This window comes from Bidens hawaiensis, unplaced genomic scaffold, assembly GCF_021521415.1.
Source record: "Bidens hawaiensis isolate Kalapana, Puna unplaced genomic scaffold, B.hawaiensis_p1.1 tig00024845_1, whole genome shotgun sequence".
Taxonomy (NCBI): Eukaryota; Viridiplantae; Streptophyta; class Magnoliopsida; order Asterales; family Asteraceae; genus Bidens; species Bidens hawaiensis.
Window position 1 is genome coordinate 83,343 of NW_027493942.1, and position 72,089 is coordinate 155,431.

Here is a 72,089-nt window from a genome sequence, read left to right on the forward strand (position 1 = left end):
ATAAACCCGATGTTTTACGCCACCCATCAGATTCACTAGCATGGAAAGCCATAGATGACAGGTACTCCGATACCATCGGAAGCGATCCAAGAAATCTTCGTCAAGGGATTTGCACTGATGGGGTCGACGTACATAGAGGCAACAGAAACCACAGTGTCTGGCCTGTTTTAGCAGTCATTTACAACCTTCCACCTTGGATGTGTATGAAAAGAAAATTCATCATGCTTTCCTTATTAATATCCGGAGTGCCAGGAAACAATATTGATGTGTTTTACAATCTTTAATTGACGATCTAGCATCTTTATTTGAGGTCGGGGAGCCAACATATGATGCATATAAACAAGAAATGTTTACACTATGTGCAGCTGTGCTATGGACGATTAATGATTACCCTGATCTTGGTACACTATGTGGTTGCCCTTACAGTGGATTCAAAGGTTGTGTGGTGTGTCGGGGCGACACTCAGTGTGTTCGACTTTATCACACAAAGAAGCAGAGTTATGCTACCCACAGAAGGTATTTATCACATGACCACCCTTTTAGAAAACAAACAAAGACGTTCAACGGAAAAGAGGAGATGAGAACAGCTAAAGAGCCTATGACAGGGGAAGAGATATACGACGAGGTCAAAAACATTAACAATGAATGGGGAGAGGGATCTGAATCCCTAAGTGGAGTAAGAGGAAAAGGGATAACACAACGCCGCACCAATATTGGAAAAAGTTCAACATATGGTACCAACGGCTCAGCTATTGGAAGTATTTACCTGTCCAACATTGTATTGATTTGATGCATGTTGAAAAAAATGTGGCAGAAAGTATTGTCGGGACGTTGCTGAACATTCCCGGTAGGACAAAAGACGGATTGGCAGCTAGAAAGGATTTGGAGTTTTTAGGGATTAAAAAGGAGTTGCAACCGAAAGCAAAATGCAACAATACAGAACTGCCTGCAGCATGCTTCACATTATCAGCGCAAGAAAAAGACATGTTTCTTGAAACACTGTATAAACTGAAGGCTCCACTAGGGTATTGTTCTAACTTCTCTAGTTTGGTGAATCTTAAAGAAAGGAAGCTACAAGGCCTTAAATCACATGATTATCACATGCTTATGCAACAGTTTCTGCCCCTTGCAATACGGTCCATCATTTCAGAACCAATGAGAAATGCTATAATCAGGCTTTGTTTTTTTTAAGTCAATTTGTAGCAAAGAAATCATTGTAGAAGAGCTTGATAAGATGCAGGAAGAGCAAATAGTTACACTATGCCTGCTGGAGAAGTACTTTCCGCCATCATTTTTTGATGTCATGGTTCACTTAACCGTGCACCTTGTAAGAGAGATAAAATTATGTGGGCCACCATGCTTTCGTTGGATGTATCCCTTTGAAAGGTGTATGAAGGTTATCAAAGGGCATGTGCGAAACAAAACTTATCCAGAAGGGTGCATTGCTGAGGAGAACATTGCGGAAGAACCAATCGAGTTTCTGAGCGAATACCAAAAAAACATCAAGAGTACTGTTAGTATTCCACATGATAAGCATGATGATAATGGGGAGACAATTCCTGTTACAGGCGTTAAATCAGTTGAAGTTTCTCCTGATCTTTTCAAGAGAGCACATTTCTATGTGCTGCAGAATACGCCTAAAATAGCGTCGTGTATCGAGTAAGTATTACTAACATATATACTCTAAATTATATATATATATATATATATATATATATATATATATATATGGTGCAGTTACTGTATATAGAAAACTTAAACACTCAGCAAACGCGCCCATATATTAAATCAGAATATACCGTACGTTAAGGCATTAGCGTACAGTAACTGCACCCATATATATATATATATATATTAATTCATAATATATTATACTCCTACTTGCAGACAACACAAGACCTCTTTGAAAAACCAAATGCCTGGTAAACGACAAGCATTGCTGGAGAAGGAGCGTACTTTAAAGTTTGGTGACTGGTTACGCGACAAGGTAGATCAATTTATTAAGTCTTCTATAATTTTTAAAATTCTTTTATAGTTTCTGCAATGTAGGTGAAGAATCTAATCCTTGTAATGAAATTCAGGTTGAAAGAGAGCTAGCGGGCTCCCCAGGTTCTATATCGGAAACCTTAAAGTGGATTGCACACGGAGCACACCGCAACGTTTACAAATACGACTCATACGACATCAACGGTTTTGAATTTCGTACAAAATCTCATGATGGTAGAGTTTACCAGAACAGCGGGGTTGGTGTAGAGGCGGATGACATGCACATCAAAAAGACGTGGTGACCTACGGACAAAACTTTTATTTTGGGGTTTTGCAAGAGATATGGGTCCTAGATTATCATACTAGAAGAATTCCGGTCTTCATGTGCCAATGGGTTGACCGTAAACATGTCAAACATGATATTCTTGGTTACGCGTCGGTCGACCTAAACAAATTTGGCCACAAGGATGATCCGTTCATATTGGCCTCGCAAGCACGCTAGGTGTTTTATGTTCAAGATCAGCTGGATAGAAAAAAGCATGTTGTCCTCATGACTCCACCCAAGAATTATAGGCATTCGTATGACGAGGTCAATGAGGAATTTAGTATGGTAACTTTCCCTCATGAGGGTAATACATTGCCACTTGTACAACTAAATCAACTGCTTCGTAATGAGTCCCCGGATGATTACTGGAGACCCGGGAAAAAGCCTACAACTATTCGTAATGGAGATTGACACTGATGTCGGGGTTGTCGACCCAGCAGTTGTGTTCGTTCGGCTAGTTAGATGTAAATAATGTTTAAATTTAGTTGTGATACACGATATCATCATTCTTTACTTTGTACTTATTAATTCAAACTAAAGAAATATTGGTTGTTTTTAATACTATTACTACTTATACATGCCGGTTTGTTGAATTCATTTCATCTTCTGGCTATTTTGGTCAATTGGTGTCAAGTTCAAACATACATCATGTTACATCGATAAAAGTCACAATTGACTTGTAGTGTATCATACTAAGATCAATAAAGTCATTACACTCATAACTGACTCGTGCTATATCAAAGTTACATTAATACAAAGAAAGCCCAAAAATGCATCATGTTGTCTAGGGTGTTCATGGTTCGGTTGGAAACTGCGAAACCGCCCAAACCGGCCATTGGTGACAGTCATCATTTCTCGTCTGATGGTTTTGTTTCTTGCACAACCACTATTTGGTTATGTTTCAACATACTTTTTAACAGCTGTTTTCCTGCAAAACATTATCAACTCATTTTATAAAAAAAAGACCATTATGCCCTTCTTTTCACTAACCTGCATACCAAAATTGTACCCTCCATACTCAGATCTTTGACCAAAGCATCTGTGGGTCTTAGACTTTGAAGAAGCCTTTGAACAAATAAAATTCAGTTTTGAAAAACCCCTTCCAAACTCAATGCCATCACCAGTAACCTTAGATTTGGTGATGGCATTGAGTTTTGGAAGGGATTTTATCAAAATATAAGATCTTTGGGAAGTTTAAGATCTGTGAAAACCTTAGATTTTTTCTGCTTGGCCAAGTTTGGAATTCACATAACATATATATATTAAAGCCTAATAAATTTCAGCCACCAGTTTTATTGCAGACATTAAAGTCTGTTGTTTTATAGTTGGTTTATTGCAGTCATTATATTTCAGCCACCAGTTATATATATCACGCTTTGGAAACGATCCACGCTTTACAGTTAATAATAACATTTACAATAATAACATTCACATAATATAAGTGATTATGTATTAAAAAAAAGCAGTCATTAAATTTCAGCCACCAGCTATATATATCACGCTTTGGAAACGCTCCACACTTTACAGTTAATAATAACATTTACAATAATAACATTCACATAATATAAGTGATTATGTATTAAAAAAATTTTTATATGATTAATCAATTCACATAACATATTAATACCAAAATATAATAACATTTACAATAATAACATTTACATTAATATAGAAAACCAAATTACATAAAACTAACTAGCTCCTAGCATCTGACTCTGTCTCAGAATCTACATCGACATCCATCGTAGACCTCCCTGTAGATTCTGTATCCGAATCTACATCCGGATTCTCTTCTGGAGTATGAGAGGGCATGATCCTCTCGTACATGCCATCCTAGGTATAGGTGGAGTCCCTAAGCCTTTGGAGGCGAAGGTTCACCTGACTACGGAATGCCCCATAAACGGACATCGCCTTGAAGTGCTCCAAGTCGTTCAACTCGATGTACGCCACCTCGATTCCCGACACTACCATATCAATGCTTAAATAATCAGCAGTCGTGTACCCAAGCCACCTAACCATTCGGTTAAGTTGTTGGTACGTGAAGGTGTGAGGGTGGACATAGTGCACATACCTCACCCTTTGATTCCTCCGGACAGCGCCGGAAGAAAAGTGGAATCGTATGGTGAAAAATGTGGGGTCGTAGTAGACGGGGGCATGAGCACCCGGTGCACGTTCGACCCATGTTGAAGCCATTATCGGAAATTATAATAGGAAGAAATGTGGATTGTGATTGTGATTGTGGATTGTGATTATGGATTGTGATTGTGATTTGTGGATTGTGATTGTGATTATGACTGGTATTAAACACCATCGGAACCCGGCGGTACATCTCCCTGACAATTTTGAAATTGGCGGCACAAGAAACTGTAAAGGCAATGATGACTTCGCCACTCGTCAAATCAACGTGCGGCCGTTAATTACGTTTTTGACACGCTTAAACATATTTTAGTGACCATTTATCACTTATAGCCACACATAATAAGTGTATCTGTGACAATAAAAAACTTAGAAAAAATAAAACTAACATACTCTTTGGTCATACAACCTCATATAAGTGGCCATTAATTACATTTGGACACACTTAAAAATATTTAAGTGTGACCATTTCTCACTTATAGCCACACATAATAAGTGTATATATGACAATAAAAAACTTATAATAAATAAAACTAAAATACTCTTTGGTTACACAACCTCGTATAAGTGGTCATTAATTACATTGTGACACACTTAAAAATATTTAAGTGTGACAATTTCTCACTTACAGCCACAGATAATAAGTGTATCCGTGACAATAAAAAACTTATAAAAAGCAAAACTAAGATACTCTTTGGTCACACAACCTCGTATAAGTGGCCATTAATTACATTTGGACACACTTAAAAATATTTAAGTGTGACAATATATCACTTATAGCCACACATAATAAGTGTATCAGTGACAATAAAAAACTTAGGAAAAATAAAAGTAAACTACTCTTTAGTCACACAACCTCGTATAAGTGGCCATATATTTTAAGCGTTTTAGCCACATTACTAATAAATACAATGGTTGTTCGTCATATTTCGCCACTTTATTAAAAATGTGGCTAGAAAATGTGACATTAGGTCACACAACGTAATATTAGTGGCTATATCTTTACCTTTTAGACACATCTCTTATCAATACAGTAGCCGTTTGTCACATTTGGCCACACTATTAAAACATGTGGCTAGTTTAATGTCACAGTTTGTGGCTAATGCATGTGTTTTTGGTCACATGTATCAAAGATCAAACGAACTATGACTGTAGGTCACATTTCGCCACACGTTTTTATAATGTGGTTAGTTTTTATCACAGTTAGTGTGGCGAAAAGTACCTGAGTAGGTATAGAATGATCACATGAAGAATAATATGTGTGGCCAAAACATTCTGGAAGGTTTTCAAACATGGTCAAAGACCTTTTAGCCACACATTTAAGCCAAAGTGTGGCAAATCGCCCAGACCACATGTGTGGCCGAAGGTCGATATTCACGTAATGTGAAGCCTCGTTATCAAATCTATCATTAGACGCCATAAGTGAAGCTTCATTTTCAATTTCGTTTGCATTCTTTCTTGAACCATCACCTGAAACTTCGTTTATTTCACTACTAACATACCCAGGCATTTCATCAAACACCTTGGGTGCAGTCTCAATCTTTGTAAATTGAGACAAATATGGTGATTCAAAACCCTTTTTACTAACACTAGATGTAACAAAACTGCTTTTTTGTTGTAAAGCACAAGTGATTACCTCAAGATCAGATGATGTTCCTTGAATTGACCCATGAATTGAAACCCCATTTGGAAACATTTCTTGTAATCTAGCCAAAGAAACGCACGCTCTAACTTTAAACCTTCGGGCATATTGTGATACCTCATAAGAGTATCACAAATTTCTGGTTTAAGGCCGAAAGTGAAGAGATATGTTGCATAATCTTCATTAATTTCTTTAGTTTTTTTGACTTGATCAAACAGAAATTGGAATTCATCACAATACTCACTAACCATACCTTCTTGCCATAATGGCATAATCTTTTCCAAAGCCATTTCCATGTTGTTCTGAACTTCTGATGATTTATTGATTGTTGAATGCTGCTATGAGTTACCCGAGTTGATGGCCAACCCGGTCCTTGCCCTAATTTTGATTATTGATGTAGCAATTTGTTGTTGCCCTAACTCTAACCCACGGTCGAGAGGAAGGGAAGCTCTGATACCATTGTTACGAAACAATTTGGTATTCAAGCAGAAGATCGATAAAGAAGAAGAAAACTAAGAGGAGAAGAATAATCTCAAATTCATCGATATCCATAAGATCAAGTTCTTTCTGCTTAAGTACAATTAGGTAACAGCTAACCAATGACACCCTATACTATTCGACTATTACAATCCAGTCCTTCTACTATTTTGATACCTAATAATCTACCATTCTTTAGAGTTAAATCACAACTCTAATGAATGTAATCTCACATTGATGTCATAAAGCAATACCATCAAATTTAACACCAAGTTCTGAGACAAAACCTCTTAACCACATATAGCTTCTTTGACCGACCTAGTTAAAGCAATGTATTTAGCCTTTGTGGTAAACAAAGTAACCACATGCTGCAAAGAAGACTTACATCTAATCGGTCCTCCTAACACTTTAAAAAGAATAACTTGTGACATATCAACATCTGTCAAAATCTTTGGAAAAATCTGAATCAACATAGCCTAAAACTACATCCTTCACATCAGACTCATTAACAAACATCAAACCAACATCCTTGGTTCCATTCAGATATCTAAATATCCATTTAGCCAACTCCCATTTAGCTTTACCTATATTAATTAAAGCCCGCTAACAACACTTACTCCATAACCAATGTCTGGCCTAGTGTAGAAGATCATATACATGATACTCCCACTATATTAGCATATGGAACCCCTTTAGTCTCAACCGTTTCTTCATCACCCCATGGAGAATCCCTTTAGATAGCTTAAAGTGTTGTGCCACAGGTGTGTTCGCAACCTTAATTTGGCTCATTAAAAAGTTACTTAGAACCTTTATGGCTTTCTCACCATGAACTTTGATTCAGTTTTAGCCACCCTGCATTTCTATCCCTTTAAATTTCCATACCTAAATTCTTCTTTGCATCCCCAAGCTCTTTCATATCAAACTACATCATTAACAAGTCCTTAATTGCACTTATCTCTAACTTGTTCTTGCATGCTACAAGCATATCATCAACATATAGCAAAAGATATATAAACTTACATTAGCTATACTGTCATGACCACTCATGATGAGTGACCATCTAGGTAACCAAAAACAAATCCATGAGCTACATAGCAGATGTGGGATTCGTCTAGGGTGTTACAATCAACCCCCCTTCTGATCTCATCTTCCTTTATGAGGTTTGCCCCACCATCCAATCAAGGATGTGGGATTCACCTAAGGTTTTACTTCTCAACCCCCCCCCCCCCCCCCCAATAAACTCACCATCATTGATATGAGGTTTGCCCCATTATCCAATCAAGGATGTGGGATTCACCTAAGGTTTTACTTCTCAAACCTCCCCCATAGACTCACCATCCTTGATATGAGGTTTGCCCCACCATCCTGAACAAATCGAGAGTGGCTCTGATACCATTTATAACATCATATCGTAACAAAAATTTAACATGCGCATAATTGCGTATCTTAATAAAGACATCATTAGTTATGTAGTACATGTTTCTTGAAAAAGCATCAAAGTTTACCTTGAACGGGTTGAAGCTTTTCATTTATTTCAAATAATTTGATTATTTTGTCACCTGGTGAATTCTTTTTTCCATGTTTCTGAATGCCCCTAGTAGGTGAAGTTCATACACTTTGTGATACTGCAATTCAAAAGGCATATCAACTTTCTAATGCAAGTCTGGATGGTAAACGTACTTCCTCCAACTTGCAAATTAAATGCATTTTGTATAGTGTTGGAAAACCATTAGTTATGTAAATTGTTATCTTATGTTAATAACATCTGGTTTGGTTAATTATTATATGTAATTTTAAGTGTAAAACTGCGTATATATTACCCTGTTGATATTCTATATTTAATGTTATATGGATTTTTGTTCTCATTTTTTCTTTCGTATTTTTTAAAATTTGTAAATTTTAGTGTTTTGTTTTGTTATCAATATTATAAATTTGCAAATTGAAATGTTTGTATAGTTTTTTTTATCAATCCGTGTTACTATCCTAGTGATATTATAAAGAAAGCAAAATGGTATGGTAAAGTGAAATAGTGAATCCGTTGAAAGAAAACAAAAGAAAAGATAAGAGATATATTATCTGATACATTGATTAGGTCTTTCATTTAATACCCACCAACTATCTTACCTTACCCCTGTCATCCTCATCACTCATTTATTTATATGAAGTGAGGTTAGGATAGGTTGTTTATTACTCTTACCTTACCTCTCTCTAGGGGTGTTATTCGAGTTCATTTTTTGGGTTTCAAAATTTTAAATCTTAACCCGTAACCCAACTTAAATATCTCACGGGTTTTTCGGATTCGAGTTTTTCCGGGTTGGATTAATTGGGTTTCGAATATCCTAGAAAAAAACACAAAACCATTTTTTTTAAAAAAAAACTACAATGCTAAAATTAAAACAACATATTCTTCTTTGCTTGTAACACAAATAATCAAATAATAAACTAACCTAACTTGATAAACAATTCAAAAAAAAGGAGTAAAACTAACTCGAACCATAATTGTATTCAATCTGGCGTGATATGATTGTTCGTGATATGGTTGCATTGAAGGCGACATCGGGCAAGGTTGCTAAACACGAGAGAGCTTGTTTGGAGAATCAACACGTGTTTATCCCCTTCGCCTTTGACACTTTTGGTTTCTTAGCTCCGGATGCCGTGGACCTTTTGAATAGGGTTCAAAAAGTTGTGTATAGTAACGTATCAGCCCATAAGGATCAAAACTTTGTTTTTAGTCGGATTGGGTTTGCTATCCAAAAGGGGGTTGCGGCGCAGCTTGTTGCCCGCTTACCTGCCACTTCATTGTAAATCGTTTGGATGTTTCTATGAAATATCGTAATAAACGGAAAACATAAATTAATAATAAACAATCGATCCATAATAGTTAGAGAGCCATATTCTGATAACTTTAGTTGCTAAAGCTTAACCTGTTATACATAAAAGTATATTTAATTTCAAAACTAAAAGTTTATTCGGGTTTTCTGGGCTGACCAAAATCTTATATCAAATCCGAATTACTTCAGTTTGAGTTAGTCTTTTCTGAGGGTTCGGGTTCTTCGAGTCAGGTTAGTTCGGGTTCGGGTACAGGTTTTTTCCGGGTAAAAGTTACCGCACCTACCTCTCTCATCCTCGTCACTGTCGTTTATTATAAACCCCAGCATACACGATCTACAACCCAGCCGAAAATCTTGTCCGATCATATGGTTTTCTTTTCTCTTCTTTTTTTTTCCGCGTTCACTATTCTAACAACCAACACTTTAAATGGTCAGACTATAAATAAACATATATCACTAATAAATTCAAAACTTGGTGATGCGTACTGGTGGCCGGCGCGTTTTGCAGATCTGGCGTCCATGGTGGTAGATCGTCGAATTCCGGCGAGTATAACAGGCGGCGTACAGCTCGATCAACATACGGGTGGTGGTGATGGTGGTCAACTCGGTCAAACCACTAGTACGAGTGGAAAGGTAAAAAACGCACGTTTAAACCCCTCAATTAATATTTAATTATTATTGTTTTTTAAAATAATCATAGCACGCATGTGAAACCAACGGACCTGACCATCGACATAGTAACGGAATTTAATAAAATAAAAATATTAAACGAGCATTATTGACGAGTTTCATTGTAGTGGAAGTCGTTTACTATTAATTAACTACATTTACACGTAAGACTGGAACCGGAAGAGAATAGTATTTATACTTATGTGAACATGAACACAAGTGGCGGATCCAGAAAATTTTCTTACAGGGGTCGGAAAATTTTTGGGTCGTTACTCGGTTGCTTGTCACTATATAAATTTTTCTTTGGTCCGGTTCGATTGAACGTGTCGGGTAGGATTGGTATATAATTTCTTTTTCGATCCGGTTTGGTCGTTTAAGTCGGGTCCTATTAAAAAAAGATAATCAAACAACATACCATATAACCAAAAAAATACATGATGCGTCATTAGTTTTCCATAATTAAAGTACAATATATTTATAGTTGTTTTCTACGAGCTTTTATTTTTTGGTATCTAGTCAGAACATAAACTCGTTTGATATTCATATAATAAAAATATATAAAATATAAAAAAAAACAAAAATTTATTGAATTCTAAAAAGTTAATAATATACTAAATAAATGGGCAAGTAATTTTGTGGAAAAAAACATACCGACTTTTATAATATATTAGGTATTTATAAGTAAACTCAAAAATAATTAAATGTGTGCAAATAAATATTTTGTTGACTTTATCTTTACTTTGACATGTTGGTAAAATAATGGGTCGTGAAAGAAAGTTAATATGCCCATTACATCCTTAAAAAGTTAAATAAGATCATCTTCTTTATTTTCTTCTTTAACTCCAACATGAGAATACCTTTTTGCGCCGGCTACAGGAAAATATGGTTGGTTTACTTTTTGCGTTTCATCTCCAGTTCTCTCTGTTGGTGGTCGTTCTAAAATCCACAGGGGTCGGTGTCAAAATTTCACAGGGGTCGGTCGGGATTTTATCACGTATATATAACTAAAAAAATTTTTCTCACAGGGTCGGCCGACACCCCTACCACCAAGGTAGGTCCGCCAATGATGGACACAAGCACGACTACTATATCGAAAGTAACGCATGTGTCAACACACAATATACAACACACACAATATACAACTCTGATCTTTATCGATGGATCATAAACAATGAGGGATCGTCTGAGCTCAATCACATGTGTTCTAACATTGCCCTATTAGCAGATACTTATGTTAAGTTACTTTGTTAGGACATTTTTTACACTTGCATATATACAATAACGAGGCCATAATATTATTAATAGATGATCAAAATACAATTAAACATTAAATTTATCATAAATTGTTAATGCAAAGTTTTCGTATAATTAAGCGAAATGCAGTAAAAAAATTACAATTAAACAATAAATTTATTATATACAGTTCACACAGAATCTGAAACAGGGACTTTTGTTTGGGACTTATTAACCAAAGTGTGTTTGGGATTGCTTATTTAAGTGAAGAAGGACTTTTTGTTAAAATGACTTGTTAACTTTTGAATTTTTTAAAAGAAGTTTTTAAAAAATATTTGGATTAGCTTATGTGTTGGGGAAAACCAAAATGTCAAAAAATGACACTCTTTTTAAAAGGAGTGTAATGAGTTTTGAGGGTTAGAGGGGTGTAATTTGTAAATCAAACCCATTAAGTTAATAAGTTAGAGATTCCTAACTTTTCCAAACCCTTTTATTTTGCCTTCTGCATAAGTTAAAATCCATAAGGTCTTATGTTTTGTCAAACACCTTATACAACGTATAAACTTTTCGAAAAGTTTATAAGTTATAAGTTGATGAAAATAAGGAATCCCAAGCACCCCCTAAATCTCAACATCTACTGCAAATCTTAAGGTCAATATTTTAGTCAACAGGGGAGTACTGTTACAAATATAGTAACTACAGGGACTAAATTTGTAATATTCAGAAAATATCATAGTTAGGGGATTAAAAGTGTAATAGTTAGAAAGATAAGGACTTTGTTGTTCTGGACTGTTAGGTCGTTAGTATTGTACTTATCGTCGGGGAATTTTGGGAATAAGAAATTGGATTTCCCGAGACTCATTTAGAACTTTTAGATTGAAACTATATGGTGGTCCTCCTAAGTATCTCAATGCAGTTCTAAAATGAGAGGATCCAAATTCAAGTTTGTACACTTTTGTTAGAAATTTGGAGTTTGATGAACTGAATTCGTATTCGTTATCTCTCTCTCTGTTTTTGCTATGGGATTCGAAGCTTCGGAATACAGATTATATTTATAGAGTTGTGATATTTAGTGGAAAGGACACTACGGCGGTTAGAAACTCGATGGAGTCACCATCGAAACAGATTAGGGTGGAGAGGAAAGATAGATCATGTGATTTATGGCATGATTTTAATGTTGTTGATATCGTTAATCGCGTCGATTGGTACTATTATGTATACAGATGTAAAGATCAAGATAATTGGTGGTGGTATCTTTAGTTAAAATACGTTAGTTATAAATATTCATCTTTCTATCCGGATCAAACGAATTGTTCTAGGGTTCCTTTAGTTCTTGAGGGCATTAATACTATACGGTGCTTGATACCAGTTTCACTTTATGTGTCTATTGAAGTAGTAAAGTTTTACAAGTTATGTTTTTTAATATGATCGCCACGATGAAATATATGGGAAGTTGGTTGAGGCTCGGACTTTGAATTTGAATGAGCTTGGTTAGTAGGAGATGATTTTGACCAACAAGACTTGGACTTAGACTTGTAATCAAATGGAGTTTAGGAAATGCTCAATTGAAGGCGTGTCTTATGGTGGTGATATTAATAATGTTCATGCATCTTTGCAACGAATGAATATTGATATGAATAGCTATTGCTTCAATCTCGATGTTGATGAATCTATGCCTCGTAATACTATTGAGATGGTCGAGATGTCATTTGATCAAGTTGGTGAATGGAAGAACAGTTTTTTGGGATGTTGAACATGATATGAAGAATGTTGGCGGTAGTGGGTATTGAAGTGTTTAATTTTAGGGATGATTGATCCGATGACATCTCGAAACTATCATGAGGTGTAGATTCATCACCATCTAGATTGAATCGGCAGCTATTTATATCAATATTCATTCGTTGTGAAGCAGCCCGAACAACTTCATTAACATCGCCACCATACGACACTCCTTCAATCGAGCATTTCCTAAACTCCATATGATTTCAAGTCAATGTCCCAGTTTTGTCGGTTAAAGGCATCTCCACCTGACCGAGCTCTTCAAATTTGAAGTGCGAGCCTCAACCGACTTCCCAGACAATTAATCAAACAGGTGGATGTCATTATTAATAAGCATAGCTTGTAAGAACTTAACCACTTCAATGGACACATAAAGTGAAATAGGGATCAAGTACCCGTACAATACCAGCGCCCGCAAGAACTGAAGGAGCCCCGAAACAATTCGTTTATTCGGATTGAAAGACGCATCTTTATAACTAACATAATTTAACTGAAGGTACCACCACAAATGACAATGATCTTTTACATCAGTAAATATAACAGAACCAACATATGCGATTAACAATATCAAAAGCAGCATAAAAAACAGAAGATAAATCACATGATCCATCTTCCTCTCCACCCTACTCTGTTTCAGCTGTGACTCTAACGAGATTCTTACTTCCTTCATGTCCTTTCCAGTAAATCACAACTCCTTAAACATAGTTTGTGTTCTGAATCTTCGAATCCCTTAGCAAAAACTGATACGGAGATAACAAATACGAGCTCAACTCATTAAACTTCAAATTCTCAACGAAAGTGTATAAACTCGAATTCGAATCCTCAAAACCACATTAAAGTCTCCAAACTTCGTTGGCTACTGTGGAATCGCAGAAATTTATTTTTTGTGGGCAAGGGGTAAAACTTATTTGAAAAATATCAGTATTTTATCAAAATGACTCCATCAAATATAATTCTATGTTTGTTGTTTATATAGTCTTTAGAATCGAAGATCAGGTATAATTTGATTAAATTGTATATTATATAATTTGATTAAATTGCAAAAGAGGAAGGAGTCATGTGGTTAACTACTCTGTTCAATAGTATCCTCAAATCTGGTAAGATGCCAGACCAGTGGAGGAGAAGCGTTGTAGTTCTTATCTATAAGAAGAAGGGAGACGCCCAATGTTGTGGTAACTATCGAGGGATCAAACTTTTAAGCCATACTATGAAGCTATGGGAAAGAGTGATTGAGGTTAGTCTTAGACGAGAAACTCAAGTTACGGTAAACCAATTTGGCTTCATGCCGGGGAGTTCCACCACAGAGGCAATACACATTATAAGAAGATTAATGGAAAAATATAGAGAGAAGAAGCGAGACCTACATATGGTGTTTATTGACTTAGAAAAGGCCTACGCCAGTGTGCCACGATAGGTGCTCTGGGAGTGCTTGGAGGGTAGAGGAGTACCCAGGAAATACATAGACATAATTAGGGATATGTATACCAGGAGTGAAACAAGTGTCCGTGTGCCAGTGGGGGACACTGAATTCTTCCCTGTAGAGGTAGGTCTTCACCAGGGGTCTGAGTCAGTTTCTTTTTGCAGTAGTCTTGGATGAGTTGTCAAAGTCGATTCAGGGGACGCTGCCGTGGTGCATGATGTTCGCAGACGATATTGTGTTACTTGCTGAGAGAAGACAAGATCTAAACAGGAGGCTTGAGGAGTGGCGAACAACCTTAGAGACAAAAGAGATTAGCCGCTCTAAGACGGAGTACCTACACTGCGATTTTGGTGGGGTAAACGACAATGAGGACACACAGATCACCATAGAAGGGCAGGTGGTTCCGCAGGTAACGAAGTTCAAGTACCTAGGATCATTTGTTCAGAGAGATGGGGAACTAGACAGTGATGTGACCCATCGAGTTCAGGTAGGACGGTCTAGATGGAAAGCAGCCACAGGTATATTGTGCGACAAGAGTTTCCCAACTAAACTAAAGGGAAAATTCTATAGGGTTGCAGTTAGACCTGCAATGCTATATGGAACAGATTGTTGGGCCATCAAGAAGGCACAAGTGTGGAAGATGGAGGTAGCAGAAATGAGAATGCTACGTTGGATGTGTGGGCACACAAGGTTAGACCGGATAACAAACATGGTATTTCGGGAGAAATTAGGGGTGGCGAACATAGCAGACAAGATAAGAGAGTGGAGATTGAGATGGTTTGGACACGTGAAGAGAAGACAGACGACGAATCCTGTTAGATCTGTAGAAAACATTACTATAGAGGGGAGGAGGGGTAGAGGACGACCGAAATTGACTTGGGATGAGAGGATTAGGCGTGATTTGATAGACTTAAACCTCTCCGAGGACATGGTTGAGGATAGAAATTCTTGGAGAAATAGAATTAAAGTTAAGGATTTTTAGGGAGATAAGGAATACATTAGGGCTTATATTTAACTTATTTGGGTCACACACCATAAGGGCATTTTCTTTACATTATTATTTTTATTACTATTATTATTATTATTATTAGTTTCTATATAACTGGTGAACTTTGATTTTCTTTGTATTGCTTCATAAATTTGTACTTAGAGCTGAGGGTCTCTCTGGAAGCCACCTCTTTATCCCTTTGGATAGAGGTATGGTGTGCCTACATCCCAACCTCCCCAGACCCTACTTATAGCTTTGCTGTCGGTGGGACTCCACTGGGTATGATTGAATGATTGATTATATAATTTGATTATTCAGGTGTAATTGCATTAGATTTGTATATCATGATACACTTCTTAAATTGATGGCAGAACAAGCAATGGGGTTAAGGAGATTACAAAATAACAGGTTTTGGAACAGATGGAATTATTTCTAAAGAAACCAAAACCGGCTACTGGATGCCCCGGCAACAAGTCCACAGCAACTGACATCTAATCTGCCAAAAAGTTCGAACTTTCTTTGTCTTTTGAAGGCTGTGGTTGATACCACATTATCAACTGATTCAAAGTATGTATTCTTTGTGTTATCTAGCATTTTACACTTTATTCTTAATATAGTTTCTTAATCAATATAGATTTTTGGCTTTTGATAGGAATGAACTACTGAGAGCAGTTGATTTAAGGCTCACTGCATTGAAAAATGAAGTAGTAGTTGCTACATTTGACCCGGTTATTAGTGCCAGATGCTCAACTAAAGGCATCTTTGACTTGGAAAAATTTTGCTCATCATTTTGGAGCCAAAAAATATAAGGTATATTTTGACCCATTTTTTATGAACGGGTCGAACCGAATTTAACACACATACTTTCACTAAAGAGTTTGATTTTTCTGGACAAATGCGTTTTGGACCGACTTGTTTGACTTTTTGTTGTCAAAGCAGTTTTTAGGATCTATTTTTCAAACAAATTTAGTTTGGAATTAAGATTTTTGCCATTGTTAGGTGATAATAGTTTCAATTGACTATGTGACTTTATACAGTCAAACTGTCAAAAATTCTTATATCGCCTTGATGTATGATATGCCCAAACTGCCTGTACACAAATCAGTTACAATATGCCTGAGAATGACCAGAACTAATGCTTCCACAATTTCTGAAAGTTGACATGTATTGTACCCAAGTTATACTATAGTTTTATTATTTAATTGGTAGAATTAATATGCATACAACTAGTTTTGTTAGTGTTAGTGTAGTTTGTTGCTTTGGGTGCTAAAGAGGCCGCTAGTAGTTTATTTCTACAATGTGTGTTGAATATTATTGAAAATTTTTGTGTGTTGTACACTGTACTTCAGTTGGAACTTAAAAACAAGTACAGCAAGCAGCATATTTTCACAGCAATGTCTTTTGACTTGGGTTCATGAAATCAAACTGATCCAAAATTTGTCTCAGGTTGGTGGAAGGAAAGACGAACACGCGATGATATTACGATGAAATCAAACTGATCCAAAATTTGCCACGATGCCTCTCACTGCTGACGTCTGCGCCGTGGCGGTGGAGCTGTTAGATCTGTACGGCAAGACAACAGTGACAGCTGGAGCATGGTGGCGAGGTAACCTGTTAGATCGCAGACTGGTTATCCGGAAACCCCAACCAACAGCTACTGTGGCGAGGTAAGTGATGGTCTGGTGATGGTTTTGGGTGTAGATCCATGGTGGTAGTTGATCTACAAGGTGTATGGTGATGTTTGGAGTGTTAATTTGGGTGGGTTGGAACTTGGTCCAAGACAGAGGTGCGCAAATAAACCGGTTAACCAAACCAACCTGAAAATCAAACCGGTTTGAAACCGATTATGTAAAAACCGGTTTGTAATTTCTCCACCAAACCGGTTCCAAATTGGTTAACCGGACCGAAACTGGGCAAAACCGGTCAAGACCCGAACCAAAATCGATCAAAACCCGAACCGAAACTGATTGTAACGTGGTAAGAAACTGGTTTCAACCTGAACTGAAATAACGTGGTAAGAAACCGGTTTCAACCTGAGCTGAACTGATTATAAACCGGTTTTGATTTTTGTTGACTAAACCGAACCGGTTTCAACCCAAACCGGTTTTGAGTTTTAAAACGGTTTGTGCGCCTCTAGTCCAAGACAGGTTAAATCATGGTCAACCCTTGGGTGAATTTGTTGGTCAATGCGTTATACTGGCGATTTGTTTTTCTTAAACGGGTTAGATAAGTTGATTCAAACACGACTGATTTAATTAAACACGTCAACTCAAACACAACCAATTTTTTAAACAACTTTAATATGCAAACCCAAAACTTGATTTTTTTCCGTGTCATGTTAAGGTCGTATAGAATAGAATCCGTCATCCCCAATATACACTAATCAGTATCTTCCTTAATACATTTTCTAGCCCTTTTATCAACTACGGAAAAAAGGTATATTCTTTAGTAGGAAACGAATCATTGGGTGGATGGGAGACGAGATATTTAAATCTTTAATACTATTCGTGTTAAACATCTACATTTTTCTCACTCGACATTTAGAAAAGATAGAAAACTAGTAGACATTGCACTTTTAGGACTCGCAACATACACCACCATTGTGTGGATAGTTAATTGTCATTTCGCTTTAATAATAACTCATTTCACTTGGATTCAACATATCTTCATTTGGGGAGCATCTTTAGTTGGTATATTTTCATACTCTTTTATAATGTGCTTCCACTAGAATACTTAAAGCGTTATAAATGAGTAGATACACAAGTTTAAATAAAACCTAAATGAAAAAAAAATTTATCTTCATATCAAAAGTTGTCCTAAACGTTATAAATGACTCATTTATAAGCAATTTTAGTTACCCAAACATTTAAGTCCGGTGGATATAACCCAAACATTATCAACTTTAGTTTCTAAAAGCATGAAAAGAAAGTCGTCAACTCGGATTGGACTGGACATTTTAAGGCCCAACTATAAGTTCTAAGAGAATAAGCTCTATTCAACATCAACCCGCCTATATACACCAAAACTTGACCATAAACATATATAATACACACATGCATAAAACTTTAATACGTATAATCATATAATGCCTTTGAACAATTGATAAACAAGTGTGTATGAGTGACCATCCACATTGATCATTTCAATCTCTATTTTCTATCGTTATTGATCGCCTAATAGGACTATTTGTGATCGACTTAATAATAAACATTCTTTTCTTGTGAAGTTGGTCCTTTATATAAAGAATTTTCGCATCGACTCGAGCTGAAAACCCAATATGAGTTGGCTTCCTTGAGCTTTGCTTCTCCCTCAACCACATCTCATCATCTACAACATCTTTCCTTCTGTACTTCATTTCTTGGATTACATGATCATCCATTGGATAAAACAACCTCTGGATGACCATGTATATGAAGTATGGAAGGAGAGAGATAATTACAACTAATAATACAACGAGCCAGTGCATAGGTGCAGGGCCCACGGCTTCTACAAGGAGTTTGTGTTCTCTGTTTGAGTATTCAGGTGGAAGCGCGCCATAAAAGAGTAAGAAAATGTACCAACTAAAGATGCTTCCCCAAATGAAGATATGTTGGACCCAGGTGAAATGGGTTATTATTAAAGCGATTTGACAGTTAATTGTCCACACAATGGTGGTGTATGTGGTAAGTCCTAAATGTGCAATGTCTACTACTTTTCCATCTTTTCTGAAAGCCGAGGGAGAAAGAATGTAGACGTTTAGGATGGATATTACTAAAGATGTAAGTATCCCGTTTCCCATCCACCCGATGATTCGTTTCCAACTGAAGAAAATACCCTTTTGCCCTTGTTGATAAAGGACTGGAAACTGCATTAAGATATTGATTAGTTAGTGTATAATGGGGTTGGCGGTTTTGTACACGAGCTTAACATGACACGAAAAAAAGTCAAGTTTTGCGTTGGCATATCTAAGTTGTTTTAAAACTGGGTCGTGTTTGAGTTGGCCTGTTTAGGTAAACAGATCGTGTCCGGGTCGACCTCTTTCATTTATTCGTTCGTGTTCAGGTTGACTTGGTTAACCCATTTAGTTAAACAGGTCGACCAGCCAACATGTTTAGTTAAATGGGTCGACCAGTTTAATTAAACGGGGTGTGTTTTGGTCAACCTGTTTAATTTAATGGGTCGTGTTCGAATTGACCCGTCTAATCCGTTTAGAAAAAAAGGTCGGCCCACTAACCCGTTTAACAGATTGATTGTTACCCTTCGACCTGTTTGGCATGTTTAGATGAACGATCCAAACAAGACACGGAAAAAAAAATTCAGGCGCTGGGTTAACATATCTTACCGGTTAAAAAAAGGGTCATGTTTGGGTTGACCTTATTGGTCAAACAAGTCGTGTTGTGTTGACCCGTTTAGATAAACAGGTGGACCCACCAATCTTTTAGTTAAACGGGTTGGCCCACTAACCCATTTAATGTAGCTTTTTACAACCCGATTAACACGTTTACAACTTGATTATTACCCACCACCCACCCTTTCAACATAATGAGTATTTGTGAAAGTATACCTGAAGGCATATATCTGAAGATACATCTTGTTCAAGAACGCCTAACGATATGACAGGAAGCGATGTTAGAAAAAGATTGAACATAACCATATACCATCCGTCATATAAAACATCACCCGAGAATCTTGAGTACATTTCATAATAGAATAATGAAAGCCCGAACACAATATTTTTGTATACAAAATAGAGAATCTGCAACCAGGAACAAGAAAATGTAAGTAATCAATAATCATGTGTATTTATATGCATAATGTTATAAAGTTCGGTTAATACCATTTTTGAGATTCGCTCGTAACACCAGTGCCCCTGTACTATAAGCAACCGTTCCAAGAATCTAAATTGTGGCATTGAGAAATCACTTGCCATAACAGCCTACACGCTTTAACATTAAATTGCTTGCTTTATTAATTAAACGGTAGGATTTTTTGAATGAATAATGATCATACCTGCATTCCTTCCATGCCACTAATACCAATTCCAATATCAGCTTCTTGAATCATACCAACATCATTAGCTCCATCTCCAATTGCTAATGTCATTTTGCCCGTATATTTCTTCACTAATCGAGTAATCTAAGTTTTCAGACAAAACACAAAGTTTAATGTCATGTCAGTTGTTATGAACATAAATTAAATATGAATCTAACATACCAAAGCCTTTTGTTTTGGTGAGACGCGACAACATATAACAGATGCACAATTAACTGCCAGTTGTAAAAACTTGTCTTGTATGTCGTTTGTCAAAGCAACTTCGAGGGCTTTTCCGTCCACCACAAGGGCAAAAGGGTCATCTTTGGTTTTCTCATTTGTTGTTACGTGATAAGAAGCCTCAATTTGGTTTAATATGTCGTCTTTCATAGCCTGAAAAGCTACAAAATGTTGAATCATTGCCCTTTACTCAAATTACAAATCAAATAATTGACATGAGCAAAGTGTGTGATATTCACCTTTAATTGGTTTTTAGATTCGACATCGCGGCTTAAACTTAGATGAAACAGATGCATATCATGCCTAAGTAAACTGCAAGCAAATCTGACAAAAAAATACAAAAAGGTGAGAAATTTATAAAACTTTATAATGGATGGTTTTACATGATTTATTAAAATCCTTACCCGATATTGACAGCTGTCTCCTTCTTGTCCCCGGTGAGGAGCCATATTTTTAAACCTGCCTGTGCAAGTTTATCTATGCATTCGGCAACCTGATATTGATATTAGGAAGACAGACATAAATGACAAATTCAAAATTCTGACTTACATAAATGAAAAGAGGAAAAATAAGATTTTACCCCATCTTGTAATTTGTCATCAACAGCAACAGCACCTAACAACACCAAATCTTTCTCAATAATTTCAGAAACATTTTCTAGCAATTCATCTCTTTCGGGACCAATTACAGCCTTAGCTTTTGAAAACGATGAGTTCCATTCTTCATATTCAGAATCTTCAATCTGTTTATATGCAAACACCATTGTTCTTAATCCATCTTCTGCATAGTTTGCAAGGTGCATACTTGTAGCATGTTGGTATGTTCTACCACCATCACCTAACCTATCAAATATAATACTGCAATATACAGAATTTATATTACGCGCAGTGTGTTGAACTATTGTTTGAGCTTAATGCTTAACTTTTAAAGATACTTACTTATCGGCACCTTTACACAATAGGAAAATTTGACCAGCTTCGTTGCGCACTATCACTGACATCCTTTTTCTAGAGCTACTGAATTCTAACAAATTCAATAGCTTGTATTCCCTGAAATTGAACCATAGGAATTAAAGATGTCAACTTCAACTAACTTGGTTATAAACGAGTATATCTTGGCTGCGTTTTATTTCAAACGGGTTGAATAAAAATTTAGCTAAAAGAGAACACGGGAGGTATACAATTACAATCCCCTATATCAGTTGTATTCAATTTAGACTAGGGGTGCCATGAGCTTGGGTCGGTTTTGGGCTCAAACCGTACCAAAAACTAAAAGCTTTTGAAAACCGCTTGGCTTTAGGGTTTTTTTTTTTTTTTTTTTTTTTTTTTTTTTTTTTTTTTGTAATTTGTTTTTAGTTTTCCCAATAGGTGTGGTTTTGGTTTTTCGTTTTACCATTTAGGCATAATTTTTGGGGCAAAAAGTGGCCCAATATAATGAACTTGGATCTAATTTTTATTGATAGTTAATGATTATTGGATTTTCAGTTCGGTTAAGTCTGTTATTATGGTTACGTTGGTTTTAATGGAGTTCGGTTATTAGTAATAAAATCAACAAAACCCCGACACATACACTATTAATAAAATGTATGTATAAAAGAGCCCGTTTAAAGTTAGAATTCGTTTGACATGTTACCCAACACGTTAATAAATCACCTACCTTTCGACCTCTAAACCGGAAGAATCAATCTCTTTAACAAACATTGAAGACTGAGTTCTTTTACAAAACTGAAATCCAAACTCTTGTGCAGCAATTAAAAAAGTCACTTCTTCAGGGGACTCTGCTTCATATTTAAGTTTATAACTACCTTCTTGTTCATCATTTTCAATTGGTATGCCTGTGTGACACAAACACATGACCTTGAAAAACATCATCATATCCCAAACATTTGACCCATGAACCCACATCCTGTTCATCAATCTCTTATCTCTAAAATTAAACCCTTTAATACCAGTAACACCAACATTCTTCATATCATGTTCACCGTCCAAAATACTGTTCTTCAATTCAACAACTTGATCAGATGACATCTCGACCATCTCAATACTATCACGAGGCGTAGACTCATCACCATCTAGATTGTAACGATAGCTATTAATATCAATATTCATTCTTTGAGAAGCAGCCCGAACGATCTCATTAACATCACCACCGTACGACACACCTTCAATCGAGCATTTCCTAAACTCCATTTGATTACAAGTCAAAGTCCCGGTCTTGTCACTCAAAATCATCTCCACCTGACCAAGCTCCTCGTTCAAATTCGAAGTGCGAGCCTCAACCGACTTCCCAGACATTTCATCGAACAAATGGAGGTCATTATTAATAAGCATAGCTTGTAAAAACTTAACCACTTCAATAGACACATAAAGTGAAATCGGGATCAGGTAACCATACAATATGAGTCCCCGCAAGAACTGAAGAACCCCCGAAACAATTCGTTTATCCGGATTAAAAGACGCATCTTTATAACTAACGGAATTTAACTGAAGGTACCACCACCAATGATCATGATCTTTTACATCAGTAAACATAACAGAACCAACCGATGCGATTAACGATATCAACAGCAACATAAAAAACAAAACATAAATCACATGATCCATCTTCCTCTCCACCCTGCTCCGTTTCGACGGTGACTCCATCGAGTTTCTAACCGCCTTGGTGTCCTTTCCAGTAAACACCACAACTCCATAAACATAATCCGTATTCTGAAGCTTCGAATCCCTCAGTAAAAACTGAGACGGAGATAACGAATACGAATTCAACTCATCAAACTCCAAATTCCCAACAAAAGTGTATAAACTCGAATTAGGATCCTCGCATCTCACAACCGCATTAAAGTCCCCAAACTTGTGTTCTTCATCAAAAGGTAACGTGCACTCCAAGCAACGTTTAACTTTGAGATTCGTTTCGCCATCTAAATTCATCGTCTCAACGTAACAAACACCGTCATCGTAACTAGAAGACAACAACAACAAATCACAAGGAAAATAATTATTTTTAATCACCTTCACAACGTCACCAACTCGAAGCAACTTCCATTGACGATCAACAAACGTTCCATTGCCGATATGAACTTTAACCGTTCTCGAATTCACCTCACGATCCTGAACAAACCTGTGCCAGTCTTCAACGCCTTCTCTCAGCATACTGATTCCAACAACGAACACTAACGGTGCGATTAAACTTAACGGCGTAAACGGAGCTAACGACGTGACGGATAATACTGCTACTAACAGAAAGTACAAGTTTGCGACTCTGCGAAACTGTTCGAAGAGTGATTTTGGGAGGAATGTGATGACGTTGTATTTAGTTGTGGTGACGTCATTACCGGAGTATTTATAATTATACGGTTTGGTTTTGTGTTTTGAGTAGTCGTTACAGAATACGACTCTGGTGAACCCGGGCTGCCCGAAATCATTTACGGGTGGGTGTGGTGGACGGAAGCATGAGAATGTGTATAGGTTGCTCCATTTTAATCTTACTTTGTTATTATTATTATTATTATTTGTGGATGATTGTGTAGGCATTTTTGGGGTGAGATGAGTGATTATTAATTAATGTATGATGGTTTCTTTTCTTGTAGCAAGAAACAGCACATATTGACAATGAAGATGAATGAAGAAGAATATTGGATTTGTAAAATTTTTGGATTTAGTTCAAGTGAAGAGTTGGAATACTATTATGTTATAAAATGCTAAAGTTTGGAGTTTCTTGGATCTTGTGTTCGTGCAGTTATCTTATAGATTTTCAGTTATCTTATAGATTTTCTCATGAAATACTCTATTAGTTTAGGTTATAAAACAAAACTATATTATAAATAAGTAACTTTATACGTCAATAATTAAGTTTTCTCTTACTAAAGTCGCTCAAAATATGGTTTTTTAAAATCACCCAATTTGCTTTCCTTTTTTGTTTGTAAATAGTAGAAAAAAAAAGTAAGTTAGTCAAATTAAATATATATGAATTTTGTTATCGTTTAGTGATTAAATTTTGTCCAATTTGATTAAGTTAGAAAGATTATGAAGTTCTATATAGTGAGAAAAAAAATCACTATTACCTTCTATTTCAGGTTAATTGAAAAAATATATATTATAATCAAGATTCATATACGTTTCGTTTGTCTAATATAACTTTTTAAAAAGGTTTTACTTATAGAAAAAAAAAAATACATACAATTAGGACACTTAATAAAGGTTAAATGTACATTCATCTTTTTATCTTTTATATTTTCCCCTGAAATACTTGGTATATATAAATTTAAACGGATGAACGGTTTAATATGTAAATTGTTTGTCATGTCAATCCAAGCATGACCCATTTGGCTAAAATTGTCCACAAGTTCGACCAGAATTAACTTACCAAAACTAAATTAAACTATAGTCAAACTTAAAATTTTCATTTTAGGTTTATATTGAGTAACAACTTTCTATATAATTCAATATCCAGAAAAATGTATGATATATGATTTGTGTAATAAAAACTTCTTATTGTTTGGTTATCTAACAAAAACACTTTATAAGAGAGAAGAAAAACGTGGAACCCGTATTTTTCTTAATCACATGATAAGAAACAAAGTTATTGATCATGTAGTACTCATAAATGCACATTCATTTTATAAGCATTATTTTAAAACAACACAATAATTAATAGTTAGGAGAATGCAAAAATTTATTTCAATCCTCGATTCCCAATGTCGTACATAGTTGGTTCAAAGATACACGTATTTTGATTGATTGATTTGAAACCAACCTATTCAGTATTGAAACGTGCAAATCCATCTGTCGCTTAAACAAATGGGAATTGTTCCCTCAAATGGGAAACGTGCATTTAAGATATACATACAACAGTAGGATCTAGGTGCACAAGCATGTTCAAATCTAAACCGGTTTGGATTGGTCAATAAAAGTCAAAATCGGTTTATGATCGATTATTTTGGTTCGGACTGAAACGGTGACCAGTTTATGATTATTTTACCAATGTTGAGATGTTTTCGGTTTGGTTAATCGGTTTCAGTTAAGAGAATTACAAACAGGTCCCATACATATGATTTTAGTTGATTTCAAACCAATTTTTACTAGTATGTGTACTGATTGATTTACTAATGTTTCAATTATATATTAGTCACATAATAAAAAATTAAAAATGGCTATATATATAATAACTTTTCAAATTTTAGTTACATTAGTTTATATTTAATTTAATACGTGTAGTGCTAGCTGTTGTATGGGTAGAATTTGATATGAGCTAGTGGATGATTGGTGGCTCAAAAAAAGAGAGCATGCACATGCATTTGAACGTGAAAGAAGGAAAAGTCCTGATTTTAAGTCTAAAAGTCAGCAATACTCATAAATGCCATTAAACTTCCTTTCCTCCTACAGATTCGGAACCAAGAGATCGATGTGATCTTATTAGAATTCATACTCTCCGTTGGTATGACGAAGACTTGGGATCTTTACAAGTGACTGGACTTAAGAAATTTTTTTTTATAGAGGTGTGAAATTTTTTATGTTCGTACACAGTTGACCATCACTAAATAATATTTTTTATGTCCGGTTCAACCATCTGGCCGGTCGAATTGCATCGGTCGTATATATAGAAAAAATGATAATCAAACAAAATATTATATAACAAAAAAAAAGCACGAAACACTTAATTTAAGTGATTGTACAATACATCTAGCTTTGTTCTATACGGGTTTTCATTTTTTGAAATCTAACCAAAACATCATCTAGTTTTACATTTATAAGCAAGTTTTTCTCAATGAAACAAATAAACCATCGTTTAAACTCCCATCACCCACCTGATTACGCAAATAGGGATTCACGTATTCTATCGCCGAAAAACAAATTTCAACGCTTACGGTTGCAATGGGTAATAATGATACGAGAGCTAACTTCAATTAATGAATAAACAAACAATACATCAATACAAATGAAGTAAGTGAGCAAAATAATGTATAATCGAAACATTTTTTTAAGATTAAAACACAACATTCACCTAAGATAGTATTTTTGTCATCATATTCATTTTTTTTAACTAGCTTAAATGTAGATTAGGTTGGAAGTTTAAGAGTTGTGTTTAAAACTTGAGCATTTGAGCTTAAACTTGTATTTAAATTTGTTTCCTATTAAACTCAAATTTAGATGGTATATTATTTATATACATTTGTATAAATTATAGTTGTAAATATGTGAAAAAGATTTATTAGGGCTGGTTTCAAATTTCATGAGGTCGTTCTCAAAATTCCAACAGGGTCGTCGTGTCATTCTCGAAATCACACAGGGGTCAGGGTTAAAATTATACAGGAGTCGGTTTAACACATATTCTAAAGGGTGGGTACACCAGTGATCTTTATGGTCTCAACCTCTCAAGTTTATAACCTGATTTAAAGAGGTTTTCTTTGAGATTCATTCTTAAGGTGTTCGTACATTTGAAAACATTTAATTACTTTTATGGGTGAAACATAGGATCAATAGATCAACTCTAGATTAGGAGAAGTTGTGCGAGTTTAACGTCATGAATTCCTCATTGTAGGTTGTTTTAGTTATGCTTTGTCGTTTTATGCAATCAGTTTTCTTTTTGTTGTACAAAACGGGGCTTTTCTTGTTACTTGTGAGTTGCCCTTTTTTTCTCTTTTAATATACTGGCCTCTAAAAAAGAATTGTATCACTTTTAACTAGTTATTTGTAAATTTCAAATTTAATAGACTCATATTATAACTAGTTTACAAAATTGGAATTGTATTAGTTACGGGGAAAGTGAATACGGTGCTGTCATGTGTCTAAGCTTACATGCAAAACCCTTCAAAACTATGTAGTTTTGATTAAAACCCTAAACAAAATTAAAACTAAATATCACAATTTGCTTCCACTATTTCCTTCTTGTATCGTTCTTTCATCCTATCTTACCCAAAACTAGTTCTATGGTTTTTCTTTAACATCTTTGCCTTTGTTTTTGAATATTCATGTCCTTCAAGAGTGTTTTGTATACTCATGAGTCATGTCTAGATGTCCTTCTAGAGTTCTAGAAACCCCCATTTTCAAGTTTTGGGTAATATCATGATATCGTTGTTGTTATGAATTCAAAACATATAATTTGAAATTTCTAAATATCAAGTGAAAAGTAAATTAAAGCCTTAAATGATTATGTAGATCCTAAAAAAATGAAAAGTATTCATACTAAAGAAATTGGAATAAACGAATTTGAGAAAACCTTGCAAAACTTATCAATCTGAATCTGAATAGCTACAATTGTTTTTTTTTTATAAACAACTTAATTTGCTTGAAAAACAATTTTAGCTGAAATTGGATGCAAGAACGGGGAAAAAAAGAAGAATGTGATACTAGAAGGAAATAATGGAAGCAAATCGTGAGATTTAGTTTCTCTTTTTAGGGTTTTTAATCAAAACTACGTAGTTTTGAATGGTTTTACGTGTAAGCTTAGGCGCGTGACAGTACCGTATTCACTTTCCCCCAAATATTATTGTAGCTATTAGTATGTCTAAATTCATTTATTATTAATTGGTATAGTATTAATCTAGCAAATTCGGTTTAAGCTACATGTTTTTTTTCCTCTACAATTTACTGATTTACAGGTCTCGCGTCGAACGAACAGGGCAAGCAAGTAGTTGTACATTATAAAATTTTAAGCCTTTAAAAGTTATAATTTCTTAAAAAAAGTTATACACACAGTTCTAAATAGTGAACGGGTAGTTAACACATGCATCTTCAAAGATATAATTTCTCAAATAAGTCATACTGATGCAGTGGTAAAACGATAATGAAGATCAAATCACGTTGATTATGTGAATGCCCGTGATGAACTTCTCAAAACTCTCAAATCCCACCCAAAGGTCAAGGATAATGAATAGAAAATTCTTTATTGACAAAATTCAAGTCTGACTTCTTACGTTACATTAGCATCATATAAATAGACTTTCAAATTCGAAATGAGCCCAAAAAAGGCCATAGGCCAAACACAAACCCAAAAGTAAAAAAAGTAAAAACTTATGAAAAAACATAAAAACGTCCATAACTTTATTTAGGAGGCATTTTTGGGCTTCGGACAAGAGACAAGCGGTTTGCCATAATGTGCTTCAAGTCTCAAGCTTTGATTTGACTGGCCGTGGGCTTGAAACGGAGCTTCGTAGGCCAAGTTATGCCCGTTTTCGCGGTCACCTTTAGAAGCACGATCATGACCTCCAAATATAACATGTAACACACTTCAATACTTGGCCTCCATCACATACCCTTTCTCAAAACTCACACACCCTAAAAGAAAGATCATATAGTTGCTGGTTGTTTAAAAAACTCACACCCCAAAGTTCATACGGTCTTTAAAGTCACTGGTAGTTAAAAAAAAAAACCTCATATGATCATATAGTTGTCATACTATCGTATGGAATGTTCCTGGACAACAGACAATGGCTACGAAAAGCTGACAAGTTCTGCAGTCTTATACGATTGTAAGAGTCATACGATCGTATGGAGTTCAAGGGTTCGTGGATAAGTCAAAGAGCGTATAACCGGAGCCATTATTTAAAACAACATAGTTGACTTTAGTGTATTGATAAACTTAAAGGCATACATTATAATAGACTAGCGTAAGTGCCTGTGCGTTGCGGTGGGGTCGTATTAAGGTGTTGGCGATGACATATTTGTTGATATATCTATGGACCAGTTAGATCAGTCAAACCAGAGTCAAGAACCGGATATATATATATATATATATATATTTATATATGGGATATTGGTTTTAAATACTCCCAACATTGACTCATTGGTAGACAGCAGTCCCAACTTACGAAATGTTCCCCAACACTCCAACTTTTAACGTATTTTCTTCTAGCACTCCGGAGTAACAAGACACTAACTCCATTAGTGTTTGGGGTACAAAATGTCATTTCAAAGTTTAAGGAGTAAAATCAAAATTTCATTTATTATATATTCCACCATCCCTTTCCACCCAACCACTACCTCTCTTCCATTCCGACAACCACCAATCAGCACCGCCACTAACAACCACCTAACCACCAAGCTGCTGCCACCACCACCGGAACTATATCGCCGGAACCTGGAAACAAAACAAGCCTTAAACAAATCCACCTCGGGTATTACAACACTGCTGGCATAAGTTGTTTTCTCAGAGTTGCAGCACCTCGAGCTTTGGTAACTCACCGAGGGAATCCGGTATTGATCCGTGAAGCTTGTTACAAAACACGTTCAGTAAAGTGAGGTTCTTGAGGTTCCGAAATGAGTCTGGTATCTCGCATGTGAATAAGGTATCACAGTTTTGAAGTTTTCCGATTTCAGGCGAGACTTTACCAGTGAGGCTGCAATTAGCGGCGCCGAAGCTGCAGAGGTTATATAAGGTACCGATTTTCCGGCGGAATACCGCTCGGTGTAAGTGTTGTAATACCCGAGGTATATTTGTTGAAGGCTTGTTATGTTTCCATGTTCCGGCGGTATAGTTCCGGTGGTGGTGGCAGCATCTGTGGTGGTTGGTGGTTGTCGGCAGGGTAGAGGGGTGGTGGTTGGGTGGAGAGGGATGGTTGAATATATAATAAATGAAATTTTGAATTTATCCCTTTAACTTTGAAAAATGACATTTTTACCCCAAACATTAACAAAGTTAGTGTCTCGTTACTCCGGGAGTGCTAGAAGAAAATACGTTAATAGTTGGGAGTGTTGGGAAACATTTCTTAAGTTGGGAGCGCTATCTACCAATGAGTCAAAGTTGTGAGTATTTAAAACCAATATCCCTTTATATATAATATATAATAATTTAGTATACAAATTAATATTGATGAGCCGTTAAATTGAATAATACCATAAACTTTGTTTAAAGTAAAACTAACTTAAGTATTATCCTTTACTTCCTTAATCATGAACTAACTTGATAACATTATCTACCATTGTTGGACGTCTGAATTTTTACCCAAATATTTTTAGTTACATGTATTACTAATCAATTAGCTATAACTTAATAGAATGATGCAGGTTCACGCAAATTATCCCCTCATATTAGCTCGTATTGTTTGGTGTGGTGTGTAATGATCTATTAGTGCGAGTGTGCTGCCATATGACATATGGTTTGCTGGATGTTGTTTTTTGTGCGGAGGTGCGCACTAAAATATTGACGTATGCTTATATATGTTTGGATACATCATGCTTTGTGAAATATTTGTTAATATAGTAGGTTTATGGATTTTGTGATTTTTTAATCAACATATAGAATTGAGTATATACGTTAATTGGTGAGTAGTTATAGTTGAAACTTAATGAGGAGAATGAAAGAAATACTCAAATTAAAGCCACACAAGTTGTCGGTCAACGAATTATAAAAATGGTACGTAAAGTGTGGGCATTCGTGATTTAATTGTGCCCATTCTTACTCGGTATGCATATGTATAGGTGGTGTTATAAACTCATTGGTACTTAAGTTGTATAAACAAAAATGTTTTTTATTTGAGACATTACAATCATGCAAATAGAAATGTGATGAGATTTAAGAAAACCAATGGATATAAATGCAGATATATATCATATAACAATCAATTATAATGGTTTTTAGTGGAAATAGTCGTGGGCAAAGAAGAACCACATAACCATGGTAAATCTTGTGCACTTTCCACATTGGAGATCCAACTTCATCATTTATAAGTCTCTCTCCTTGCATATATACAATGTCCGGTTGTACAAAATCCATTCTGACGACCGCAATATCATACAACTTTGTTGTGCCAACCACAACAAACAATTTTTCGTTTATAAGATAATAGGTAATGAACATTCACGAGTGTAAGGATATTGGTGGGATTGCAGGGGTTGTGAACATTGGGATCCACTTATCTCGGAACATATACCATAAGCTATATGATATATTGCGCCTTCCATGAGTTAAGAGCATGTATAGGGAGTTGTCAATGTTCCCCAAATGGACCCTAAAAATTGATTTTAATGGAACAGGTATGGTTGTCACAAAATTTATAATTGAATTTGGTTTGCTTTCAAACCTGTAACAATCTAAAAAACATTATTCAAAGTTTACGTTTACAATATACTTGATGATTATATGATGAACGAACTGGCCGAAGACGAATGGGGAATGTCCGTGCGTGTTCGTTTAACATTGATTGGACAAACAATTAAACACGTACAACTAAACGAACACGGTTATCTTGTCCATGTTTATGTTCGTCTGCTAAAGACTTAAACAAACGGTTCTTGAACGTGAACTAACATAAACGATATGTATAGTTAAAAGAAAATAAAAAGTAAACACATACCATGAACCAATATTAAAAATGGGTTATTTGTAGTTAAAATGTTAATGAGTATTAATGTTTATTCGTATAAAAAAAAGTAAACTTCTCAAATGGGTCATATGCACCAAACACATACCACGTTCACATACAACAAAATTTCATTTTGTATGTGTCACTAAGCTATAAAACAAATGTAATATTTATGGGACAAGGCAGTGATAGTAAATATAGTTATACCGCCGCTTCTAAATATTAGTGTTTTGTAAATGTGAATATTGCATTCTATAAACATATATAGTCTACTATATAATATTTTTAAAAACATCTTTAATTTTTATGGTCTTGCCCGGTCCGGTTTTTGCTATAAACCGCATACCTAAACGTTGCACGGTCTGCTAATCTTTAAATCGACCGAGCAAAAAGCCTTACCAAAACTGACCGCAAAACCGGACAAATGTCCGGTTTCACGGTTTAGACCGAACCATGAACACCCTATAAGATTTGCCTTTTCAGAGTTAAAAAAATAACAATCGATTCCGATATCATGATGCTAAGTTCTTACTTTGTTCTTAGCTTCCTTCTTTTCTTTTTCCATGATACGATGATACGGGTTTTAGCTCAAATGTTATTTATTTATTTATTTTTTTGCATGAAGCACGGAGATCAGCTGATCCGAAAACCAAGGACTCTCTGCTTCTTTATCACTGGTTGATGAAGCCAAAAAAGATCAATCCTTACACCAAAGGCGGACAACCTCGTATTATGATCTCATTCAATTAGCAGGTTGACATCAAACTTATTCTTTATGGTCAAGCTTTCAGATATCAAGAAAGACTTCACTTTCAGTCTCCTAAATATGCCCATTTTGGTTATCTTATGTATTTATATGTGATCATCATTTTCTTTCTATTCAAAGATTATTACATTATTGGTTTTGATATCACGTTGACTTCAGAAGTCAAATGTTGACTAATTTACCGTGGGCTAGCTAGTCAAACTTATTACTTCTCAAATTCAAATATCAACAATGTATACCCATTTTGATGTACTTAATGCATTTATATGCTATCACCATTCTATTTATATATGAAAATATAACTTTAGTCAATTTTAATTTTGACTTCCAAAAGTCAAATGTTGACTAACTGATCCTTAGTGTAGCATGGTTTCGGCTATTTGAAATGTGGTGGCAATGAAGAACAAAGGATATTGTTATACGTGGCTTAAGATTCAAGTGGACATGTTATTTTTTCAGAGTAATATCTTAATGGTCAATACACAATAAGTAAAATAAATGTTCAGATTAAACAGTTCATGATGTTTTTAAATCTTTTTTTGTTATGTAGCGGGGGATTGTTCGATAGGTCAATTAGGACGGTTGGATGATCAAGATGATGATCCTTAGGGCAGAGTATCCTACTGGTCAAAAGCGAGTGTTTAAGAAATGAAAGACAAGTTCACAACCATCAGGTTTGGTCCTCGCCAGGTAAACTTCTTATTTTGCTCTCTACAAGAAACCTAGGGGTGTTTGGAGTCCGAACCGAAACAAGCTAGTCAGTTTGAGCACACTGTTCTATTCATGGTGTAGTTTTTTGAGGTTTGGCAGTTTAATACTTCGGTCTAATTTGAAACTTGGAATCGACTGTGTAATCTGAACCGACCTTTGACCTTTATCATTTGTATATTTTGACTTCCTATTTTAACCAGCCGTGTAAACATGGATACGACCATGTATATGCATCATAATCATGAACCATCCTTGTCTTTTAATTATTTTAGTATTAACCAACGATCAAATTTAAAATCTAAAGAAAAAATGGTTCAAACCACCAAACCGAACTGCTAAACTGCCAAACTGGTGAAACCACCCTCTCAGGTCGACCAACCCGAGTGGCTGGTTTGACTTGATATTGACTTTTCATGATTGTTTGACTATACTCAACTATCCTATTTTATATTGGTTGAGGTTGACTTTTCGTTTTTGTTTCGCTTAAGTTTTATAAATGACTTAAGTTTTATATTATTATCATGATGTTAATCTATTGTTTTTATAATAGATTTAAAATCATTTAAATACACTCCGGATCAATTTCAACCCGCTCATCTTTAAAAAAATTTAAAGCTTACCCATTTGCAGCTGGCGGTAATGGCTGCATTATTGGGTCGTGGTCAATTGGCAACAAAAGTGAAATTAGCCACGAATCTAGACGTTACTAAAAGGGTCGAAAATACCAACGAAGCAATGAAACGGTATCCCAACCCAACAAGGTTAGCACCTGTCTACAAATCCACGCAACATGGTTTACTAAACCGGGTCAAACTTTGACTTTTAAGTCTTACAAAGCTAAGTTGTTCGGATCAACCCATCAACTACGTGGCATACTCGTAAGCAGTCCCTAAGGTCCCTAAAATTTACTTCTCAAAACTCAGGCTGTGAGAAAAAAAGATAACTTAATAAACAAAAGAAGTCGAGTAGAGAATACAATCAAGTCGGAATTCTCAGTTGTTGTGTGGCTAGCAAAGTTATTCAATTGCAGTGTAAATTCGACGAGTATGGTTTATTTTATGAATATTGCAGAGTGAATTTCGTAATATTATGATGATGATGATCATCATGAATTTCGTAATATTTATGATACACTGTCAGTAACTCATGGGTTATGAGTTGTACAAAAATATTAACGTTAAACTATCATAAGTGAGACTCATGTTAAACAAATCCGCAGATATATATGAATTTAGAGGTAGGCAAATATACAGTTAAGCGAACCGATTCGAATCTCAAACAAAAACCGAACCGGTTTATAACGGATTATGAAAACAGTTTGGAACCAGTTTGTAATTTTCTTCACCAAAACTGGTTAACACGAACCAAAACTTATCAAAATCCGAACAGAAAGCGATAATATAGCCCCTGGAGGACAATCTTTCGTCTGCCACGTGCAGCCATGCAGAATATATAATGTTGATAAAATTAAATTATGATTTACATAATCTAATCTAAATTGTAATTAACTAATATTAATACAAAGAATATAAAACCTACATGCAGTCTGGTCTTTATGGTATCAATTGCATATAAAGCTGTTTCAACAACCCCGGTTGTCCTCCTGCTATGAAACCCTCTGCACTATCATAAAATGAGTAAAAAAAAAAACATTAGAAGTGATACTACAATTCATAAGAAATCAATTGATTTTTCATCCCCTGTGCTAACTGATGCTAAAGACTTTTTTTTGGTATTAACTACAACATTCGTGTTTTCCCATTTGATATACCTGCAAAACCACACACCTGCTCAAACAAAAAAAAAAGGGTTGGAGGAGGGAACCCTTACCCCGGTACCCATTTGGATACCCATCACCCCACCCCGCAAGAGGTATGACGCCGGTAAAACACCTCCATTCAGTCCACGACAGATCTAGGCCGATCCTCAGGATCGAACCCGCGCCACTACGGCTTCCCTGTCTTAGTAGAACTTCATTGGTGACGGGTACCTCAAGGCCGCCCGGAGTGGGATTCAAACTTGAGACCTCCCATAGGAAAGCCTAAGCCTTATCCAACCCAGCTAGACACCAATTGGTCACCTGACTCAAAAAGGAACCATATAATAAATGGCACATCCAAAATCAACAACTGAATTACACACCAAACATTGCTAGCTAGATCATACTTATTGTTAGGGCACAGAAAATTGACACTGTGGATACGTTATCCTGGCATATGTCTGGATCAGTTATCCTTATAATGTATTCCAGATCATATCAGGATCAGGGTCCTCAGTACTTATTACTAATTAACGGTTGTTCTCATGTGTAGTCTAATATTTAGCAGGTATAACGGTTAGAAGACTCAGTCTATCCACTAACTTGCAGTCAAGAAGATATTGACGTGTCTGGATCAATGATCCTTCTGAAGAGTTCTAGAGCTATGTCAGGATCATGGATCCTCGGTATTTGGTGCTATTAACGGTTATTTTTTATATGAAGGTTGATATTTATCAAGTGTAACGGCTCTAAGACCTGGTCTACCCCCTATTTCGCAGCCTGAGTGATGGAGCATGTAGTCAAAGTGGTAGTTACGATTATATTGAAGGCAATGGTGGATTTTTAGGGATTATTAGTTAATAATATTTATTATTCATAACTCCACAGAGTTATTATCTTTTATGTATAAATAGAGGCTATGATCAGCTAGGAAACACACACAATGCACACTGCTCTCTACGAACAAAGCAATATACGCACACACCTAGAATTATTGTAAACACTGATCATAATCTCCAACCTTGTATCCTCATTTTTCATATTAATAAACTGGACGGTGATAGTTTTCATCGTCTGAGGGTTTTCTGTGCCGGAGATTACTATAATCACGTACCATACCAAAGATTACGTTGTTAATCCTTGACCGAAGCAATTCGACCAAAGATTACCTTGTTAGTTTTTGACCGAAGTAAAGATTATCGTAATTAAGGGTTTTTTCCCTCGTGATAAAATCCTTGTGTTCATCAAGATTTCTTTTATACAACCACTATTATCGTGTTAGCACTATATCTCACTTGACAGATTTGGATACATTATCCTTAGCAGATTTTTATCCAAAACAATTTGGCGCCCACCGTGGGGCAATTGGTGCTATAATCCATATTATCCCTATCATTCTCAACTTTTTTGTACCCATATCACTATCAATGGCCTCTCAATCAACCTCTGCTTCGTCAACCATGCCATCAAAAGTTCCTCTCCCATCAAGAACTTTGCCACCGATGCCTCCGCCAATCACGGGAGCACAACGGACTGCTGCTGCTGGAAGCAAGACGCAACTACCAATCTTCTAGAGCTTAAAAACCGCTGCTGCTACGCCGATGGTTAATACTAACAACGATGTTTCATCTATGTTTTCGCAGGTTAAAGCATACATGGAGCAGCAGAACAAGACCGACCAGAGGATCCTTCGCGAGATAGAAGATATCAAGAAGAACAAGAGGCCAGCAGAGGATCTCACCCCCTGATGCCCAGGATGCTGGATTTTACCAGTCCAGAATCCAGGCTCAGTTCTCACAAGGATCATCAATCCTTCAACAGGGGTCCATGGGTCAACAGGCTCAAGGATCCTCGCTATTCCAACCAGGATCATCGATCCTTAAATAGAGGTCCATGGGTCAACAGGCTCAAGGATTCTCGTTAGATCAGCCGAGGTCATCTAACTTCCAACAAGGATCCATGGGTCAGCAAACTCAAGGATCCTCATATTATCGACAAGGATCAGCCATCCCTCCACCAGGATCCACTGGGGCGTATCCTCAAGGATCCTACAATACCCAGCCTCAAGGATCTTTCTTCCCGAATCAAGGATCCTCAGGAGTCCAGCATAAAAGATCCTCCGAAGTCCATGAAGGAGATATAATCCCCATGCAGACCATAGCCTCTTGAGGACCAACTCCTATCGCGGATTCTTCTTATCCCAACTACTCATCCGGGATGCCGAGCTTCACCCAGCAAAGAGCTAACTTGTATGATCCTATATCCTTAGATACTAACCGTGGTTCCATACAAGATACAGGTATCAACCAGGCTATGGTCAAAGAGCTACAGAAGCTCAAGGATATGATATCCAGTGTTCCCGGGGTGATATGACCAATCCCTGAGATACCTGATGGAAGCCACAAGTTATCAAGATTTGCTCCACCTATCTGTGATGCTGAAATTCCAAAGCGGTTCCAAACCCCCAACATGAAGACTTACGATGAAACCACTGATCCTGAAGAACATGTAGCACAATACAGAGAGAGGATGGAGATCAACCCTATCCCGGAGAGACTTAAGGAAGCTTGCTTATGCAAAGGATTCAGATCCACACTGACAGGATCCGCATTGAAATGGCTACTAAGTCTTCCTCCCTTGTCAATTACTTCTTTTGCGCACTTAGTTAACTTATTCAACAGTCAATTTTCCTGTAGCAGGAAATTTGAGAAGTTAACTAGTGATCTTTATCGAGTTGTCCAACCAAGTGATGAATCCCTTAGGGATTTTGTTATGAGGTTCGGTAGGGAAGCTCTGGAAATTCCTAATCTTGACATGGCTACTGCTGTTGAGGCCTTCAAGATGGGACTTCAGAGGGGCTCCCCCTTTTATGATGATCTTGTGATGACTCCTTGCAGGTCTCTGGATGAAGTAAGGAACAGAGCACTAAGATTTATATGACTGGAAGATGACAAGAGGATCCAGGATCGTCTAGGGAATCAAACAAAACAAGAATTCCCTGACAAGAATAAAGGATCCTCCTACAGGAACAACAACACAAAGCCGTATAACAAGTTCAACAACCAGAACGTACGAGCAGTTGAAGAAGGAGAGGATGATGAAGACTATCCCTGCATCTCCGAGTATTGTTTATTCGTAGATACCCATGGCTTGATTTGTGCCATGAAGGATCTAGGAGAGAAAGCAAGGTGAAGAATGAGAAGACGACTGCCTTCAAAGACAAGTCTAAGTGGTGTGCCTTTCACGAAGACTTTGGCCACACAACAGACGAATGCATCGGCTTGAGGAAGGAAATTGGATACCTCCTGAGCAAGGGTCACTTTAAAGAACTCTTGGGAAGGAAAAAATCCAGGATCCAGGATCCTGAAGATCTTCCACAAAAAGCGACGCCGCCACCACCAGACGCTCATGTGATCAACTTTGTCTCCAGAGACTACGAAATGTTTCATGATTCGTGTGCCATAGAAGAAAAGCCCACAAAAGAATTCGAGTTGGACGATGAAAGAAGACCGCTTATCCCCATTACTCGAGTGACTGATCGGAGAGTCTTCTTCGACTCAAAGATCCAGGATCCTTAGAAGGATGAGCTGGATGTCCGAATGGTGAATTTCATCTATGGAGGTTCAAACATTTGTGGAACTTCCTTCTCTGCAGCAAAAAGACTTGCCAAAGAAGTCAAGATGGATAACGGAGACCAGCCGATAGTATCCACTACCTTAACAACAGACAAAAGGATCTTATTCGACGAGGAAGACAAACTAAACATCCAGGATCCTCATCATGACGGTTTGATCATTACTTTATATATCGCTAACCATTATGTACGCAGGATCCTAGTAGACGGAGGGAGATCAGTCAACATTATCCAGCATGATGTCCTCAAAAAGATGAACATACCGGACTCAGAGATCATTCCTAGAACATCGGTGCTAGTCGGTTTCAGTGGTGAAACCAAGAAGACATTGGGGGACATCAACCTCCCAATTTATATCGAAGGGTTAAATTCATACCATAATTTTGTGTTATTGATAACCTTTCTTGTTGCAATGTTATTTTAGGTAGGCCCTGGCTGCATGGAATAAAGGCAGTAGCCTCAATGTATCACCAATGCATCAAACTGCCTACCCCTTGGGGAGTTGTGAAGATAGTTGGTGACCAAGCGGAGGCCAAGAACTATTATTCTTCATCAATGAAGCCAACAACGAAACAAACTATAGCATAGCAATTACAACAACATCCTAGGGACGTGCTGGAAGCTCAGGAGAAAGACCTTAAAGAAGTATCATTGGACCCTGAGGATCCAGAGATAAAGGTGTTCCTAGGATCCAGTATCCCCAGCAAAATCGAGGAGGATTTAGTACCCTTCTTGGGACAAAGAAAATCTACCTTCGCCTTCAAACACTCAGACATGACAGGTATTTCAAAAGAGGTAATCACTCACAAACTGGGCCTTGATTTATCTGTTAAACCCGTCCATCAAAAGCGAAGAAAATTCGCTCCTGAGAGGAACAAGATCATACAAGAAGAAGTTGAAAAACTTCTTAAGGCCGGTATGATCAGAGAGGTTCAGTATCCTCGATGGCTAGCTAATGTGGTCGTTGTTTCAAAAAGAATGGAAAGTGGAGGGTGTGTGTCGATTTTGCCGATTTAAATAAGGCATGCCCCAAGGATCTTTTCCCATTACCACATATAGATTCCATGGTGGATGTAACGGCAGGACATGAAATGCTTACCTTTATGGATGCTTTCTCTGGATTTCAACAAATTCAGATGGAACCTTCTGATCAAGAGAATACAACATTCATGACTCCTATCGGCATATACTGTTATGCTGCTATCCCGTTTGGACTAAGAAATGAAGGGGCAACATACCAAAGACTAGTCAACATGATGTTCAAGAATCAGTTAGGTAAGACTATGGAGGTATACATAGATGATATGGTGGTGAAGTCAAAGAGAGATGAGGATCACCTCAGAGATCTTGAAGAAGCATTCAATATCCTCGACCAGTATAGCATGAAATTGAATCCGACAAAATGCCACTTTGGTGTTAAGGCTGGAAAATTTCTGGGATATATGGTGACTAAAAGAGGAATCGAAGCAAGCCCCGAGCAGATTGAAGCCATCCTCAATTTGAAGTCTCCTGCAAATGCCAAGGATGTCCAAAGGCTCACGGGAAGGATAGCTGCTTTAAACAGGCTCATCTCAAGATCCTCCGAGAAATGCAAAGACTTCTATGACATTCTGAGAAAGAATAAGAAATTTGAGTGGACGGAAAAGCATGAAGCTGCATTTACAGCCTTGAAGGATTACTTATCCTCAGCTCCAGCTCTGATGAAGCCTGTGGATGGAGAATCCTTATATCTATACTTAGTTGTCTCAGGTAATGCAGTAAGTGCCGTCCTCGTCAAGGATCATGAGGGTGAACAACACCCAGTGTATTATGTAAGTTAGAGTCTTTTAGACGCAGAGGCTAGGTATTCTCATCTAGAAAAGTTAATCCTTGTTTTAACTATGGCTTCTACTAAATTAAGACATTATTTTGAGACTCATACTATTATTTTGAGAACTAATTATCCCGTTAAGAATGTTCTCAGAAAACCAGAATTGTCAGTAGGATGGCTAAGTGGGCTGTAAAGCTGAGTGCATACGATATTCAGTATGAGCTTAGAACAACTATCAAATCACAGGCTCTAGCAGACTTTGTGGCTGATTTCAGCAGTGACATGCAAAAGGAAGCTGATTTAGAAGTACAACAGCTAGAAGAAACCAAGGATCCTTGGATCCTCTTCACAGATGGAGCATCCAATGTAAGAGGAACAGGATTGGGTATACTACTGAAATCTCCACAGGGGGACATAATACCCCAGTCCATTGCATGTGCATTTCAAGCTACCGACAATGAGGCAGAATACGAAGCACTCATAGCAGGTTTACTTTTAGCTAAAAGTATGAGGATCAGGTATCTTCAAGTTTATATGGATTCTTTACTTATAACTAACCACTTTAACGGTTCTTGCACTGTGAAAGGTGAGAATATGATCAAATATTTAGAAATTGTGAAGGAATTGGCAGAATCCTTCGAAAAGTTTAGTCTAGTACAGGTACCAAGAGAAGAAAATGCCGGGGCAGACGCCTTAGAAAATTTAGCCTCATCCTTAAAAATTCCAGAGGATACAAAGATCCCAATCATCCATATACTCTTGCCAATGATAGGAGAGCAAGAAGTTGGGGAGATAACAAGTGATAAGCAGATTGTACTTTGGGACCCATTATCCTCAGATAGCCAAGGATCCTGCATCCTTCCAATCAAGTAGTACATTCAGACTGGAGAAATTCCAGCTACGGAGAATCTGAAATCCTTCAAACTTAAGGTATCACAGTATATTTTATTAGATGAAATGCTATATAGAAAATCTCTTGCAGGTCCATAATTGAGGTGCATCGAGGATCTTGAAATCCAAGAGGTGCTTAAAGATTTTCACGAAGGAGATTGCGGCAACCATACAGGGGGAAGGGCATTATTCTCCAGAATACTTAGGACTGGGTACTTCTGGCCGACAATGAAGAAGGATGCAATAGAATACTCGAAGAAGTGTGATGCCTGCCAAAGAAATGCAAATATCTTTCATCAACCAGCAGAACCAATGTATCCTATATCCTCTTCATGGCCTTTCATGAAATGGGGGAATGGACATTGTTGGTAAGCTACCAAAGGCACCAGGTGGAAAGGTCTTTATGCTTGCCATGACGGACTACTTCTCTAAATGGATTGAAGCAGAAGCATTCGTACAAGTCCGAGAAAGGGAAGTTATATCTTTCATTAAAAGGAATATTATAACTAGATTTGGTATTCCTTCTGAGATTATATGTGATAATGGTTCCCAATTTATTGGGAAAAGAACAACTAACTTTTGTGACAGCTGGGGCATAAAGATGATTACTTCAACACCAGTGCATCCTCAAGCTAATGGTCAAGCGGAGTCTAGCAACAAAATTATCATCAACAGTTTAAAGAAGAGGCTAGGATCCAAGAAAGGAAAGTGGGCCGAGGAACTACCATATGTTCTTTGGGCCGACAGGACAACACCCAAGAATGCAACTGGCCAAACACCCTTTTCGTTGGTATTTGGATCAGAAGCAGTAATCCCAACAGAGATGGTGGTTCCTACGGCAAGAACGAGCATCCGTGATCCTGAAGCCAACGAAGAAATCCTTTTTGAAGTCTTGGATACTATTGAAGAACTCAGAGACTTGACCAAGATTAGGATGGCAGCTTATCAACAAAGGGTAGCTGGGGCATACAACAAGAATATAAGGATCAGAAGATTTCAAGAAGGAGATCTAGTCTTGAGTAAAGCCTTCCAAAACACTACCAACCCGGCCGATGGAAAGTTAGCACCTAAATGGGAAGGACCTTATCAGATCGAGTCGGAAGCAGGAAAGGGGGCATATCACTTGCTCACAATGGAAGGCAATAGATTGCCAAGAACATGGAATGCTATCCACCTCAAGAAGTATTTTTTCTAATCAGGATCCAGTATTCTGAGAGGATATATTATCCTTAGAGGACTGAGGATCCCCAAAATTGGTAATATCCATTCGATTACTTATCCTTTTCAATCTCTTATCATTTATTTAAGGATAATAAATTCTTAACATTTTATCTTTTCTAAGTTTTAAGTATCAATGCAGGATTATGATAATATGATTGATGATCAAGAGGTTGGCCACCTCTCCTTTACATCCGAGGTACTATCCTATTTCTCTTGGCCTAGCCCACGTTCGGGTATGACCCCCGATGGTAATATCCTCTAAGGTTTAAAGGTTTTCACTTTTCTAATAAATTAGAGTTTCTACACTCTCGCCTGGAGCGCACGCTATCCAACGTATAGTCCGGTGCAGCGGGACCAGTACACGCTTAGTGGCTGATAATTTCGTTGTCTTCGGCTATATGGAGGATCCTATGATTTATGGTAGACGTACCATACCACCGGTTTATAACGTTTTCACGTTATCTCAAGACAAATATTTCTAACATTTTCATGTTAGCCAAGGTTTATAACGTTTTCACGTTATCTCACGTTTGGGCTAAATCCCGGTTTGGGCGAGTCCCCAGTTAACATCTGTATTTGGGTTTGTCCCCAGTCACGGGCTTGTCCCCAGTTGCACGGGCTTGTCCCCAGTTTATTATTTGGGCTTGTCCCCAGCTTAATGGGTTTAATCCCAGTTAACATTATAAATTGCTTACAACAGATTTCCTAAGTTCACTATGAAGATCAAAACTTAAAGATTCAAAATCCTTAAATTGCTTCTACAAGGATCATCGAAGGTTCCGTACTTATGGTAACTTAGGTCTAATTAGACCATATAGTATGATTTACACTTGTCAATTTACATTTATTTGGCTAAGATCTTTATAGACTCTGTTTATTCAAGGATTTAAGATCTTTAAATTATTTTTGCAATGATATTCTATCCTAAAACCTTTTACTCAAGATTATCTCTTAAAACTTTCAATAAAGCTAAATCTATATCAAACAAACTTTCACAATAACAAGCGAATAGTCAAAAGTTTTCAATTATTAATCATAAGTCATCTGGACTTACCCAAAAACCTTAACCCGGATTTCACCATATGAAAGATGAACCGTCCACCCGGGTTAAACAGATGTTACTAGCTGTTCATGATTTGCAGGGAGAATAAGAAGTTTTGGATATATAGCTTGAAGGGAAGTTCTCAAACTCTATAGATATATGATAATTATATCTAGCTTGTCAATCTCATCTGTATTTGCAGGAAGTCTGAATTCAAAGGCAAAATGACAGCTGTGATCTTATCACAACCGCCATTTTGGGGGCAATTGTTAGGGCACAGAAAATTGACACTGTGAATACGTTATCCTGGCATGTTTCTGGATCAGTTATCCTTATCATGTATTCCAGATCATATCAGGATCAGGGGTCCTCAGTACTTATATAAATTAACGGTTGTTCTCATGTGTAGTTGTGACAATCGTCAATTTCAGGTTAACTCCGTTAACTCAACTCCGTCAATTCAAACTTAAGATCACTGAATCTATAACGCACACTTCATTACATTTAAACTAGGGTTTAATTGACGCTTAACACTTACTACATGTGTAGTCTTTCGGGATTTGCACCGAAACGCAAACAAGTTGACGCAAACGATTGAGGAATAAACGAAAAACGTCAACATAATAACTATGTGATAATTATGTGTTAACATATGTGTTACTTGATTATATTGTGGGTAATGCTAAACAAGAAACAAGAACTAAGTTAGTTAAGTTAGAAAAACAACACTTGAAAGTAGAGGGACTTGAGTGTAACTTGTGTGTCTATAAATATAACCTTAAAAATTAAACCCTAACTATTATTATTATTAATCCCAACCCGATCGGCCCCCCCTCCCCTTTGCTCCTTGCTGCCGTCGACTTCCACACACACATACATCAAGAAATCAAGTGTTTAATCGAAGAACTAGGTGCTAGGAAGGTATAATTGATCATCCTTTATGTTCTTGTAGCTTAATTTTGATGTTTGTTGGGTTAACCACAAACCCTAGACCGGCCGATTTTGTGTATGCAGATAGCTAACATGATTGTGGTTGATTGAATGATGATTTGATAAGTAGATTGAATCTTGTTGCATGTTGATTGTTGTGTCTTTGATTTGAGTTCAAACACAAACCCTAATCAAGTATGTAATATGTAATTGATGTGTATGAATGGTGTTTATGGAGTCTAGAGGATCATATGAATGCATGATAGTTCATAGGTTGTTAATAGATGGAGTTTGGATGCAAACAGTTTCTGGACAGAATGTGTATTTGATGTTTAAGTGACTGTAACGAAGTGTAAACATGAAAATTGGTTGAGATTATTGGTACTACAGTAAACTAGGTTGAGTCTAGTTTCTATAAAGTATAAATTTGTAATTTTTGGACAAGTAGAAGTTAACTTTTATGATTTTACAAAAACGTTGTGCAAAGCTGAGCTGTTAGACCTGCTGTTAGGGTATGTTGTAAATGTTATATCTCATGAAATACGAGACCAATTGGGTTGGTTCCACTTCTGGAAGTTGACTCATTGAGTTAGGAACCTAACCCAAGTGGTCTTGCATTTATTGGATTTTTCGTTTAACGGGAGTTGCAAATAACATTCTGTTGCGCATGAATTTGACTGTTATGAGTTTGCTGTAATGATTTGATGATTGTGAGAAAACTATTAGGAATAAAAATGTAATAAAATATGTTCTGGAAACCTAAGACATATGTGCTTCTGTGATGATTTTTGGTAAATTAATTGAGATGCTATGATCGGTGAAATAGTACAATCTTTCTAGTAGGATTTCTGTCTCGGTGAAACTAGCTGCTGAGTTGTGTAAAAATGCATGGAATATGATACTTGTTATATAATTGTTATGTTTTGACCAAAATACCCTTGCGGGGAATAATTGCTAATTGATTGCCATGATTTGACCAAATTTCCCTTATGGGGAATAATGGCTAGCTAATTGTTATTTGTTGACCAAAATGCCCTTACGGGGAATAATTGCTAGTAACGTACGTTATGAATATATGACACGTATATGATTGCTTACACATGTAATGTGTCACAAAAACACTTGTTTAAGTCACACACGATTCACAAACGAAACACGAAACATGTTATGTGCATAGGTATTATGTGCCGGGTCTAGAGACTCGATAATATTCCGACACTTAGAAAAATCTCTTTGTTGTTTTAGAACGTTATAGAGAGTTTTTCGGTGACGCGCATCTTGGTGATTTATTTTGGGAAATTCTTCACAAACAGTGAGTTTCACTTTCCCCTCTTTAAACTGTTTTCAAACGCTTTTCACTTGGGGGAGATAACATACTCCACAACGCATTTAAGATTTTGTTATAAATTATATATCACTTGTAAAGGCTAAGTGGCAAACGAAACATTTGAAGTCCTACACATCGAACCGGTTAATATTTTGAATAGCGAGTCACTGTTGATTAGTACTACTGGGTTTGACAAACCCCACCCAACGCCAAACTCGACTGGAGGTCGAGCGGGTGTAATTTTGGCTAACACGTACCATGTTCTGGAGGACCTGGTGACAAGGCACTTACTAAACGAGTCAGCTTCGGTGTCGAACACTTAGTAATACTTGTTGTATAGACTAGCTACCTATCGATATATAATTTGACATAACACTATCTGGTAACGCAAAACGCCGTAACGTGGTTACGCAAAACGCAAAACGCCGTAACGTGGTTACGCAAAACGCAAAACGCCGTAACGTGGTTACGCAAAACGCAAAACGCCGTAACATGGTTACGCAAAACGCAAAACGCCGTAACGTGGTTACGCAAAACGCAAAACGCTGAACGCAAACGCTAAACGATTTATTTTTATATAACTTGTGAACTCACCAACCTTGTGTTGACACTTTTAGTATGTTATTCTCAGGTAGCCGAGGCGGGCGCGCGGTTTAGGAACATGCATTGTGTGATAAACTTTTAACTATGCAAACTTGTTTTTAACTGTTATTACTGGTTTTTAAATCGTCCTGCGTGACGTAACATTGTTCTATGGTTTTACGCTTCCGCACTTATTTTCATTTAAACGTTTTTATGGTTTGATTATAACTGATGATTCCGATCCTGTTAGTTCACACCCTCTGACGGTAAAACTCCGTTAGTGGATTTTGAGGGTGTGACAGATTGGTATCAGAGCCATTGGTTATAGCGAACTAGAAGCTGCATGCATACTAGACTATAACCGCGACGACCCATTAGTTATAATGATACGCACTGCATAGGTTTGTGTAGTCTTGTAATCTTATCTCTTTACCTCTTTCACTCATACGCGCGCGCATACACGGCTTACCTGTAGGAATGTCGACGCCACCCTCATCATCATCCGATTCGATGACGCATGCTCACGGGAAGGAACCGCAGTTACCTACCGCCTCACCACCCTGAGTAGTCCCGGAACTCGAAGCTCCCGCACCGAAGAGGTACCGCCTATCCGGAGGCATTTACGAAAACGACGTTAGCTGGGATTGGTACCCTAACATGATCAGACGTATGGTCTATCGCGAACAAGTTCCCCCGTTACCTCACCCGAACCACCCTGCTTATCCCAACACCCTACCACCCATAACCGAACCTGTGGAGAGAGTTCTCGCAGCTGTTGTTTCATGCTTGGAGCGTGACGTGGGTTACATGCGCTATACGAGGGAGAACGTTTCCAGAATGTTAAAAGTCGGAACCGAGACTAAGGAGGAGATTGCCCGCATGGCAGCGACAATGAAGGAAATGCGAGAGGCTAGTGATCAGCAAATGAAGGTTATGATGAAGATGCAAGCCGAGATGATAGACTTGCAAGAGCAACTCCAAGAAGCAAGGACCCGAACTGAGATAGCGTTGCAGCGTTGCGATGTCTTGCAAATGCAACTTGCTCAGAACGCAGCCGAGCCTGAGGCCGAGCCTGAGGCGGAGCCTGAGGCCGAACCTGAAGAAGATCCCGAGGAAAATCCCGAGGAGGAACCCGAAGAAGAACCGGCTGAGGAAGAGGCACATTCGGAGGTGTCCTCAGATGATGACATCTAGTGATGATGACACCTAGATGGAGGGGTTGTCTCCATCCGAACTATTATTTTTCTATGATTTTAAGGATTGATTGGAAATACTTTGTAGCGAATACAATGGTTTTAATCATGAATTTTTATTTAGACTAATATGTGATTGTGATGTGATGTGATGTGATGTTGTTTCTTATTTCTTTCTTACCTATCTTTTATTACATGTATGGTGTGTTGTATATGAAAGAAAAATTCATGTCTAGCATTTTATACTGTGATTCTAGGAAATGGCTGGGAGAAACGCTGGACGAGGACGTGGTAACATCAGCTTGACTGCAGCGGAACTCCAAACTCTGCTGAACGACCATGTTGCGGCCGCTTTAGCCGCACATGTTCAGAACCAAGCTGGAGGTCCAAGTGGAACGTGTACCTTCAAGAACTACCTTGACTGCAAGCCCAGTACGTTTAAGGGCACTGAGGGAGCTATAGGCTTCCTGCGTTGGGCTGAGAAGGCCGAGTCGGCATTTGAGATGTGCAATTGTCCCCCTGCCAGTAGGGTCAAATTTGCTGCTGGAACACTTGAGGATTCTGCCCTCACTTGGTGGAATTCGAACGTCCAGATCCTTGGATTGGAACTGGCTAATGCTATGAACTGGGAGGAGTTCAAAAACATGATGCGAGAGGAGTATTGTCCGAGAGAAGAGATTTCAAAGCTGGAGTCGGAATTTTGGTCACTGAAGATGGTGGGTTCGGAAATCGAAGCCTACACTACTCGTTCGCACGAGTTGGCTGTGATGGGTCCGCGGATGGTGGATCCGCCGAGCAAGAGGATAGAAATGTACGTTGATGGATTAGCACCGCAGATTCAGGGCATGGTGACGTCTTCCAGGCCAGCCACGATCCAACAAGCGATCCGTTTAGCTCACAAACTGACGGATCAGGCTGTGACCCAAGGTGCGTTACCACCTAGGGGTTCGACCGTTAAAACCTGTGACAACCAGAGTAACGACAATAACAGCAACAGCAACCCGAACAGCGGGAAGAGGAAGTTTGACAACACCAGATCTTCATCCTCGAACCTCCCACCGCAACAACACTACCGTAAGCCCGAATTCACTCGGAGCTTTAACACTCAGAATCACAACAACAACAACAACGGTAGCGGGCAGGTTTCGAGCGGATATGCTGGGAAATATCCAAAGTGCAACAGGTGCAACTATCATCATGTTGGCCAGTGTGACCGTGCCAAGTGTCAGAAATGCGGAAAGATAGGTCACCAAGCGAAGGAATGTAGAGGAGACCTTGCGGCAAGGGGTGCTCCTAAGCCGCCTATGACGACGAATGGATGCTTTGAATGTGGGCAGGAAGGTCATTTCAGAAAAGATTGCCCCAAGCTGAAACAGAATGACAACAATGGAGGTAATGGAAGTGGCAGTAGTGGTGGAAGAAATGGCAAGGGAAGAGCGTTTGTGATTGGGTCGGGTCAAGCCCGCAATGATCCGCACGTGGTGACTGGTAAGTTCCCTGTAAACGATTGTTTTGCTTCTGTATTGTTTGACACTGGAGCTGATAGGAGTTTTGTGTCGAAAGCCTTTAGCCAACTCTTAGACTAACTCCAATTCCGTTAGATGCTAAGTTTCATGTTGAATTAGCTGACGGTAAGACTATAGTAACGACTCATGTACTTGCGGGATGTAAGTTAAAACTGTCAGGTCATGTCTTTGATATCGACCTTATTCCTTTTACGCTTAGTAGTTTCGATGTCATTGTCGGCATGGACTGGTTATCCGAGAATCGAGCGGAGATTATATGTCACGACAAGATAGTTCACATTTCTACCCCTTCCGGCGAGATCATTTCGGTCCGAGGCGAGAGAAGCGGCATGACCACCAGCGTCATTTCCCTTATGAAGGCGCAAAAGTATCTACGAAAGGGTCATCCGGCAGTTTTGGCGCAGATCATTGAGAAACCCGCGGAGGAGAAACGAATTGAAGATATACCTGTTGTGCGAGACTTCCCGGACGTTTTCTCGGAGGATTTGCCCGGACTCCCTCCTATCCGTTAAGTCGAATTCCAAATCGAGTTGACACCCGGTGCAGCACCCATAGCACGAGCCCCGTATCGACTCGCACCGGCGGAACTTCAGGAGTTGTCCACTCAGCTGCAAGATTTGTTGGGTAAGGGTTTTATCCGACCTAGCTCATCGCCGTGGGGAGCCCCTGTCTTGTTTGTCCGAAAGAAGGACGGGACTTTCCGCATGTGCATCGACTACCGGGAGTTGAACAAGGTGACGGTCAAGAACCGTTATCCTTTACCCCGAATTGATGATTTGTTTGACCAGCTTCAAGGATCGAGTTACTACTCGAAGATCGATCTGCGATCTGGTTATCACCAACTAAGAGTGCGTGAGGAAGATATTTCAAAGACGGCTTTCAGAACACGGTATGGTCACTACGAGTTTTCGGTTATGCCTTTTGGCCTAACCAACGCACCAGCCGTATTTATGGATCTCATGAATCGAGTATGCAAGGCGTACCTCGACAAGTTTGTGATTGTTTTCATCGATGATATTCTCGTCTACTCCAAGAACGAGACTGACCACGAAGAGCACTTAAGAGTAATTCTGGAACTATTGAAGAAGGAACAACTGTATGCTAAACTCTCGAAATGTGAATTTTGGCTTCGCGAGGTTCACTTTTTAGGACATGTGATCAACGAGAATGGTATCCATGTCGATCCCGGTAAGGTAGAGGCCATCAAAAACTGGGAAGCACCTAAGACTCCGACTGAGGTGCGACAATTCCTAGGACTGGCCGGCTACTACCGGCGTTTCATCGAGGGATTTTCAAAGATTGCTCAACCCCTCACCGCTTTGACTCACAAAGGCACTAAGTACAACTGGGGTGACGCGCAAGAATCCGCCTTTCAACTGTTGAAAACCAAGCTCTGCAGCGCCCCTATTCTAGCCCTCCCCGGGGGAACGGAAAATTTTGAGGTACACTGTGACGCATCTATAGAAGGTCTCGGTTGTGTGCTGATGCAACTCGAGAAAGTTATAGCCTACGCCTCTCGACAACTACGGATTCACGAGAAGAACTACACGACCCATGATTTGGAACTCGGAGCTGTGGTGTTTGCCCTTAAGATATGGAGGCATTACTTGTACGGTACCAAGTTTACCATTTACACCGACCACAAGAGTCTCCAACATATCTACGATCAGAAGGAGCTGAACATGCGACAGCGTCGTTGGGTCGAGCTGCTCAAGGATTATGATTGTGCCATCAAGTATCACCCTGGCAAGGCCAATGTAGTGGCCGACGCCCTCAGCAGAAAAGAAACAGATAAACCCAGACGAGTGCGAGCATTGCAACTCACGATTCATGCCAACTTACCCGATCAAATTCGCGAGGCGCAACACGAAGCTTTGAAAGATGATAACCTTCCATCGGAACTCATGCGGGTCATGAACAAGCAACTTGAAACCAGATCGGACGGAGTTCGATATTTTGAGAACCGGATTTGGGTTCCACGGTACGGAGAGTTGAGAACTCTAGTGATGGACGAAGCTCACAAGTCCCGATATTCTATCCAACCTGGCTCAGATAAAATGTATCATGATTTAAATGCACTTTACTGGTGGCCGAACATGAAAGCCGACATTGCCACCTACGTGAGCAAATGGTTGACTTGCGCCCGAGTCAAAATAGAATACCAGAAACCATCTGGTCTACTGCAATAACCGGAACTCCCAATGTGGAAATGGGAACACATCTCAATGGACTTTATTACGGGTTTACCTAAGACACCGACGGGATGCGATACCATCTGGGTGATCGTTGACCGGTTGACTAAATCGGCACACTTCCTAGCGATTAAAGAAACGGACAAAATGGAAAGACTGACTCGTGTTTACATGAAGGTAGTAGTGTCGAGACACGGAGTGCCTGTCTCGATCATTTCCGATCGAGATTCTCGTTTCACTTCGCACTTTTGGAAGTCGCTGCAAAGCGCACTAGGCACCCGTCTCGATATGAGTACAGCATACCATCCTCAGACGGATGGGCAAAGTGAACGAACTATTTAGACCCTGGAGGATATGTTGCGTGCATGCGTTTTAGATTTCGGAAAAAGTTGGGAACCCCACTTACCTTTGGTAGAGTTTTCGTATAATAACAGCTACCACACAAGTATTAAGGCAGCGCAGTTTGAAGCGCTGTACGGACGGAAGTGTCGATCACCACTCTGCTGGGCAGAGGTGGGTGACAGCCAAATCACTGGTCCAGAACTGGTACTCGAAACTTCGGAAAAGATTGTTCAAATCCGAAATCGCATGGCAGCAGCACGAGATCGCCAAAAGAGTTATGCCGACAAGCGCCGAAAACCTCTCGAATTTCAAGTGAACGATCGAGTGTTACTCAAAGTCTCACCTTGGAAAGGTGTGGTTCGCTTTGGTAAGCGAAACAAACTCAACCCACGGTATGTTGGTCCTTACCGGATAACTGAGCGCATTGGTCCGGTGGCGTACCGACTGGACCTACCAACGGAACTCAGTGGCGTACACAATGTTTTTCACGTATCCAATTTGAAGAAATGCCTATCTGATGAAACCCAAGTAGTCCCTTTGGAGGAACTGCAAGTTGATGAACAGTTACGTTTCATTGAGGAACCAGTCGAGGTTTTGGATTGGGAAACCAAAACGCTCAAGCATAGCAAAATTCCAATCGTTAAGGTTCGTTGGAACTCGAGACGTGGACCGGAGTTCACGTGGGAACGCGAGAATCAAATGATGAAAAAGTATCCTCACCTTTTTGAAGGGCTAACCAAACACAGAAAACCGCGAAACTCGGCAAACCGTCAGACATCACCGGAGGTATGAATTAAATTTCGGGACGAAATTTCTTTCTACTAAGGGATGATATGACAAACTGAAATTTTTTTTTCTTACTCTTTCAGACACTCATCACGACTTGACTCAAATTTTCGGGACGAAAATTCTTTAACATGGGAATGATGTGACAATCGTCAATTTCAGGTTAACTCCGTTAACTCAACTCCGTCAATTCAAACTTAAGATCACTGAATCTATAACGCACACTTCATTACATTTAAACTAGGGTTTAAATGACGCTTAACACTTACTACATGTGTAGTCTTTCGGGATTTGCACCGAAACGCAAACAAGTTGACGCAAACGATTGAGGAATAAACGAAAAACGTCAACATAATAACTATGTGATAATTATGTGTTAACATATGTGTTACTTGATTATATTGTGGGTAATGCTAAACAAGAAACAAGAACTAAGTTAGTTAAGTTAGAAAAACAACACTTGAAAGTAGAGGGACTTGAGTGTAACTTGTGTGTCTATAAATATAACCTTAAAAATTAAACCCTAACTATTATTATTATTAATCCCAACCCGATCGGCCCCCCCCCCTCCCCTTTGCTCCTTGCTGCCGTCGACTTCCACACACACATACATCAAGAAATCAAGTGTTTAATCGAAGAACTAGGTGCTAGGAAGGTATAATTGATCATCCTTTACGTTCTTGTAGCTTAATTTTGATGTTTGTTGGGTTAACCACAAACCCTAGACCGGCCGATTTTGTGTATGCAGATAGCTAACATGATTGTGGTTGATTGAATGATGATTTGATAAGTAGATTGAATCTTGTTGCATGTTGATTGTTGTGTCTTTGATTTGAGTTCAAACACAAACCCTAATCAAGTATGTAATATGTAATTGATGTGTATGAATGGTGTTTATGGAGTCTAGAGGATCATATGAATGCATGATAGTTCAGAGGTTGTTAATAGATGGAGTTTGGATGCAAACAGTTTCTGGACAGAATGTGTATTTGATGTTTAAGTGACTGTAACGAAGTGTAAACATGATAATTGGTTGAGATTATTGGTACTACAGTAAACTAGGTTGAGTCTAGTTTCTATAAAGTATAAATTTGTAATTTTTGGACAAGTAGAAGTTAACTTTTATGATTTTACAAAAACGTTGTGCAAAGCTGAGCTGTTAGACCTGCTGTTATGGTATGTTGTAAATGTTATATCTCATGAAATACGAGACCAATTGGGTTGGTTCCACTTTTGGAAGTTGACTCATTGAGTTAGGAACCTAACCTAAGTGGTCTTGCATTTATTGGATTTTTCGTTTAACGGGAGTTGCAAATAACATTCTGTTGCGCATGAATTTGACTGTTATGAGTTTGCTGTAATGATTTGATGATTGTGAGAAAACTATTAGGAATAAAAATGTAATAAAATATGTTCTGGAAACCTAAGACATATGTGCTTCTGTGATGATATTTGGTAAATTAATTGAGATGCTATGATCGGTGAAATAGTACAATCTTTCTAGTAGGATTTCTGTCTCGGTGAAACTAGCTGCTGAGTTGTGTAAAAATGCATGGAATATGATACTTGTTATATAATTGTTATGTTTTGACCAAAATACCCTTGCGGGGAATAATTGCTAATTGATTGCCATGATTTGACCAAATTTCCCTTATGGGGAATAATGGCTAGCTAATTTTTATTTGTTGACCAAAATGCCCTTACGGGGAATAATTGCTAGTAACGTACGTTATGAATATATGACACGTATATGATTGCTTACACATGTAATGTGTCACAAAAAAACTTGTTTAAGTCACACACGATTCACAAACGAAACACGAAACATGTTATGTGCATAGGTATTATGTGCCGGGTGTAGAGACTCGATAATATTCTGACACTTAGAAAAATCTCTTTGTTGTTTTAGAACGTTAGAGAGAGTTTTTCGGTGACGCGCATCTTGGTGATTCATTTTGGGAAATTCTTCGCAAACAGTGAGTTTCACTTTCCCCTCTTTAAACTGTTTTCAAACGCTTTTCACTTGGGGGAGATAACATACTCCACAACGCATTTAAGATTTTGTTATAAATTATATATCACTTGTAAAGGCTAAGTGGCAAACGAAACATTTGAAGTCCTACACATCAAACCGGTTAATATTTTGAATAGCGAGTCACTGTTGAGTAGTACTACTGGGTTTGACAAACCCCACCCAACGCTAAACTCGACTGGAGGTCGAGCGGTGTAATTTTGGCTAACACGTACCATGTTCTGGAGGACCTGGTGACAAGGCACTTACTAAACGAGTCAGCTTCGGTGTCGAACACTTAGTAATACTTGTTGTATAGACTAGCTACCTATCGATATATAATTTGACATAACACTATCTGGTAACGCAAAACGCCGTAACGTGGTTACGCAAAACGCAAAACGCCGTAACGTGGTTACGCAAAACGCAAAACGCCGTAACGTGGTTACGCAAAACGCAAAACGCCGTAACATGGTTACGCAAAACGCAAAACGCCGTAACGTGGTTACGCAAAACGCAAAACGCTGAACGCAAACGCTAAACGATTTATTTTTATATAACTTGTGAACTCACCAACCTTGTGTTGACACTTTTAGTATGTTATTCTCAGGTAGCCGAGGCGGGCGCGCGGTTTAGGAACATGCATTGTATGATAAACTTTTAACTATGCAAACTTGTTTTTAACTGTTATTACTGGTTTTTAAATCGTCCTGCGTGACGTAACATTGTTCTATGGTTTTACGCTTCCGCACTTATTTTCATTTAAACGTTTTTATGGTTTGATTATAACTGATGATTCCGATCCTGTTAGTTCACACCCTCTGACGGTAAAACTCCGTTAGTGGATTTTGAGGGTGTGACAGTAGTCTAATATTTAGAAGGTATAACGGTTAGAAGACTTAGTCTATCCACTAACTTGCAGTCAAGAAGATATTGACGTGTCTGGATCAATTATCCTTCTGAAGAGTTCCAGAGCTATGTCAGGATCATGGATCCTCGGTATTTGGTGCTATTAACGGTTATTTCCTATATGAAAGTTGATATTTATCAAGTGTAACGGCTCCAAGACCTGGTCTACCCCCTATTTCGCAGCCTGAGTGATGGGGCACATGGTCAAAGTTGCAGTTACGATTATATTGAAGGCAATGGAGGATTTTTAGGGATTATTAGTTAATAATCTTTATTATTCATAAATCCATAGAGTTATTATCTTTTATGTATAAATAGAGGCTATGATCAGCTAGGAAACACACACAATACACTATGCTCTCTACGAACACAGCAATATACGCACACACCTAGAATTATTGTAAACATTTATCATAATCTCCAACCTTGTATCCTCATTTTTCATATTAATAGACTGGACGGTGATAGTTTTTATCGTCCGAGGGTTTTTTGTGCCGGAGATTACTATAATCACGTACCATCCGACCAAAGATTACCTTGTTAATCCTTGACCGAAGCAATTCGACCAAAGATTACCTTGTTAGTTTTTTTGACCGAAGTAAAGATTATCGTAATTAAGGGTTTTTTCCCTCGTGATCAAATCCTTGTGTTCATCAAGATTTCATTTATACAACCACTATTATCGTGTTAGCACTATACTTCACTTGACAGATTTGGATACATTATCCTTAGCAGATTTTTATCCAAAACACATATAACAGACGTGTGGTAACGGTTGCTCCTGACAAATGATGTAGTTCCGACCCTTCAGTACGACTATTCAATTAATGTGTTTCCAGTGATTGATTAACTGCACTATTTTTAATTGGTGTAACTGTTCAATTCATGGCATTACCTTTTAACTCTTTTAATTGATTGAATAACGATTAATTAATTAATTGCACTAATGGGTTTCCATCAAAGGATCACATTCAACACAACCTAACTGAGGACGTGAGGGCATTCATTAGAAGCATAATGACGGTAGAGAGGGGCATTCATTGAATAAACCTTTTGTATCCAAAGGATGAAATAGGAATTTCATAAATGAAAAACCTTCGTAAAGTTGTACCGAACGCTTTAAGAACGAATCAACGAATTGACAAATTACTTTTTATGCCCTATTATGAAATGTCCGTTTTGTCCTTGTCCTCTAATTGTGAAATTACCGTTTCGTCCACCACTCTTCCTTAATAATATAATATAGATACACTATATGCGTTTACGAATTCCATTGCATGCTGAATAAAATTTGTATATTTTTTTGAATGACTACAAAATAATAGTTGCAATCCTCACCCCATACAATCTGCCCAATTTAGCATGTGGGGTAAGAAGAATAAGAAGTTTATTGTAATTTGTAAGCTTGCAAAGATTAATTTTAAGGCTTGATATTCTATCTAATACAGTTCAATTGTTTAACATAAGCAGGGTCGTCTTAACATTTTTGTAGGTCTAAAACTAACAAAAAACAAAAATGTTAAAGCCTATTTTAAAAAATTATTTGATATAAATTCTTCTCCTTTACCTCTGATCACCTGGACCACTACACCCTCTGGGGCTTGGTTGAGGAGCTTGATTCTGTGCCACATCAACGCCTACGTAGCGTAAATATATTGGATCACTTGGGGCTCAACCAAGCCTCACTACCCTTAGCCTAATGGGTTCCGAAAATCTTCACCAATCCGAGTTCACTTGCTTCATTAAAGAAAAACATCTTTTACAGTTTTTGTTTCAACGTACCATTAAAAGACCAAGATGGCTTTGATAAATATTATATATAGCATAGCATATAAAAATTTGAAATTGTAGGTTCCCTGGACGGATCACACGAGATATCCCGATATACACAGGTGCGGAATCCCTGTGTAGATCGTTACGGACGTAGAACACAAACACACGAACACACGAATACGATACGAACAAACACACGTTATATTAATAACTCAACACGTGATATAATCACAGTTACAGACTCTCGACCTCACGTCACTTGACTCACGAACAATAACTGACTTACACGAAACTTGAACAACTTATAAAAAATAAGCCGTAACCTATATAAATACACGACAACTTCGCCTCAGGCGAAGTTGTCCATAACTTCGCTTGGTTAACAAGTTCGCCTAAGCGAACTTGTCAACAACTTCGCTTGGTTAACAAGTTCGCCTAAGCGAACTTGTCAACAACTTCGCTTTAAACAAACAAATACATAAACAATATTACAGACTCGATTACAGACATTAGACATATGAACTAATGACATTTATGCACCAACAGACTCCCCCTTGGCAGTAGCTTCATATCTTGATCTTTCAGCTCTTGTCTCGTAATCCTGTAACTTCAAGCGTGCACTCCTTCTCTAACGCACACCGACACAACCCTTTGATATTTCCTTGCTTCATCCTTCCAAGCAGGAATATAAAAGATCTTTTTCTCGTTAAGCATCTTCAGATCAGCTTGCGATAAGTTAACAAGATGCATCGGATCGTAAACTCTAAGGATCTCTTGTTCATCCTCATCTTCCATCACTGCCTCCGCTGTCTCACAATCAACGAACCACCACTTTAGGTCTTTGAGCACATCCTTGGGCATAAGCTTCATCGGTACTTCTTTAAGGCACCGGATTGGTTTATACTTCATAACCATCCAAGGCTTTCCATCAACTCTCAAACCTCTATCCTTGTCTCCAACAAGTTTCCCTTTCTGTGGTTTCAACAGCTCAAACTTCTTTTCCTTTATGCTCTCTTTCCATACGATTTTCCCTATGACTCTAGCCATATTATCATCACTTCGATTGATCAACCCCAATCTGGCTAAGTCTTTAACCTCACATTCAGGCAGTGTGTTTAACGATCTCAACATTCTTCTAAGGTACTGAACTCCATCATATCGTTTAATCACGAAGAGCCGCAACTGCTCATCATAAATCCAGCATATAATCCCTTTCTTTGCTTCAGCATAGCCCTTAATATTGTAACTCTTTTTGAACATTGTAGGGACTGCCGGTTTCTTCGTTTTGACGAACCATTGAGCATATCCTTCCTTCCACCTTGGCTGCTCTTCCCATTCAGTATCTTCAACTGCCGTCTGATCACCCATATCGGCCTTCTCAACCTCTGGAATGTCATGTTCGACATTTTCCTCTACTATCTCTCCTTCCTCAATCTCATTCTCAATCTCAATCTGCTCACCGATCTTCTCAATCACATCACTCGGCAGCACATCCTCATCAAACAATATATCATCGCTGAACATATCATCATCTAGTTCTTTCAACGCATCAATCACGTCATCACCTATATTCTCATCATCAACCAACACCACATCATTACCACCAGAACCACCAGCCGCGTCGGCAGACTCCCCCTGAGCTGTGGAAGTACCAAGAGCTAGAGTAGTTCTTGGCAGCTCACCACCTGCATCTTTCGATACATTGGGATCATCGTCTCTGTCGTTTCTCTTCTTCGTCCTGAGCTCGTCGCCTTTACAGCTCATCTCCCCCTGAGATGCCAAGAACTCCTTCAAGGCATCTATAATTTTCCCATGCTCAACCAGAAGGGATGACTGTAGTTGATTTGCTTCTACTAGGCGTTGAATAGTCTTAGATTGCTCTGCCACGATCCGCTCTAGTGAAGCTATTCTCTCTGAGTCTGAAGTAGGCGTAGGCGAGACATCAGAAGCAGGCGTAACCGCAGGTGGTACCATACCTGATAACCCTGCAGTAGTGACGACCGTTGACTCTACAAATCGTGCAGCAACCACCGACTGAGTAAGCGTTGGAGGTGGTAGAGACACAATCTCCGGAGTCGACATCTGGATAGTAGTGGTAGATGGAATGCCAGCAGATGATGTAGCCACCACGGGAACATCCGCAGTGCTTATACTTGTAACCTGTATAGAAGTAGGAACGATAGACATACCAGACAGTGCAGCCGGAGCGAAACGTACCATCCTTGAAGTCTCTCCAGCTCCCATACCTGCACCTGTCCTTTCCCGTCTTGAACGTCGTATCAGCTTATGTATATCTTCTTCCTCTTCTGACTCATCATCATCCTCCGTTCTCTTTCTCTTCCCAAAAGTTCTCTCTCGAGACACCATCAACCGTCTCCCCTCATTCATGATCTCATCCAAATCTGAGTCAGCCATCGACGTTGCTGCTCTAGTAACACTCACACCCGAACCTTGTGCAGCAGAGACCTGCACCTCTTCATGTGTATCAACTTGATCCATATCGAAATAACCTTGACCTCCAAAGACAACATCAAGATCTATATCCTCTGCAGCCGACACAACAGGCACAGCAAGGGCAGCTTGAGTTGCTCTTGCCTGTCGTGGTTGAGGATCTCTGAACTCGTCCCCAGCAGCAGGAACATACTCTGGGTTGATTAAAAACCCAAACAGTGGAGTATGCCTTGGAAGACGTTCAGGCTTGCTCCTTGCACTCGAAGTACGGCATTGAGCAAAGATACGTTTGCTCACAGACTCCACGTATCTGATTGGTCGTCTTTGAGGTAGATTCGGAGCCACATGGTTCAATATCATCTGGATGAAACGTGGATACATAATGAACCGCTCACGAGCCATCGCCCTCCTCTGTCTGTCAATCTCGTAAAAGACCATCTGACTAAAACTATAGCGTTTATTGTAAGTCAGTGCAGTCATTGCGGACTGCATGGTCGCACCCATACCGTCAGTGCCCACCTTCCTTCCTGACATGCAAACTATCATGACGTGCATAAGGAAGCGCCACTGATCAAGTAGAAAACCCTTCCGTCTCTGTGTATCACCTAATGGACCAGAATAGCCCATTCGGAGAAACGCTCCATCACGAAACGGAGCCACAAACTCAGTTGGGTCGTCCCTCGTCTCTTCTCTAAACCGTAACGCCACTCGGATCTGTTCAGAATTGAACTGAACCTCTTGACTGTTCACAGTCGCTCGCATGACCGGGGGCTCAACACGACAATCGTATTCTACCGTCTGCCAGAAATCCTCGATATTCGGTAAGGATATCGGCAGAGTCGTCGTGATAGCATGAAATATCCTCGAGCGTATGAGGAAAGAAATGATCTCACGGTAGTCTTCAACACCGCTCATTTCCGGGTCTAAGGTGATGAACATGTTGTGACCCGGAAAGAATTGCCTCTGGTTATCACCGTCATCTCCTCCAGCACCTCCAGCACCGGCAACATCAGCCATCTCATAGTCGCGCAACTGTTGTTGAATCCAAAGAACCTGGGAGCAGCAGTTGGACGCTGCCATGTATTCTGCTTCACAGGTTGAAATTGCGACCGAAGTCTGTTTCTTGCATTGCCACGACACCAATCTGCCACCAAGAAACTGACATCCTCCAGTTGTAGACTTCCGACTCTGATTGCACCCACCATAATCAGAGTCTGTGTAGGCCACTAGCTCCAAGTCTCCTCCTCTCGGGTACCACAACCCCAGCTTCGGTTTGCCCTTGAGATACCGCAAGATCCTCTTCACACCTTTCATGTGAGATTCCTTTGGGTTCGCCTGAAAACGAGCACAAAGACAAACAGCAAACATTATATCAGGCCTAGAAGCAGTTAAGTACATTAAAGAACCTATAATAGCCCGATACTGAGTTGGGTCCACATCTGCATCACCGTCTGACTCAGCACCCAATTTGTGATTGACGCAGATTGGAGTGTCGAATGGAGTGCTGTCCTCCATCTTGAATCGTTTGAGCACATCATGGACATACTTGGTCTGGTGAATGAACATCCCATCCTTCTTTTGATCAACCTGCAATCCTAAAAAGAAAGTTAGTTCACCCATAGCACTCATTTCAAACCTTTTCTTCATGACGGCCTCAAAATCTTGACACATGGAGACTTTTGATGCAGCAAATATAATGTCATCCACGTAGACTTGCACCAGCAGGAAGTCGCTTCCATCTCTTTTGAAGAACAACGTGCTATCAATTTTCCCTCTTTCAAAACCATTTTCGAGCAAGTAATCTGATAAAGTTGAATACCAGGCACGAGGTGCCTGATGTAATCCATATAACGCCTTGCTCAATTTGTACACGTGATCTGGAAAGTCTGGGTCAGGAAAACCCGGAGGTTGCTCAACATACACAACCTCATCAACTTTCCCATTCAAAAACGCACTCTTCACATCTAGCTGAAATACCTTCATCTTTTCATAAGCAGCAAACGCCAAAAACAATCTTATGGCTTCCAACCTGGCGACAGGAGCGAACACTTCATTATAATCAATCCCCTCTTGTTGATTAAAACCTTTAACGACTAGCCTCGCCTTATTCCTTATAATGATCCCCTTATCATCTCTCTTGCACTTAAACACCCATTTTGTGCCTATAGCATGCACATTCTTTGGTTTTTCAACCAAAGTCCAAACTTCCATCTTCTCAAATTGAGCCAACTCTTCTTGCATGGCTTCGACCCACGAGCTGTCCTTTAAAGCCATTTGATAATTCTTCGGTTCAATCTGGCTTATAAAGCAGGTGTACAGGCATTCATTGATTATTCCTGTCTCCTTAATGCTTGTATAAACACAGGTGTGCTCATTCAAGCTACTTCTAGTTTGTACACCGGAGGACACATCACCAATCACATTCTCCAAAGGGTGATCTTTATGAATTCTCGTGGTTGGTACAGAACCGACATGCAAATTGTCTTCCAAGTTAGAAGAGAGCTCGTCAATGGTTGTTTCATGCTGAGAGTGAAATGGATTGAAAAATTCTTCTTCAGTCGAGGCAGCAGGGGTACCGATAGTGTTTGATGAGGAAGGTTGACATTTATCAATCAGCTGTCTTTGTAATAGAATGTCTTCCTCATCAAGGATCATCTTCGTTGCAACTCTCTCTTCTTCTTCAGCAATATCCAAAAACGGTACGTTAAAAGACTTGAAGAGTTTAACATAGTCAAAAAACTCAGCAGGTCCGTTGCTTGGTTTTGGCGGTTGGTAACTTGTGATGTCGGTGTTACACACCACCTCAACCTTGCTGGTCGATGTATTGAAGACACGTCTGTTAGGAGTCCCAACAACATAACCGACTAAGATTCCTTCATCGGCTACTTCACCAAATTTAGAATTTGTCTTCAAAATCGAACAAGGGGACCCGAATGGTTCAAGACCACTCAAATTGGGCTTTCTCCCATGCATAAGCTCGTAACACGTTTTATTAAGCCTTTTAACCGTTAAGACTCTGTTCAGGACATAACAGGCTGTAGCAACAGCTTCAGCCCAGAACACCACAGGAAGCCTCGAGTCAGCCAGCATTGTTCTGGCTCCTTCTATTAACGTTCTATTCTTCCTTTCAGCCACTCCATTCTGTTGCGGTGTATACGGAGCGCTGAATTGGTGTTCAATCCCTCTCTGAAGGCAGAAGATCTCCATCTCAAAATTCTTGAACTCCGTTCCATTGTCACTCCTGATGAACTTAACTGTTTTACCCATGACGTTCTCAACTTTGGTAATCAAATTATTCACCATTTGAGCCGTCTCATCTTTCGATTTCAGAAAATATACCCACGAATATCGCGAGTAATCATTAGTGATCACCAAGCAGTAAGAAGTACCTCCTAGACTTTTTGCATATACGGGACCGAAGAGATCCATGTGAAGCAATTCTAGAGTACTGGCAATAGAGTTGACCTTCTTGGTGAGATGGGATTTCTTGTGTTGCTTTCCCTTCTTGCATGCTATACATTTGTCTTCAAAGTTAAAACTTTTCAGGGGAACGCCCATCACAAGTCCATTCCTGACAATGTGGTTCATCTTCCGAAGATGAATGTGCCCCATCCTCCTGTGCCACAGTTCGGATTCCGATTCGCTTGCTTTCGTCATTAAACATGATTCTTCCGTGGCCATTTCAGTAGACCTCATATCCATCACATAAGTATTTGTATCACGTGGAGCTTTCATCACTATCCACTCGTCTGGTATCTGAAAACCAGGCTTCAACACGATCGCCTCATTCTTCGTGAAATGAACAGTGTACTCCTTATCACAAATCTGTGACACACTCAGCAGATTGTGCTTCAACTCTTCTACAAAGTTCACGTTCTCAAGAGTCATTTTTCCATTGGACACCGATCCTCTTCCAGTATTTTGCCTCCACTTTCACCGGCAAAGCTAACTCTCGCTCCTTGAACAGGTTTTAAGTCGTGCAACAAGTATTTGTTACCCGTCATGTGCCGGGAACAGCCGCTATCTACAATCCAAAGACTGTGGGCAGCCCTGTTCAACTGTCCCAGCACAATAAAGCAAAGGATTAGAATCTAGGGACCCAAGACCAATTGGTCTTGGATCTATACATCCCAAACTTTGGCTTTCCAAAGTTAGTATCTCGGTAACTCCTGTAAGTCCCATTAGGATATCTCCTTGGAAATTGAGTGTGAGGCCTTCCAAACCTATGTGTATTGTAAGTATTATATCTTGCGGTTTGGTTATTAGCATTGTTAAACTGAGGTTTGTTTATGTGAAAACCTGAATTAGTTACATTTCGGAACTTTGAAGGGTTTTCATTTTTAGCAGTATTAAAAATACCATTAGGCTTATGCTCAGTTTTAATAGGCCTCACACCTCTGAATCTCGGCGTCAGAGGGCAATTTGCAACAAGATGTCCTAACTTATTACACCTAAAACAACACCTATGCTCCACTTTCTTTTCAAAGGTTGTTTTGAATCTCGAGGCTGTGTTACCGGCCGTTCGTTTCACATAAGGTGGGACGTACGGGTTTAGTGGAGTACTTTTCTTATTAGTTTTATCTTTTTCTCCACCATTGGGTAACACATTCTCCTCTTTTGTCTTACCTGATTCGGACGACTACTCCGAATCTGATGAGACTGGACTCGTAACAGAAATTTTCACACTTGAAACAGGCGAACTCGTTTCGCCACTACTAACACTTGGTTCTTTACTCGTAACCTTGATTGGAACTGTCTGAGGAACTTCAAAATCAACAGATTTCTGAACACTAGGGTTATAAGTATAATTGTGGTTATAAGGTGGTAGAACCTCGTGATAACCAATTCCTCCCCTCTTCGCAGAGGAATCTTGACCACTAACAAGGTGATCAAGAATAGCTGAGGAATTTCTGAACTGCTCAAGTTTTCGGTTCAGTTCCACCACTTTCACCTGGTGGTCAGCAATCTGTTTTTCTCGTTCAGCAATAAGTTTGGTCTTTTCTTCCAAAACCTCATAACTTAGATCTATCACTTCAATTTTTTCAGCAAGTTTTGTTTTTAAGCTTTTAACATCTTTTTCACACGCTTTTATTTTAATTTTATAACTGTTCTCTCTTGCTTTCATAAAGTGATGATCTTCTTTAAGAGTTTTAAATTCAGCATCTAAACGAACATACTGATCAGTTATGGTAGCAAGTTGCTCAGACAAGTTCTCACATTTAGTACATATAGGTTTAGAACATACCTCGGAGGACTGGTCCTTGAGATCTGCCATGAAAGCTTTTTCCTCTCCAGTAGCTTTCACTTCTCCGGTGACCTTCTCACATTCTTCATTCTCAAACTTAGCCATATTTGCCTGCTCAAAAGTTTCATCCGAATGCAGGTTCCAGTTGTATTCACCTGCTTCTCTAGACATCATGGCACTGAAATCTTTACTACTCCCATTGTACTGTGCAGACCTGCCTTGACCACGTTCAACTGTCTCGTTTCTGCACTCTTTAGCAAAGTGGCCGTTTTGTTGACAGTTATAGCACCTCACCTTAGTCTTGTCGAACCCAGGCCTGCCACCAACAAACTTTCTTCCTGTCTTCCTCATAAACCTCTTCACCCTCCTCACAATCATGGCCATCTGCCATTGTAGATCCATCTCTTCCATATCATCAGCATCTATTTGGTCATAGTCTTCATCCAGCATCGCTGGATCAACAACCTTCCCTTGGATATAGTTCTCATATGAAGCAATAAACGAAGCATAGAGGCCAAACTGCTCTTCAGCAGATTTGACGCTCATTGGCATCTTAGAGTAGTTATTGCTTGAAGAACTTGAAGAGCCACTACTCTGGCTTGCTGTCTGTTTAGTACCACTTCATCCACCGGCTACAAAGCAAACATCCCCATTTGAGTTTACTGACACATGCCCCTCCTGTGAAGACTTGGCACCCGACTCGCCCTTCGAGTAGTAGGCGGCAGAATCAGTCTTTGAACTTGAATTGGAGTTTACTTTAGCACCGTACATGCCTGGATCTTGAACCTGATCCATAGATGTTTCTTTTCTTACCATATTAAGCTCAAAAGTTCTGAGCTTGTTGACAGTGGTTTCAAGATCATAAGTAGGGAAGTCCTTGTCTTCCCTCATCAGTACAGTATACATCTCCCATTTTGGTGGGAGGGCATCGAGAAGCTTCTCAACTATTTCTTCTTCTCGGTAGGAAATAGAATAGTTGCTCAGCTCAGTCATTAGATGATAATATCGGGTGATAATATCATCTAGAGATTCGTTCTTCAAAAATTTGAAGACGGAAAACTGAGTTTTGAGCAATTTGATTTTTGAAGCTCGAATTCCTACATTCCCTTCAAATCTGTTCTCAAGAGCTTCCCAAAGCTCTCTAGCTGATGTGTATTTTCTGAATGTATAGAGGATCTCCTGTGGAAGAGCCATTGTGATTGTAGCATGGGCCTTGCTCTCGGCCTCATACATCTTCTTCTCTTCCTCTTCCAACTTACTGTACTTTTTGATCTGGTCCCTACCTTCGTACTCCATTACAGGTGGAATATAGCCATCTTGGATGCACACCCACATTTTCGCATCCTGGTACTTTACATATTGGATGAACCGATCCTTTCATGCGACAAAATCGGTTCCCTTCAGCAACCTTGGGGCCTTTGTAGCTGACCCCGCTTCAACTTCCATCTTTACAAGCTCCGAGATGTTGATCGACGACATCCTTCTTGAAGAGAAAAAACCTGAAAAATAATTTTTTTTTTTTTTTAATAAAGTACTGTGGGCGAAGTTAAGAATAATTTCGCTTAAGTAATAACTTCGCTGGATCTTTCTTAAATTCGCGTGACTGGGCGAAGTTGAGAATAACTTCGCTTAGGGTGAGCGAACTTAGGAAGTAGGCGAACTTGAAGAGAACTTCGCTGAGTTAGGCGAACTTGAAAAAGTAGGCGAAGTTGTGAATAACTTCGCCTCTCCTTATATCTTCGCCGAAACCCTACGTATCCTGACGGCAACTTCGCCTGATGAACAACAACTTCGCCTGACGAACAACACAGTTTCTGCAGATCTGTAAAACGGATTTTAACGAGGTTTTTGACGGTTTAAAGGCTTGAACACACTGGTAGGAGGTTAGAATGAGCAAAAACACCGAAAACACGTCCCGCGAAAAGTCGAAACGAGACGAATTCTACACCCGCGTGAATATCCCGAACCACACAATCGAGCAAAAGCCCTGATACCAATTGTAGGTTCCCTGGACGGATCACACGAGATATCCCGATATACACAGGTGCGGAATCCCTGTGTAGATCGTTACGGACGTAGAACACAAACACACGAACACACGAATACGATACGAACAAACACACGTTATATTAATAACTCAACACGTGATATAATCACAGTTACAGACTCTCGACCTCACGTCACTTGACTCACGAACAATAACTGACTTACACGAAACTTGAACAACTTATAAAAAATAAGCCGTAACCTATATAAATACACGACAACTTCGCCTCAGGCGAAGTTGTCCATAACTTCGCTTGGTTAACAAGTTCGCCTAAGCGAACTTGTCAACAACTTCGCTTGGTTAACAAGTTCGCCTAAGCGAACTTGTCAACAACTTCGCTTTAAACAAACAAATACATAAACAATATTACAGACTCGATTACAGACATTAGACATATGAACTACTGACATTTATGCACCAACAAAAATATATACGTTAATGTCTTAATTATATATTAGTCACAAAAAAGTTATTATATAATATATTTATTATATAATACAAATAAGAAGTTTGGTGCCGCAAGTGCCCTATTGGGCCATTTGGCGGCACCGATCTGGTCCATAAATTTTGTTTTTTAGTTCAGTTATCGTAACAACTCTCGACCGAACGCCAATTATATTTCTTTGTTATACTTTCGGAATCGACAACGGTCGTAACGAACGTAACCGGACGTCAATTATTTTTGCCTTTTTTTTTCTTAGTTTCGGGATCGACAACGGTCGGGTTTTACCAACCCTCTAATTTAACCATCCGACGTTAGCCCGTTAGTTCACCTCAATTTTGATACATTTTTGTTTTATATTTGGTTCTAATTCCGGTACATTAACGCAAGTCACTGAAACCTACTGAATTCGCGTCGACGTACCGGCTCAACACGTGGAACCGACAACGTTTAGGTTTTACCACTGTCCAAGTTTTACCAATCTGCCCAATTGGGTAAAAACCTAGTTTGAAATAATAAATAACATTGAACAGGCATCACTTATAACAAAATTGTCATACATGGAGTCAACGAAGCAATTTAAGGAGGTATGGGTTCTGGCATAATGTGACTACTTAAAAGGAAAAATAACCAGCAATTTGCCCAATTTTGTCAAGTGGGTTAACAAGAATAAGAAGTTGATTGAAAGCTTGCAAAGATTAATTTAACTTGTTCATCATAAGAAATGAATCGACAAAACCAATGACACTACTCCGTGTTTGTTCATGTTTGTTTATTTATAGTCTTAATGAAAGAGCGAACATAAATGAAAGCAAAAAACGATAATTAACTAACGTAAGTGAATTAATTAGGAGAGCGAACGTGTTATTGTTCGTTTTTTCAATTCCCTATCCAATTAGTAATGCTTGTATATAAATATTAGTGTTCGTTGTCCATTAATGTTCATATGTTTGTTTGTCCATTAATGTTCATTAGTGTACATTAATGTTTATGTGTTTGTGCATTAGAGTCAATTGGTGTCCATTTATCCATTAATATCTATTAGTGTCCGTTTGGCCATTAACATCCATTTACAATATTAACGGACGGACACGGAAAAACCAATTTCTTAATGGATGGACACGGACATGAATTTTCGTTCGGTAGAGTGTTCGTGAACCGTTCGTTTGTCCATCAAAAGCTTAACGGACGGACATGGACAAGGTCTCGTCTGTGTCCTTCTGGTCTGTGTACACCCCTACTTGGAGCCATCAAAAGCCATTTGTACGGAACTCAATATGTAATTTTAGGTTAAGGACACATATGTAATTTTAGATAGACACGTATGAGACTATAGGGTTGTTTGGTTGGATCTGAATGAGCATCTTAATGGTTCAGGTCTGACTCGGTCATGCTTAAGAGTGTTTGTTTCATCTAAAGTTCACATATTAATGGTTGAATGGGGCGCTCTTACCCATTTAGTCAAAAATCATATGTGAATGAAAACAAGACTTTAAGGATAATGTAACCCAATATGATTTTGTGAGGTAGAGTGCTTGTATAATAATGGTGATTATGTAAACGAAATAGGAATGAACACATAGATTTGTTACGAGGAAAAACCCTTGATCGGATTATGATCGCCGGCACAAAAACCCCGAGTGATGACCAATGTTTATCACCACTACATTTATCAAGAAAATGAGGTTACAATGTTGGAGATTATGATCAGCAAATACAAGAATTCTAAGTGTGTGTGTGTTAACTGCTAAAGTAACTCGTAAGCTCTGCGTATTGTGTATAAGGTTAATGTGTGTTCCTAGCTGATCATAACTCAATTTAAATATACAAAGAAACTAACTATAAGTCCTAAAAATCCGCCACTCTTCCACATAAATACGTTGCACTACCACGTGCCACTTCCCATGGACTGCGAATTAGTAGGTAGACCAAGTCTCTAGCCGTTATACCTATTAACATAATACCATGCAAAGAGAACAATCATTAGCATAAATTAACTACTAAGGATCCTTAATCCTGACATAACTTGGAACATATATTAAGGATAATTGATCCAGAAATCACGTAAGGATAACATATCCTTAGCACAAAATATCCGTGCCCTAACAATTTCCCCCAAAACGGCGGTTGTAAGTAGATTACAGCTGTCATTATGAATTCAAATCGTCTGCAAAAAGTAGATTAGATATGACATGTTAGATATAATGATCATATATCTATATAATACATCGATATACTCCATTCCGCCTATAAATGCGACCATCCTCATCCTTTTATAATCACACTTCAGCGGGAATCCGGTATCCTTTCTCCTTCCTCTCTTTCAAAATGATTTTTAGATTATGTCTTCTATTTCTATCTCTTCTTCTTCCGAGCAATCAGAATCACACAATCTTCGTTCTCAATATTTTCTTACCAACCCTTCATCAGAAATATGTAAGTTTACAGATCCAGAAATTGATGACCTGATCCCTTTATTTCCGACCGACGTTGTATTCCGACCTTTCTATTCTTCTGCCACAAGCTATTCTTATTGAGAATCATGGGTGTGCTTTCCGCCACATCGTTTCTTGATCATCTACTGGTACCATTTTCCGGATTTTACCCAGAACTTCTTCACTTTAACTGGCATAAGTTATATCCAAGCGATGCCGATACTTTAGAGGGTGTTGCATACTGTGGAAAGAATTATCGAGGAAGAAAAGATTGAGTTCAGGCTGTCGGAACTGGCGTATCTTTATACCTTAGTTACCCATGGATCCACTTGATTCATCTTGAAATCAAAGCCTCATAAGTCATCCCCTATCCATAAGGTCACTCAAAACAGATTCTTGAAAAACCAGTTCTTTTTTGTAAAAAGAGACTCCATTCCTGGTGGGGCTAATTCTGACAAGTCGGTGTAGATAACTTATCCTTCTTTTATTGAATTTAGTTTTGGTTTTCTCTTTCCATGGATAACTTCGCTCTACTTGCTGATCTTCCCGGAGTAGAAGAGAGGGTGAAAAAGTTTATTGCATTGGATCCTGATATTAGAACGTTCCAATCCAAGACCACTGAAGTTATTCAAGAATCTTTTTCAGAGTCATCAAGAGATATGCCAAGTAATATTTATTAATATTTTATAATAAAGAAAAATAATAGGAAACTTATCTTTATAATGTGTTAGCAGGTGCTCAAAAGTCTAGCAAATCAGCTTCCTAGTTCTCTCTGGAGGATATCGATTGTTTAATCGTGAAGAAGGAAACTCCCAAGAACACTCATGTTCATGAACCACGTCCAGTAACTACCCGTGCCAAATCTGGAGCCTCCAAAAGGAAAAAGACTGTTAAGCATGAGGATCCCTTCGAAGCAAGGAAGTATCTCATCACCACTATAAGGATCCTTTATCATGTCTGTCTTTTGTTGTGGATCCACTATCCTCTTTGAAAAGTACTTTATCTTGAACTTACTTCACTATTTCAAGTAGGCTATGGATTCTGCCAAGAGCTATCATGACAAGATCGTCGAAGACCTGAAGATACTCTCTCTGGGATGGGGGCTATGCACGCTGCCAAGGATTAGACCATCTCCAAGCTGACAAAGGAGAAAAAGCAGGCGGAGGATCATGCATCCTTTGTTGAGGCCCAGCTACAAGAAGAGGTGACTCGTGCTACCAATGAGTACAAAATTTGGGCTGGTAAGTTCGTGCTTCAGGCGAGGATCAAGATTGTGACAGAGGCTACTGACCCCTTGTTTGACAAATCAACATGGGATATGGCTAAGTGAAAGCAGGCTCTGGTGGATCTTGGAGGTGGTGAGGATGAGCCTAGTGAGAGTATTGACACGGTGGCCGGAGGGAACGAAGCTGAGATGATTGAGGCAGGAAAGGGTGTGGCAGCAGAGGAGGAGGCTGCGAAGGTCGGCAATGAAGGATGGAGAAACAAGGCTTGAGCCCAATTTTTTATTTGTTTATGTTTTTGAATGTTTGGTGGTTTGTAACAAGACAATAGATAATTAGGGTGAAGGATATGTGATCCTTAGACAATTACCGGGGGGGGGGGGGTAGCAAAGATGGATGGATCATCTTTTTTCAGGGATGAAGCCTTTGATGCCCCTTATTTTATCTTTCTGCACTTTATGAACTGTTAGTAACACTTGTTTAACCCGGGTGGATGGTCCATGTTTATATGTTGAAATCCGAGCTAAAATTTTTGGTAAATCCAGGTGATTTTAGTAACAACTTTAATCTTTTGACTATTTGCCAATTGTTATCATTATGAAAGCTTTATAGTTTAAAATGTTTTAAAGATAAATTATCCTTGTAAATAAATATTAAGGATCTTGGATCCTTGAACATAACGAATTCCAAAGATATAATCTAAATGAGTATAACTTGATAAGTAAATATCATACCATAAGGTCTAATTAGACCTAAGTTACCACAAATATTTCCATAATGCTTGTAGATAGACTTTAGGATACCTG

At 38.6% G+C, this 72,089-nt stretch overlaps 1 protein-coding gene and 1 long non-coding RNA gene across 2 annotated transcripts; one reads left to right on the forward strand and one right to left on the reverse strand.

Annotated features, from left to right (window-relative positions):
- Nucleotides 1–18,550: 18,550 nt before the first annotated feature.
- LOC143570196 (putative phospholipid-transporting ATPase 4) lies at nucleotides 18,551–24,277 on the reverse strand. The gene is made up of 10 exons (XM_077055912.1): nucleotides 22,393–24,277; nucleotides 21,675–21,785; nucleotides 21,317–21,593; nucleotides 21,141–21,229; nucleotides 20,976–21,060; nucleotides 20,680–20,889; nucleotides 20,476–20,601; nucleotides 20,303–20,401; nucleotides 20,030–20,221; nucleotides 18,551–19,330 (listed from the first exon to the last, which is right to left on the reverse strand). The coding sequence occupies exons 1-10, from the start codon at nucleotides 24,264–24,266 to the stop codon at nucleotides 18,629–18,631; spliced, it is 3,765 nt and encodes a 1,254-aa protein (XP_076912027.1). The 5' UTR covers nucleotides 24,267–24,277; the 3' UTR covers nucleotides 18,551–18,628.
- A 6,940-nt stretch (nucleotides 24,278–31,217) lies between these two features.
- On the forward strand, nucleotides 31,218–33,453 carry LOC143570197 (uncharacterized). Its single transcript, XR_013141884.1, has 3 exons — nucleotides 31,218–31,960; nucleotides 32,016–32,883; nucleotides 32,922–33,453. It is a non-coding gene; the product is annotated as an uncharacterized LOC143570197 (long non-coding RNA).
- Nucleotides 33,454–72,089: the final 38,636 nt, after the last annotated feature.

Excerpts from the sequence above, each read along its gene's own strand:
- LOC143570196 (XM_077055912.1), bottom strand. The coding sequence starts at position 24,266 with ATGCCTACACAATCATCCACAAATAATAATAATAATAATAACAAAGTA. Across the intron at positions 21,594-21,674 it reads TTGTGTAAAGGTGCCGATAA|TATTATATTTGATAGGTTAG; the intron begins GTAAGTATCTTT and ends TGTATATTGCAG. Across the intron at positions 20,222-20,302 it reads ACGAGCGAATCTCAAAAATG|ATTCTCTATTTTGTATACAA; the intron begins GTATTAACCGAA and ends TCCTGGTTGCAG.